The 60,948-nt window shown below is 50.5% G+C and overlaps 2 protein-coding genes and 1 long non-coding RNA gene across 3 annotated transcripts; all 3 read right to left on the bottom strand.

The window, feature by feature from the left end:
- Positions 1-9,214: 9,214 nt before the first annotated feature.
- NKX2-5 (NK2 homeobox 5) lies at positions 9,215-11,567 on the bottom strand. The gene is made up of 2 exons (XM_066197100.1): positions 11,095-11,567; positions 9,215-10,508 (listed from the first exon to the last, which is right to left on the bottom strand). The coding sequence occupies exons 1-2, from the start codon at positions 11,390-11,392 to the stop codon at positions 9,901-9,903; spliced, it is 906 nt and encodes a 301-aa protein (XP_066053197.1). The 5' UTR covers positions 11,393-11,567; the 3' UTR covers positions 9,215-9,900.
- Positions 11,568-13,971: 2,404 nt separating this feature from the next.
- On the bottom strand, positions 13,972-15,761 carry LOC136297456 (uncharacterized). The gene is made up of 3 exons (XR_010723169.1): positions 15,574-15,761; positions 14,966-15,203; positions 13,972-14,469 (listed from the first exon to the last, which is right to left on the bottom strand). It is a non-coding gene; the product is annotated as an uncharacterized lncRNA (long non-coding RNA).
- Positions 15,762-38,446: 22,685 nt separating this feature from the next.
- STC2 (stanniocalcin 2) lies at positions 38,447-50,032 on the bottom strand. Its single transcript, XM_066197071.1, has 4 exons — positions 49,767-50,032; positions 47,452-47,594; positions 44,777-44,988; positions 38,447-41,296 (listed from the first exon to the last, which is right to left on the bottom strand). The coding sequence occupies exons 1-4, from the start codon at positions 49,933-49,935 to the stop codon at positions 40,909-40,911; spliced, it is 912 nt and encodes a 303-aa protein (XP_066053168.1). The 5' UTR covers positions 49,936-50,032; the 3' UTR covers positions 38,447-40,908.
- Between the last annotated feature and the right edge of the window lie 10,916 nt (positions 50,033-60,948).

The following is a 60,948-nucleotide window of genomic DNA, read 5'->3' as shown; positions in this document are numbered from 1 at the left end:
TAAAGGCAGCAAGGGTGGGTTTAAAACTTTCTCCAGTCTTGGGTTCACAGGCAGGTGTGAGAGAAATGAAGCTGTCAGGGCAGATTTAGGCTGGATTTTAGGAGAAGATTCTTGGCTCACAATGCCTGACCACCCTCTAGGAAAATCCTTTTCCTAAAGTCCAGCCTAACCCTCCACTGACACAGCTCCAGACATTCCCTTGGGTCCTGTCAGTGCTCACCAGAGAGGAAATGCAAGGCACTGATCTTGGTTTAATATGCTAAAAGGTTATTTTTCCAAAGGAATAGAGGAGTCAGGTAAAATTTTTGGGTTTGATCACTAACTTGTTTTCATTGAAACTGCTTCAGTCTTGGGTGTATTAACCCCACAAAATCACTGAAATAAGGTAACTTGTCAGGTTTCTTTTGTAACTTTCGGGCTTCAGCAAGCTGGCAGGTTACCCGTCTGCATTTTAACTCAGCTCCACGGAGTCAGCGCACAACATCCAAGCTGCAGAGCAGTCCGTGCCCATTTCTATTTCAATTCCCAGCAGCCAACTGCAAACGTGTGTTCCTGCAGCAGCCCCGTATCGCTGCTTTTTAAAATTAGCCCTGGCTTTGGCTGCTGGAGGCAGAGGAGACATGATAAAGGGATTGAGCATCACGCTCTGCCAGAGCTGCTGGGCTTAAATCATCCAGTTACAGCAGCCCTGAGTTGCTGCTGCTGCCTGGTCCCTGGCTCCAGGGGTCACGGGGGGTGTGTGGGTCACTGTCAAATGCTTTGGGGAGCTTCAGTGCTGCCTGAAGGGCTGGAAATTCAAAGGAGGGGATTCTTTTTAAGGGTCTGCTGTGGCTGTAGCCAGTCCAAGGGGTTTTCTATCTGCAAAACCAAGGAATTGGACGAAATGGTCTTTGTAGGTCCCTTCCAACGGAGTTGTCCCACGCTAAAATTATTCTAGAAGGACATGGAATTGTTGGAGCAAGTCCAGAGGAGGGCACGAGGTTGATAAGGGGACTGGAGCACCTTCCCTTTGGGGACAGGCTGGGAGAGCTGGGAATGTTCAGCCTGGAGGAGAGAAGGGTGTGTGGAGACCCCAGAGCACCTCCCGGGGCCTGAGGGGAAGAGGGAGAGGGACTCTGCATCGGGAACTGGAGTGTAGGACAAGGGGGAATGGGTTCACATTGGAAGAGGGGAAGTGTAGGTCAGTTATATGGAATAAATCCTTCCCTGTGAGGGTGGGCAGGCCCTGGCACAGGGTGCCCAGAGAAGCTGTGGCTGCCCCTGGATCCCTGGCAGTGCCCAAGGCCAGGTTGGATGGGACTTGGAGCAGCCTGGGACAGTGGAAGGTGTCCCTGGCTGTGGCAGGGTGTGCAGTGAGATTGTCTTTCAGGCCCCTTCCAACACAAACCATTCTGGGACTGTGCAGAAAAGCACCTTTTGAGGTTGGAATAATTCCCCACAGTCAGAGAAATGACTGGAGAGTGCTGAGCAGAGAGGGGAAAGTATCTGTGCTGAGGCTGTCTCCAGTCCTGGGCCAGCCAAAACCATCCCAGCTCAAGCGAAAACAAAAAGAGCTTATTTTTCCCTGGCAGGGGCCTGAATTGCTTTGTGTTTTCACCTTTTTATAGGTTTGGCCACCCTGTCTGAGAGCAAAATAACGTTGTGGCTTCACCTGCTGCTCTGAGGGCGTCTGTTAACACTTGCTGGGCGGTTGCTTCCCTTTATCTGGCTCCTCCTGCAACATCTGCAAGCCAGTTCTGTGGAGTTTTCATCCCCCTGAGGATTTATGGCGACCTCTCATCAGAGGATCAATACCCTCCTGACACCTGTAGATCAACATAAACTTGACCCTTGGTCTGGCCAGATCCATCACCACGGTGCCCTTCCTGTGAAGCATCCCCGGGCTGGGAGGGGGTTTGGGGAGGAAGCAGCACTGGGGGCACAGCAGAGCCCCTCCAAACCGAGGTCAGAAGTCAAAATGATAAAGGAAGGCCAAGCCTGTGGTACCCAGGCAGAAAATCAGGGTAATGATAACGAGGGAGAAGCTCAGTGAAGGTTCTGCCGGGTCCCTGCAGGACAATTCACCCTGTGGGCGATGCTGGGGCGGAGGAAAAGCTCCGTGAAACTCCACATTCTCTGGAGTGCTGTTCCCTCCTCGGGCTTTGTGATAAGGAGGGATCTGCTGCTTTAAAAAGCTGCTGCTGGTCCTCACCCTATCTTTAGCTCAGGGCAGCAAAAGCCTTCTCTCTTCTGAAAAGACAATTTCTCTCTGTACAAAGAGGAGCTCTCTTTCCCTTCCTCACCCCATCCATTTTTCCATCCGAGCACTCCAGAGCAGGGATTTCTGTCTGTCTGTGCAGCCTTTCCAGGTGATGGAGGATCCTTGTTCCTCACTTGAACTCTGCCTCTGTGATGCCATACATGAGGTGAAACAACCATCTCAATACCCCACAAATGTCACAGCTACAAGTAAAATTGGCTGCTTGATTTCAAGACCTCAGAACTCTCCAATTTACCCAAAGAAAGGTAAAGCAACGAGCAGTGGATGCTGCAGCAATGACAAGCACTCTGCAGAGCTGGATTTTCCCAGACTGATTTTTATTAAAGGGTTTTTTTTTTTCTTTTTCCCCAAGAAGTTTTCCACAAAATGTCAGTGACTCAAAGAAAAAATAAACCCGGTCATCAATTCTGGATTTAAGGGGAAAATAAAAATACAGAATGAAGACATGAAGCTCACACTGTTTCTCTCAACTGACTTTGAACTTCCTCTACTTTAATTCCCCTCAGAAGTGAATAGGATGTTGTTCTCTTGGTTGATAAAACAGGAATGATCTCAAAGAAGATTTTTTGAAAGCATTGGGCTGGGGAATTTTGAAGGCACGGACCAAAATCTGCAAAATTTGTGATCTTATCTTAATAACAAGCTGGAGTAAATGGGAATTAATTGCTTAAATGGCCTGTCCATTCCCAGGCAGTGTGAGCCTCACTCCTGCCTTTCACCTGAGTTCAGTTCCTGTTTCTGGATGTTTCATTTCCCTGGGGTGTGAAATGCTGGTCCTTGCAGGGATGGCGGTGCTCAGATGAGAAAATCTAATCTGAAAACTGAGCAAGCGCGGTCGGAAAATGCTCACTAACAGGATCCAAAATAGGTCCTGGCTGGCTGCAGCTGCGGGATGCTGGTGGTGCCCTGCTGATCCCCAGCCCAAGGCCAGGGTTGTGCCCCACGGGAGGATTTTGGGGGGTTGTCATCCGCACAGGCACTGCCCGGAGCCATCCGTCATCTCCCGCTGTGACCTTGCACCACCTGTCTGTCCCGGCAAGGCCGGCAATTAAAACGGGAGCTAATGAAGACAGCAGGACATGAAAGGGGCTTGGCAGGAGCTGATCAAAGGGGCAGAGCAGGGCCAGAGCATCGAGGCGAACAGGACAGGAAAGGTGGGCAGGAAAGGGAGAAAACCGAGGAGGATATTTAGAAATTAACCTACAACTGTCCCTGTTGCTCCATGTGCTGGATGGGGGTTGGTTCTCTCGTGTGCTCTTACTTTTGGGCTTTTGGGTAGGGAAAAATACTGAGTAGTTATGTTCGCCTTGGTCCACGGGAAATAATCTTTGTGTGTACCGAAATGAAATGCTGCAGGTAATGCTACTACTGAGGACTTGAGTGGAAAAGTTGATTTCCAGTTTGAATGCCTCGTTGCACAAGAAGTTATTTAGGTTTCTATTCTCGAGGTGAAATATTGCTGGGCTCTAAATTGGCGTCTAGCCAGGCAAATGGTCCCCTCGGGCCTGGCTCTCAGAGAAATTAATAATCAGCAGCTCTCACCCTTTTGGGGGTGGTTTTTAAAAATTATTTTTTCTCTGTGTGCATCTAAAAGGGGATTTTTTGATCCCAGATCCGGATGACTGTGAATGTTGGATGGCAGAAAGGGTTGAGCATCTCTTTTCATGGCAGCAATTATGCTTTGATTATACTTTAATTTCTTCAGAATTCTAGTTAAAGAAAGCAGTATTTTGGTATTGCTTGGAAAGGGCTGATCCTTAAGACAGCAAAGAGGAGCCCTCATTCTGAGCAGGGCCGTGTGTTCGTGGCTCCAGGATGGGAACTCCTGCAATCCCCGTGGATGTATCATTTCCTGGGCATGGAATTGGCTGGTGTAACCCAAATAAAAACCCAGAACAAGCAGAAAAACTCCTCTAACCCTGAGAACCAGCAATAAATAGCAGGAGGACACTGGAGCCTCGGCATGGGAGGGTGCCAGCAGCGAGCAGAGTGTCAGCGTGGCTCTGCTTCCCCCAGCCCTGGCCCTGTGGAATCTCCAGTGGGATTAGGCACGTCTGTAAAGTGAAGTGTGTAATTGCAGGGTGGATCTGGGCCTGGCTCTGAGGGGAGCAGCAGCTGATGCTACACTACACGAGATTTCAGTTTTCCTCCTGTAAAACAGCATCAAGCACCTCCTTAGTACAATTAGGTTTGCTGAAGTCGAAGCAGTAGGTTTTCATCCTTTTTTTTTTTTTTTTTTTTTTTGGTGCTTAAAAATGTGAGAAACTTGCTTATTTGACTGAAATGAGGATGAATTTTTATTTTTGTGACCTGTTTTTGAAAGGCTCCTCTTGCTCCCAGCCAGCACTGCCCCTGTCTGTGTGCTGCTCCTCCACTGCTCTGGCAGCAGCTTTTCTTCTGCGCAGATAATAAAGAGTACGAAAACATCCTGGGCCAGGAAGGTGGGATGTGGGGACAATTTCTAGGAGTCAGTATTGTGATTTATTCCAAGCTTACGCTGGAGGACAATGCAATCTGTTTAGGAGATGTCTGCTGTGCTAAAATAAACCCTGGTGTTTTCTGGTGGCAGCAGAGAGCACCAAATCCTGCTCCAAATGCACAGAAACCCCGGAGGAATGTTTGAGAGCAGGTGTTTTGAACTGTGGAAGTTAATAACTTGTTCAACAACCAGATTTGTTGGTTCTAGGACTAAAACTCTAAAATGCCGTTCTAAATTCCGTTTGTTTCTTACTAACTAGTTTCGAGAGCAGTTCACAGAATTTGAAATACTCAACAAATCTGCTTTTTTCCCCCATTTGAGCATGTTAACTCCAGACCTTGCCCACTCCGCAGCAGTGCCCTTCATGCCTTCATCTTACCCATCTCCACAAGTAATACTTTAGCTCCAGGGTGTCTCCCCAAGACCGATTAATTTTAACCAACCCTAAGAAGTAAAATTATTTTGACCACCAAGAGATTTATTCCCATTTACAAGGGGTGGATGTTTGTTTGTTTTTATGGACAATTTTATTTTTCCGGCCCTCCAAATCGAGCAGGTATGGAGCGAACTCTGCAAGTTGTGTGGGAAAATCCCTGGACTGAGCTGAACCTGCTGCAAACACGATGCCCCTCTCTAATGAGGTTGGAAAAACGCCAAGTTTGGACCTGTGGCTTAGCTATTTGACCGTGATTCTTTATTGACACCAAAAACCACTTTATTTTGAGCAGGGATGACTTAAGAGATGTGTTACAGTCTCAGTGGGATCAGTGATCCCACTGCTCACACGCAGAGCTGGTTTTGCCCTTCTAATGTGAATTTCTCTTCCTGGGCATTCAGTTTCTGGGAAAGGGTTTATTTTCTGTCTCAGCATGTTCATCCAGGCTCCATTGAAATAATTTTATATTTCATTTGAAGTTCCAGCAACTCCTTCACGCAGAGGCAGAGGAACTCACCTGGTTTTCCTCACCCCAGCAGCCCATCAGCTCCAGCACCGGGCTGGAGCCAGTCTGTGCAGGACTACAATAGGAAATGTGGCTGATGGGCTGCTCAGCATGATCTTGTCTCTCAATGGCTCTTTCTTGCTGCCTGGAACGCTGGAGTGGCCGGGTTTAAAATGACTGCAGCAGACAGGTAGAGATCTCCGAGTAATGTATTCTGTGCCACTTTGCTAAACCTTGATTGATGAACTTTCACAAATGCGTTCCCAATGCTCGATCTCCGGGACAAATCTCTGCTTCCCTTCCCTCCGTCAAAATGTAGCGTTAATTTCGTGGTTTAGGCAATAACAAACCAGCCAGGAATGAAAAATCGGACTCCAGCCTGAAAGCCCATCCCGTTCTCGCTTTGGAGTGGCATTTTAAAGGTGTTGATTCTTCTTAATAATCCCCATTAACAAGAAATCACTTAGTGCTGATACTGATCTAAACTGATGTCAGTGAGATGAATTAGGGGCTGGGGAGAGAGGGTTGTTGATCTGTTGTTTTCCTGCCGAGCTGCTCAGGAACATTGAAACACTTAATTCCTGCCAGGACCGTATCTTGTTTTCAGACTCCAGGGAATAACTTCCCATGTGAAAACTCCTTGAACTTAAGGAAGAAAATTCTGGCGCTTTAGGAACGGCAGGGGTGTTTTTTGGGGGAAAACAATTACTTCAGTTCCGACCAAACTGCTGAAGGCAAGGGAGTTGGTATCAGTCCCCCGCAGCTGACAACTTGTTCCTGTGCAAACTGTGTGAATTCCAGAGAGTTTGGATAAACTTGCCACGTGCAGTTTGTCTCAAGAACGCTGAGCTTCTCTCACCCTGTCACCTTCAGGTGGAGCTGGGACACTGAATTCTCAAAAAAAAAAAAAAAAAAGCTGGGTTTGAACAGAGCCGTGAATGCCAGTGCCAGGCTGCGTAATCCCCAAAAAATCTGAGGGAAGAGCGAGATCAAATCCAAGTGCAAATCTTACTAAAAGCTTTTTTTTCCCTACACCCCTTAGGATGCCCCCGGGCACTGGGAGGGTCTCTGATTTCAGTTTTCCTGGGGATACGCCAGGATCCTGCGCTTCCCTCTGGAACAACCTTTCCTGAGCCCAGGCTTTTCGCGCTGCTCTAGGCATGGGAAACTCTTCAGGCTCAGACAGGAACAGGTCAGATTTGATACGTGAGGTTTTTTCTGAGCCTTTCGGAGAGCTGGGCTCAGGGGAGCACATCTCCTGTGCTTTTGGAAGTTCTGGCGGGACTTTTTGCCGCAGGCTGACCCTGCGGGCTGAGCTGCCGTGGGGCTGCAGCTGGAAGCAGGAATAGGAGAAATGGGAACACAGGGAGCCCCCCTCGGCGATATCAGCCTGCTGGGGGTTCATTCCTCCTGTATCTCCTTGCACTTCCCATTAATCCAGCTAATGGAAGGTCTTCAACTGCTGCTGCCCCTGCCAGCGCTGTCCGCCCGGCCTCAGGCAGCTGTGCTCGTGTCCTCTGCCGAAATCACTCCCTGAACCCGCTCCAAGGCTCCGGCTGCTGCTGCTCCGAGCCCCAGTTTGAATTTAAGTTAGTGATTGTCTTATCCTGCCCAGCATCTGCTCGTGATGCAATTCCCGCAGGAACAGGGAAGCCTGGGGAGGAGGGGAGTGTGTGAGCAGGGGCTGTGGGATATTCATCCCTGCTGAGAGTGAGCACAGTGCAGTCCTGGAAATCAGACCCAAAGCTGGTGCCCAGAACAGCCGCTGCGGGGAAAATCCCACCGGACAGTCAGATTTCTCTGATAGCTGTAGCTCTGAGTTGTTGTGAGAGGAAAATAAACATGTTTGAAGAAAATAACAGGGTCTGAGGAAAGGATGTTGAGAGTATGTGAGAGGAGTTCTGTGTTGATGTGGGGAGCTATTTTTTCCCGTGGCTTTTCTTGAAGTTTCACTGCTGGCTGTCTTTTTTGTCCACTCAATGAAGGGCCCTGCTCAGGGCCAGTTTCTCAAAGTTAACTCAATCTTAATGCCTGCCCCATGTTAACTCAGGACTTGTCCTCCTCCTGAGGGCTCCCTGTGTGCTCTGACCCTGGCTGAGCTCTGCAGTGGTGACAGCAGGAGTGGCACGGCACCATTGTTACCATTGGACAGCTCAGGCACACCGTGGCCCCAAACCGTGCCTGCCTCCCAGCACTCACCAGTTTGAACCAAATTTTCTCCTGCCCCACTCCATTCTCTTTCCCTGGAGTTCTTGGGACGCCCTCGGCCCTCTTCAGGCAGAGCATTTTCTGCTTGATCTGCCGCCTCTCTCATCTGGATCCTGTGTCCTCGTGGAGCCTTGGGGATGGTTCCACACGAGGGGAGGTGGCCTTGGCTTCTCTCTGCCGTGCCCAGGTGCCCTGTCCCCCCGCCTCAGGCTGGCAGACTCTGCTCCCCTTGTCACAGACCCCGTGTCCCTGGGGCTCTCCGGGGTGAGTCCCCGAGGCAGATTCCCCTTGGGATGAGGCTGAAGGTCGCCCTTTGCCCAGCCCTGAGCCCCAGCCAGGGGTTCACACCGCATTAGGGGCTCCGTGAGCAGCACCCAGCGCTCCTCTGGCGTTCTCAGAGACTGGACGGAGGTCGGGAGCTTTTTATCTGTGCAATCCTACCTCGGGCGGTGTGTGGGATTGGGAGGGAGGGAGAGAGGCTGCCTGCAGCTCCCATTCCCCGGCAGCCTTTCATCCCCTGTCCCAGCGCCACAGCCACCCTGTCTCCATCCCTGTTTACTGATGGGGCCGATAGGGCCGAGGCAGGAGGGGTTGCAGGTCCCCTTAATCGCCCTGTCACCGGCCGGACAGCCTCAGACACTCTCGGAGGATGTTGTGACTGCGCTGAATTACAATGTTTGTTGTTTCTCACTCCCAATAATTGACATTTGATAGCGACTACCGTAAAAGCGGCCGAGGGGCTGGGGCTGAGGCAGAGGAGAGGCAGGAGCCGGGCGCTGGGGAGCCCCGCTGCCTGTCCCTGGGCAGTTTTGGGGACGGGGGGTCCTTTGGGTCTCACCCCATGGGGACAGGATGTGGAGGGGCTGAGGAAACCTTCCCCGGATGGGTTGGGGGTAGTTTGGGGACTTTGGGTTATGACTTGGGGTGTCGGTGCCTCCCCTTGCAGGGAATAAATCAGCCCCACGCTCCCGGAGACTGGGAGCGACGGAGTCGGTCCCCATCCCGAACCCAGCCCGGGGACGCGGGCCGGTGCTCAGCTGTTCTGCCAGTCTGGGAGCTCGAAAAGCGGCTTTAAAATGATTTTTAAAAATTCCTTAAAATACAAACAGGGAACGCCGAACGCAGGGGAGAGCTGCACAAACCCGGGGGAGACGGGCAGGGAAAAGCACCGGTAGCGGGCAGGCGGCGGGGCGGCTCGGGAGAGCCCCCGGGACGGGCGGGTCCGCACCCACCGCCCCCATCCCTCCTCCCTCCTTCCCTCCCTCCCAGGATGTCCGGGATGCGCAAGAACGCCAGGGACGCCGAGGTTCAGCCACTCTCTTTAATGACAACTCGCTGAACTCCGTCAGCTTGTACAGCAAAGGGCAACACGTACGAGGGGGCGGGCAGTGCATTTCCATACTAACTCACGTTTTAGTGCAGAACCCTACGGGACCTGGCGGGCCGGAGTGTCTGTGTCCCTCGGCCGGGCTGGGGTGGCAGTCTGTCTGTCTGTCTGTCCTCATCCCTGCCCAGGCCGGCAGTGGCAGCCTCGCAAGGGACACCTGGGGGTGCCGAGATGCCGAACTGACCGAACAGCGGGGACCGTACGGGAAGTGCAAAAATTAAATGTGGATGTCAATAATAATTAGTTTAGAGTAAAAGTAAAAAAAAAAAAAAAAAAAAAAAAAAAAAGAGAGAGAGAGAGAGAGAGAGACTTGCAGGGCTTGGTTGGGTGTTGTTGGGAACAAGTCACGTCAAATTACCGGCTCGTTTGTAGGAAGGAAGGAGGGGAATTATCAGGGTGAAGACCCTGATAGGGAGCGAGAAGGGCCGGGAAATGCCGGCACCCCCCGCCGGTTCCTGCCTGGCCCCGCACGAAACACCCAAACCCGCCCCGTACGTGGCCACCACACTCGTGAGATCCGCCGGGATGCTCCACCGAACCATCCTCAACCCCAGCAGCCTGGAAATGTCCCCGAGCCCGGCTGGCAGGCGCGGCCGCAGCCCCTCCATCCCCGGCGGGCGCGGCTCTACCAGGCTCGGATCCCGTGCAAGGTGGAGATGCCCGCGTTGCCCTGCGGGATGGGCGTTTGCACCGAATTCAAGTCCCCCACGCTGAAGTTCATGAAGTTGTTGGCGGGCGCCGAGGGCTGCATGGGCTGCATGGAGGGGTAGCTGCAGTTGTAGTTGGCGTTGCAGGCGGGGCTGTTGTAGTTGGTGTACGCGGGATAGGCGTTGTAGCTGTAGGGGTTAATGCTGACATTGTAGGGCGAGCTGTAGGGGGAAGATTCCCCCAGGCAGGGCTTCCCATCGCGCACCAGCACCGGCACCGCGATCCGCCGCGGGGGAGGGATCCCCACCATTTCCAGCGTCTGGTCCTGTCTCTGCCTTTTGCATTTGTACCTTCGGTTCTGGAACCAAATTTTCACCTGGGTGGAGGTGAGCTTTAGCACGTTCGCTAGGTGGTCCCTCTCGGGGGCCGAGAGGTATTTCTGCTGCTTGAACCTTCTCTCCAGTTCGTACACTTGGGCTTGAGAAAAGAGGACGCGAGGTTTCCTCCTTTTCCTCTGTCTCGGGCGCTCGGGATCTTCCAGGTCTCTTTTCTCCTGCTCCAGGCTCTTGTGTAGGGAACAAAGCTCTGCGGCAAAATAAACGGGCGAAGGAAAAAAGGGAGAGGAAAAAAATGAGCATCAATAATTATAAATCAATATTTAATAAAGAGGGTACAACGTGAGCGAGCCGTGGCTCTTCCTCGGCCTCGCAGGCCGCTGTGGCCGCCCGCTCCTGCAGCCACGGGACCGGCCCTGCTCTTCTAGTACCTCTTCAGCAAATTTCCCATCTTTTTTCTTTGAAAACAACGGTGCCCCGTGCACCGATGCGAGTCTCGACCCAGCCTGGATTTATCTTTAGCTTTGTGCTAAAACCCACCCCGACCCCCGAGCGAGTCAGGAATAGCATTTGTCACCTGGTTCCTGTCCAAACCCGAGGCCCACGGGCTCCGCCCGTCCCGTCGGGGGTCTCCGTGCCGGGCTCAGCGAGACCCTGCCCGCTGTGGGGGTTGAAGACGCCGCCGCTCCCCGAGCCCCGAACACAGCCCCGCTCTGTCCTCTGTTCCCCGCAGTCCTGGGGACCCCCGGCCGAGCCCCCATCCACCCCCGGATGGATCACCATCCCCCTGCCGTCTCTTTCTCTCCGAGCCCCTCCACACCGGCGCTCAGCTTTACCTTTCTTGTCCGCCTTGGCCTCCTTGGCCGAGTCCATCTCCACGTAGCTTTTCACGTAGTAGGAGCCGGGGAAGGCGGCTTTGGCGGGTGGCGGCTCGGGCAGCTCCTCCCGCAGCTCGGGCAGGGCCGGGGGCTCGGCTCCGAACGCCTCCTGCTTGAAGGTGGCCAGCATGCAGGACGGGGAGGCCAGCGAGGCCAGCTCCATGGAGCCCAGCCCGCCCTGCTGCTGCTGCTGCTGCTCCAGGTTCAGGATATCCTTCACCGAGAAGGGAGTGCTTGTCACAGGGCTAGGAAACATTGCGGAGGGCAGCGGGGCAGCGGCCGCAGCCCAGGGTCATGGAAAAGGAGGTGGGGAGAGGCCGAGGTGGAGCAGCGGTGGAGCGTGGGCTCCCGGAGGGGGCACATAGCATTCCCGAGAGTGGCAGCCCTGACTTGTGCACTGCGGGCAGGTAGGAGCGGACCATAAGGCCGGGGGAAGGAGGGACTAGGCAGTTTTTGGGTGACTTTAGCTTTCTATTGGCCAACATTGCGGTGATGGTATGAGAGATGCAAAGTTCCATGTCACCTAATATAGTAATACGTCTCAAAAACAGCTCCGCTCTTTTAAAGGGGCGGCACTGCATTTATCCCAGCTCTGAGGCGGCCAGTTTGTTCATCCATTTGAAACAAAAAAAGAAAAAAAAAAAAAAAAGAAGAAGAAGAGGGGAAAAAAAAAAAAAAAGAACGGCCTAGTGCGTACAGAGTCACTATCTGGCTCTATCTATCATACAGTCAGATTAAATAAACAGGCCGGGAGGAAACCATCAACCAAATATGTGCTGATTTAATTTTTCTTTTTTTTAGCGAGACAACGGAGGTTTCGTTTTTAGTATTCTGCAAGATCCGATGGCAGGCACCAAAAAACGGGAGTTCACTGCTGTGTGAAGCGCGCTCAAGGGGAAATCCGCTCTCAGGGTTTGTACAGAGATCCTGAAGCGGCACAGCGATTGCAAAGCCGAGTTTATAGGAGAGAGACCCTGAGCAGCCCCTGCCTGGCTTTGGAGAGGGAAATGCCGATTGGGTTTTCCTCTCGTTTGTTTGCAAAGCTTTCAAACAAAAAAAAAAAGCAGCACTGTCTGGGGGAAAAAGTAAAAATGAACCAATACAAGGGCGGGTGAAGGTGTTGCAAAATATACAGGAGTAAGAGAGGAGTAAGTAAAGCAAAGGACCGCTGTCCTCGGCCGGGTCCCCGCTGCTCGGGTGGGGGCATGGCCCGGGGTTCATGCGGCAGAGGTGGGGCTCATTCATTTCACTCTCACGGATCCGCTAAAATAAACTTTAGCTGCAAGGTCGCAGGTTGTGGAGGGGCGGTTCGAGGCTTTGTGCGTTAGGGGGGGCGAGAAAAAAAAAATTAGAAACAAATAAAGAATCTCCTTCAAAGAATCTCCGGCTGGGAGAGGTACGGGGATGGGCTCGGTGGGAGCAGGGCAGAGAAACCCCAAAGGGCTGCGGTGATTTTGGGGGGCCCTTGGCTGAGCCCCCGGCGTCACAGCTGTACAAATCCTGTCTCCTCCCGCAGGAAGGGACCCTCCGGGGCGGCTGGAAAGGTGAGCAGCACCTGCCCACCCCCGCCGCTGCCCCCGAGATTTTATGGCTTGGCACCCCGGGTTTTCTTCCCGGAGAATTCAAATCGGAATGTTTTTGCGGGCGATGCCGCCGGAGCCGCAGCATCCCCAGCGCTCGCAGCGGCCGCCCGCGGCTGTGCCGGGAGCGGTTTGTTGGAGAACCAGCCCCGGATCTGGCGATGACGATCGGAGCGATCCCTGTGAACGGGGAGGACTGAAATATTGCCATTTAATGAGGGGAGGGGTCGGCCAAGCGGCCAGCTCCATCTTCGCGGCTGCGTTTCCTGCGGACTTCCCTGGGAAATAACTGCAGGGGATGGATGTAGGATAAAAGGGCGAAGTGCCCCGGGATTTTGAGGCAGCCTCAAAGAGCGGCCTGTGGAGGGACTTTGCAGAGTGTTTGCGGCACCTCTCACCCTCCGCGGGCTTTCTTAACCTCGTTGCCTCCTGTTTATTACAATCTTATAGGGATAGCTTAGATCCAGGCTAAAATAACGAAGCGATCCCGATCCTCCCCAAACCCAGAGACGCCTCACAGGGTCGCTCTGGCGACATCCCCATCCTACGGCTTCCAGCGCTCCCTTCCTTCATCCCAAAACGCCATTCCCAGGCCAGGCCTGGAGCTCGCAGGTCAATTCCTGCCCCGGGAGGTTTCCCTGTGCCCGGGGAACCCGGCGGGGTCCGACCCGGGCCCGGAGCTCATCCCGGCGGGGCGGGAGCTGAAAATCCGGGAAGAATTGAGGATTGCCGGGCTCCCTCCAGCCCCCCGCTCACACGGCGGCTGCCGATCGATGTGGGCCCGGCTGCAGAGGGTGGAAGTGATTAATTGAACGATAAGCCGCAGCTATCATTTGGAATGTCATTAATGCGTCGGGGAGACATTCATTGGAGACAGACAGCGTTATCTCCGCTTTATCTTCAACAATGCATCACTTTTAATACTGCAGTTTAGAAACAAATGGGGGCTTTAGCCTCAGCTCTTCTCTTCGTGTTTATATTTTTGGAAGAATCGCAACTAGTGGGAGTCCCGGGCTCGGCCTCCTGATAAATGAACATTAGCACTTTTTAGAACTACTGTATCAACAAAAAGAGCTGCAGGGCCGCAATAATTGGTGAAAAAGCAAACACTCCGCAAAGAGAGGCCAGGTCTGCTCTGTGTCCGGCTGATTGATGAATAAGTTACTGACACACAGCAGCTCACGGACTTTCCGGGTCGGGGCTCAGCACCCATTCCTTCCCCCCTTTCCCACCCCCTCTCTCCCTTTCCCGGGGCTCTCCAGCAGCCCGCTGAAGCCAGGCTCCGGCTGTCCAGCGGAAGGGACAAAGGTGACAGCTTCTCCCGGCTCCGGACACTGCTCGCAGCCCGGGGGACCCGCCCGAGTGTCTCCGCGGAACCGCGGGTGGGCACCCCGAACTCTCCCGCATCACTTCTAATTTTTTGCAGACTCGGTTTTGATCGCGTTTAAATAACATGGAAATAAATTTAAAATAATAAAGAAAAGGGGTAAGGAGAGGCAGGATCCCGAGGAGCGTCCTCAAACACTTTCTGCAGACTCAGCTCGCAGGGACGTAAGTGGGGGAGATAGGTAGAAAAACTCGCTGGATTTTTTTTCTGGCTGTCAGGGAAAAGTAGGGCTGTCCTGTTCTGTCCCCCGCTGGCTTCACGCTGTTTGCAGGTTGCTCTCGCTGTCCCCTTGGGGCTGAGCCTGCCCCGGCCTCTCGCAGGGGAGGGTTGTCGTCCAAGCCCGCTCGTTGCTTCTCTCCGGGATTGCTAAATGTGATTAGTGTTGGGTTTAGTGTGGGGTTGGTTTTTTTTTTTTTTTTTTTTTTTTTTTTTTTTTTTTTTTTTTTTTTTTGCTTTCTATTTTTTTCTTTAAAAAAATAATCAAAAACTTTTCTTGCTGAACCAACCAAACAAAGAGAAAAAAAAAAATCCCCAACCCCGCAATTAGCTCCAGAGGGCACATCCTCTCTCTCCCTGAGCTTTCGACACCTCGGACTGTTTAGAGAAAGAGATGTTACCTTTTAAAAAAGTTTTCCCCTTAATCCCAGTCGGTTTAAGATGTCCAGGGCCCCCTCCCGTTCTAATTCCCAGCTATCTCCCGAGGACTCTGTTTATACCTCGCCAGTAAACGCCGGGGTTTGAAACCTTGTCACTAATTGAGTGCTAACACTTCAGGTGCTATAGATTTGTTAAGAGCCAGTAGTCCAGAAATAGCCTGTTAGGGTTTCCTTGCGAGAACCGGTGCCAATCTCCCGGTTCTCACCGTGGCGCCGGGAGCCGCCGGGACCCCGGCATCTCTGCGGCTCCCCGAGGGCTGACCGGAGTCTTTTGGTAACTCTTTCCGAGCCATTGGGAAGGGGTACTGAGAACCGGCGAGCCCTGGATGAATAAATCCTGCCGGCGGGATGGCGGTGCTGCCCTCCGAGGGTCCAGGACGGAGTCTGGGGGCTCGTGGGGGCGGCTGGGGCCGGGGAAAGTTTTGCTTTCACTCCTCTGGAATTCTGCAGAGGGAAAAAAAAAAGCTTTGGAGCTGTCCAGGCACGCCGCAGCTAAAATCTCCTTTTCTTCCTACCTTTTTTCCCCCCGCCTTCATTTCCCCCAGTTTTTTAATTTTTATTTTTTATTCTCTTCTTTTCCCCCGGTCTTTTCGAGCTCTAACGAAGCTCGCTGTTTCCGGCCGTCCAAAAAAAAAAAAAAAAAAAGAGTTTTGACCTTGACGTGAAGGCGGCCTTGGAGAGGGGCCTCTGCTGTGCCCGGTGCTCGGCACCGCTGCGCTGCGAGCCCGGGGCTTCCTCCGGGACAGCCCCGGTACCGGGCGGATCTTGTCACCCCTGTCACCACCCCCGCCACCGCTGCCGCATCCCTGCTCACCCCACTGAGGAAATAATGGTGCCCCTTCGCTCCGTGCAAACCGCGGGGAGAGCGCGGCTGCAGCAGCCGGACAGCAGCACAGAGCCTTCCCTTCATCACAGCACAATGGGTGCGGAGCCCCGGATAAACCTCCCCGGTGCTGACTCGATTTGGGACCCCCAGCCCCGCTCCGGGGGTGGCCCGGCGGCCTCTTCCCGCCTCCCTCGGTGACTTGGGCAGGAGCACTTGGATTGCGAATGCCTGCCTGGAGTTTCCCCTCCTGGCCTGGGCTCTGTGCCTGGAATCTGACAATTCAGCTGCTTCTTGCACCTCGGGTGCTGGGAGTGTTTTTATCCCCCCGGCTGAAGCGAAAGCTGGGAGCTGGGCAGATAAATGAAAAGCTTTAATTTTACCCTGCCTGTAACTTTTTTTTTTTTTCTGCTTGATACTTTGCTGGGTTCGCTGGTGAAGAGGGAGCGATGGGCGAGTTCTCCGACCTTCCCGTCGCCCTCTCCCTGTCCCCGGGCAGCGCTCGCGTTTATTTGCGCTCGTTTCGGACCCACCGATTCTCTGCGCTCCAGGAAAAGTTTTTTTACTCGTCCAGTTAATCCCCAAAGCTCTTGTTCGTTACGTTTCCGTGGGGAACGCACCCAGAGCAAGCGCCACACGGTCATTTTTAGGGACGGGGAATTAAGCGACCGAAGAGGCTTTAATGTGACAATGCTTCGTCACACGCATCCCGCCGGGCCGGGACGCACCGCTGTCCGGTGATGGACAGGAAAACAGTTTCAAAACCGAAATACCTTCCTGGCACTGCGAAGTCTGGGCTGTTTCGAAGGACAAATCTCTAAACGCGGCGGGGCTTTGTCCCCATCCCCGGGCAGAGGGTTCACACCGCCTCCGGTGGGAACGGGAGCGGTGCTCGGCCGGGAAGCCCGAAAATGCCGCAAGAATTCCGGGTGTTTGCGGCTTGTCTGTCCGCACGATGTTTTTCGGAGGAGATAAAGGTCTGACTTCTCGGGTACTTCCTGCCGGCCGTGTAAAATCCGATCCGTCTTGCGATGTCACCGTGCGCGCTTGGCGCTCCTCGGGAGCCCGGGGGGGGCCCGGGCCGCTCAGGGGGGTCACGTTTAACACCAGAGAGTGTTCGGGCTTTATTTGTCTTAAAAATGCTTTGTCCTCGCCCACGCCCACACGCGGAGGCGAGGGACCGGCCGCCTTCCCTGCATCGCCCTGCCCGAGGGTGCTGGCTCAGCCCCGTCGGTTTCACCCGGGGACTGCGCGTTTCCATCAGGATCCATCCCTCTGGAAAAATCCCTTCTTGAGGCATCAGCTCCGCCGAGACGGATGGGAAGACGAACCCGCGCGACTTGAGTTACAGAGCCCTGACCCGCGGCCGTGTCCCCTTTGCTCCCAGCCTGTGACACACAACCCGAGAGCCACGAAATCGGCTGTCCTGGGGGAAGCCGCGGGCGGGAGGGATGTGTGTCCCTGTTCCCTTCCCTGTCCCTTCCCTGTCCCCTTCTCTGCCCCTTTCCCTGTCCACTTTCCCTGTCCCCTTCCCTGTCCCTTTCCCTGTTCCCTTTCTTGTCCCTTTCCCCGTCCCCGTCCCTGTCCCCGTCCCTGTCCCTGTTCCCGTCCCCGCCGCCCCCGAGGGGCCTGCTCGGGATGGCCGCTCTGCCTTTCCTCGCTCCAGAAAGGCGAATTCCCGGTTCTTTTTGCCGCACTTGTCGCTGGGCTGCCCCGAGGGATCGTCCCCGTTGTCCCGGGAAATCCTCCTTCGCTCCCCAGGGCGACGCTCCTGCTGGGAGAGCCGCGCTTCTTTCAGGTAATAATAAATAATTTCAAAAAACCCACCACAACCGCCCCTCAAAAATCAACATCCCCTCCGGATTCAACAAACTAACGACGATCAAAATTAAAAAAAAAAAAAAAAAAAAAAAGGAAGGAAGAAAGGAATCAGCCCCGCTACTGGCGGAGCTCTCCGACCCGCGGTTATTTTCGCCCTGAGGTGCGTTTTGGCAGAGCCGGTTCCTCCTTTCCCACTCCTGAATCCCGCAAACGGAGAAACTGGGACAAGCTCAACCCTGCCGGAGCAGGATCAGGACTTTGAGCCGGGGAGAAGCGGGGAAATTATCCGTTATTGGGTTTTGTAAAGGTCTGACGGGGAATAGATCCATTTCTCCGAATTGTTCCATTTTTGCATCCTCTCCGGAAAGCAAAAACTCCGGGTGCTCCCGCGGCTTCTTTTATAGAAAGCTAATGTTTGGGAAGAAAAATCCCTGCAAAATTAAAATATGTAAAAAAGAGAAACAGGTAAATGCACGCAGGAGAAAAGGTTTTCATCAGCGTGATGAATGTATAAGTTACCATATGTAAAACAGATATTTCAAGTGCATGGCGAGAAGAAAAGCGTAGAAATAAACAAAAATCTTGTAAAAGGTCTTCTAAATTTTTGCCCCCTTTTTTTTTTTTTTCCTATTCTGAGTAAAATTCTCAAGTTTTGGATATCTTCGAGAGTTATTATTATTATTATTATTACTACTACTATTACTACTATTACTATTATTACTATTGTCTTCAAAGGAATGTGGCATAAATAAAACCAGATCTAAATTTTGTAATTCCTAAATTTTGCTTTAATTACCAGCCCGATTTTCAGCGGTAGAGGAGGAAGCACTTTTTTAACGGCAGCCTTTATTTTTTTTTCCTTGGAGCCCCGGAAACCCAACAAAAAACCTGGAGGAAAGGAGGGAGAAGTGCCCGGGTGCCTCGGTGCTTTCCTTCCTCCCAGCCCTCTGCAATCCCTGCCCGGATCAAGCCCAGCCGCCGCCGCCTTTTCCATTTCTCGATTAAAGAATAATAAAATAATAATAATAATTAATAATTTTTAAAATAATCCAAGTGAAAAGCACAAAACGCTAATCGCCCTTTAATTTGGCGGGCAGGGTTTATTTGTAACAGAATCGAAAGGATTTACGGTTGACTGTTGCCACTTTCTTACACTTCTGTCTGCTCTTCTCCTGGGCGGTCCTTTGGAGTTACTTTTGGGTTTTAATTACAGCGTATCTGCCGGGCCTGAAAGCTAAAATTAGTGAGAGGAGCCGGCGGGGGCCGCGCTGGTTTTGGGAAAGGAGGAACCTGAGGGAAGGGATCAATCCGGGGAGAAGGGGTTTGGGGGAATCTGGGCTTTGGGATGCGGGGCTTAGTGTCACCCGGGGGCAGGGGGACAGCGGGGCTCCTCCAGAGCTGATTTTTAAAGCCAGGACTGGGATCTCCAGCCCCCGGCTGCCTTATTGCTGTGCTCAGTGTCCTTGCAAGCCCCGGCTGAGCATCCCCAGAGCTCTGCAGCTGCAGGGTCTGTGCGGCCGCAGGAGTGCACATTCCTGCGGCAGCACCTGCTGCAAACAGAGCGAGGAGAGAGCACCGGGATGATGGTGCTGGAGAAAAAACACCATCTCCAGGCCCTGTCTTTCCAGTTCTCTGATTTTGGAACAGGTCCCTGGGGGAGCACAGCAGCTTTTTGGGGCGCCTTCACATCTAAGGTTAGAGCTGGAGCAAGAAAAGATCCCTTCCTCTCATTTCTGTTGTTTTCCTGACCCCGGCCCAGCGCAGTTTTAATGTTCAGCCTTGATCAGAGCTCAAGAGGACATTTCCTCCTCCAGTGTTTCTCTGGGCAAAGAGGCACCAGCAGATTTTTTCCATAATGATGAAAACATCTGGCCCTCTCTGAGCTGTCAGGCTCAGCTCTGCTCCTTCCCAGATGCCTTTCCCCAGCGCAGCCCCTCCGTGCCCGAGGAATTCCCGACCTCCAGCCCGGGGATACTCGACACTGTCCTCACAGAGGGGCTGACTCCTCCAGCATCTTCATTCCTGCCTTTGGATTTTAGGCACAGCCAGCCCAGGGAGGTGGAAATCTCTACCCTGAGTTATTTTCTGAGTTTTTTTTTTCCCTTCACTGTGTCCAAGAGAAGTTGTTTCCACCACTACTTCTGTATGTGTAGTTCAGGATTAGCTGCTCCATGGCTTCCATCCTGGAATGAGGGGGTACATCCATGCTTTCATTCATGCTTTTGGATCTTCAGTGTCAAAACATGCTTTAGTGATAATGTGCCCTAATAGTTTTTTGGGTCAGAGTTAGATCAGGCATCCACTTTTTAAAAAAGTAAAAAGATAATAAACTCCCCAAAGAGAAATAAGGAAATATTGAAGCGCTGATTCAATAAGATCCTAAAGTGCTGATGACATTTTGAATATCTGAATTAAAATGATCTCTTGTATGCTTGGACATTCGTAACAGAGCTGAGGTGAAAAATTAGAAACATTATTGCCATATTGTGATTTAAAAGAAGGAAAGTCACGAAACTGAACCGCCCCTGGAAAGTGAACAAAAGGTACATCCAAGTGGAATGACTGAAAAAATAAATACATTCTTAGGGCACAAGAAAACCCTCTGAAAGAGGCATTTGACTCCAAGTAGTCAGAGCAGCCTGAGCCCTGTCTAGAGCAACTCTCAGGATTTCAGCATTTAAAAGGAAAGGGGGCGATGTCCTGTGTTTAAAAATATGACTTTACTTAGTCCCAAGGAAGAATAAACAAAGCAAAGCCAAAATCCTCAATGTCTCGGGAGAGAGAAAAAAAAAGTGTTTAACCACAATTCTAAACTATCCTTTTCCTTGTCCTTCCCCACTTTTTAAAAAATGGACAAATAACAGCGCCAAGCTCCAAAGCCTTGTGTCATATTCCAGCCTCTCCAGCCTTCACTCTCATTGATGCCAAAGTTCACGGAAGAACAATAATATTTACAAAATATGAACCTGATCCAGTAGTTCACATTCAGGCAACGCTCTGCACTTTAGGTGATGGAAACTGTGGCAAAACAGAGCGGAAAATCCCAATTCCTGTCCTGGGAACTTGATTTCTATCAGGAATGTGAGAGCTCTGCTGGGCTGATCCTTGGCTGGGTTGGTGCAGAGGATTTTGGTGGTTGGTGGAGGAGGAGGCAGTGGGCTGGGGTAACTCCACGGTGGAGATCTAATGGAAAGAGATTCCTGTTCCCATTCCTGTCCTCATTCCCGCCACATTTATTCTGAATGACTTGTTAGCATTAGCTGGATTAAAGTTCCAGTAGGATAAAATGTCCTGCAATAGGGATTTCTGCTCTGTGTTTTGAGGGAAGTACATGCTGTTGTCTCTGTGTACATTTTTATCCTAAGCTCCACTGGCCCTGGAGTAAATCCTCATTTTGAAAAAGGCCCTTGCATGACTGGAGTCACTCTGATTTTCTTTTTTAAATGTATCACACGTGAGCAAAAGTGAGGGGAAAGGGACACTGTGAGAGCTGCAGAGCCAGGCCCTCAGCACCCAGGATGGGACTCTGTTCTGTACATTCCTGTCAGGCTTTTGGGTTTATCTCAGCTCTGCCTTTCCCCACTAAAGTCTGTGTCTCCCAAAGTGCACAGGATGCACAGTGCTTGTGCAGCAAAATAATTCAATATTTAGTTTTATCCTTATTGGTGAACTCTCAGCTTTGTTCCTTTCAGCAACATCCTCAACCTCAGAGTTTTTCAGTTCCTCTTTCATTTCAGGGGCGTCCAAGTGCTCTGAAGGTGTGAGAAGTTCTGCTTTTGCCTGTCCCATGAGTGGAGAGGAAATAACCCAGGAGTTTTAGGCCTGGATTTAAGGTGCAGAGTGTGAGGTTAAAAGCATCCATGGACTTGGGGAACTCCATGTAAGATTATTGCAGCGTGACTGAAAAGAATTTTGGAGGTTAAAAGATGCTACAGCGTTCCAGGCATGGAGAAAGCCTGGAGAGATTGCTATTTAATGGGGGGCAACTTGGTTATGTTTAGGTGATCCTCATGCAGATAACAAAAATTCCTGCTGCAAAGGTGAAATATTTTCCTAAATGCACACATGCGTTACAGTCACTCAAAGCAAAAATCCTCGGGATTTTTCTGATGCAATTTTTTCCAGCCTTGGCTCTCCCCTGAGGTTTTCCAAATACAGCAGGAAGGTACAGGTTCCAAAAAGAGGCAGGTACCTTTTCGCCCTGCTGCTAAAAAGTGCTCAGCAAGTGAAAACAATGGAAATATCAGTCAAGTCTCCCTTAGGTGGAGAGCCAGGGATGAGAGGCTTCTCCAGCTGGCCAGTTTGGAAAGCTTTTGTGCATGAACAAGAAACGGGCAAAACAAAGGAGCTTGCATTGGGTAAATGCCCTGAACTGATCATTTACAAATTGTCCTCCTATTCAGGCAGCCCCATTTTTTGGGATGAGAAAACCTGCTGCAGGCAGGTGCCACCAACACGTGCGTCTGCTCCACCTGCAGGCACTTGGACCTTTCTAAGGCTAGAAAAAAAAAAAAAAGGAGCTCCTTGCTTGCTTTTTGTTCACTTTCCATTTCATAAAGTTAAGTCCATCTAATTACAGTTCTTCAAGTGAACAGCCCGTTGGTACAAACTTGCAGCATCCTGCTTTTTACAGGGAGTGCTATCTCAGCCTGCTGCGTATCAGCTCTGTCTGGTTTGGGACACCCCATCCTCGAGTGGCTTCGCTCTTATCAGTCGTGGTGGAACATTTTCCTGCTGGGAAAAGGCCATCCTCGGGAACAGAAGCTGTTACCTCATCAGAAAGGTGTGAGGTGGGCCTGGCTTTTGATCACTTGATTAACTCAGACTCGATGACTCGATTCGACAACGACTCCAGGACGGGAACAGCAGCTCATCCTGTCAAACCCATCCCTTTCTCCTCCCTGCCATCCAAGACTCGAGATAAGCAGCAGTGAGATGTCTGTCTGGCTGATGGAACCAGCAGTTTCTGGTCTAATCCATGCTGGGCCACAGCACAAGTGTCTACCGAGGATCACAGAGTATTATGTTTTATTTAATACATGCTGGTGGGTAAATTTAGAGTTGACAAGTCCCTTCCACAATTGGAGGACTCAAGGACAGTCCTATCAGGTGGCAACTGGCTGGGGGAGTATTTATAATCCATTTGCTGACTGGAATTAATATGAATCTGTCATCCCTCGTGCCACTTGGGAAACCACGTAACCAAGGGCTGACCGTGCCAATAGCTGTGGGAGATCTTTTTTGGCAATAGCTGGACGTGTTTTTCCCCGACTGATTTCAGCAAAAAGTTGTCACTGAGATAAAGCCCTGTCTGGATCCTCTGTTTTCTGAGCCCTGCAGACTTGGGGAAACGGGACATTTGACAGGGGCAGGAGATTGTGGTGTGGGGGCAGCCAAGGCACAGCTGGTGTGTCCCGGGAGCTGACAGCTGTCTGGGGAGCAAGCTCAGGGCTCCTGTCCTGCTCCTGGCTGATGTTGGCAGGTAATGCTCCCTGCTATCTGTGCCCACAGACAGGGAACTGAGGCTTCCTCTGTTCTAATCAGGTGAAATACAGCCAGGACAGCTTCTCCAAGCAAGGGAGGTCCTTGGCTCCTTTCTTGGTAGCTGGAGGCACAGATTCACTGAGCTTCCCCTACCTGTTTGATACAAATGTCTTGATGGAGTCTCTGACCTCGACCATTTGATTTTTGTGTGTTAAAAGCAGCTGTGAGTGTTATCCACAGGAGTTCCCTCCAAATAGCCAAAGGCTTCTGCTCAGCAGCCTCTGCTGGGCTGGAGCTACAGCTCCCTTGGGAGCAGTGAAAGCTGTGTCTCGAGGTTTCCTGACCAAGAATGTCCCTTGGCTGTGCAGCTGGGTGATGTAGATGTAATAAATGACAGTAAAATTGGGGACTCTTAGAGCGGAAAGGAATTTTAGCAAGTAATTCATATTTTCCCCAGGTTTTGGTGTTTATTTTTGCATTTCATTGTGTTCACAAAGGCAGAGGGACTCCCTCCTCCTTTTCCTCTGCTCAGCCATGAACCTCTTTCCTTGGAAATACCATTTAGCCTCATTCTGTCTCCAAGCTATAAAAACCAAGTTATTTTTAATCCATTGATAACACACTCCAAGACCAACCACCCAAAGTTTAGACACAGAAAGAAAAAAAACTTAAAAAAAAAAAGTTTAATTCAGTGAGAGTTTCCTGGAGACTTTTCTGAGGAATAATGGGAGGCTGGCGGCATTCCCTAGGGATCCATGTGGCTGCCCTGTGCCTGATCCTCTGGTGACCCTGAGCCTGCAGAGCCCAGCTCCTCCTCCTGCTGATGCTCTCCCAGGCCCTGGCTCTGCAGCTCCTTTGCACATCCCAGATGGACACAGCCAGGTTTCAGAGCTCTGTCACGTGGCACATTTGGAAAAAAGATCAGAATTCTGCCCTGAAGTTTCCAAGCAGGGAATTTGGTTTCATTTCCTCTTTTTTTTTTTTTTTTTTTGCCCCCAGACTGGGTGGAACTGGGGCTGGATGCTTACAGAGGCAGTACAGATCATTAGAGGAGTCTTTTTTTTTCCCCCCTGTCTGTGTCTCCAAGGCCCTCTGTGTGCACTGACGGCTGAACTCAGGCACTACAGTTTAGGTCCTAAAAGTGTCTGATGTCTTTTCTAAAATGAACACAGAGAGAAATGTTTTTCCTTTAGGATAGTCCTTTTAGACTCCCACACCCTCCTGAAATGGGAAGTTTTGCCCCTGAGACCTCTTGGCTCCTTGCAGAGAGATTTTATTCTATTTTTAAAGAAAATTCAATTGACCGTAATTGTGCCTGGTAAATCTGAGGAGGATCTTGCATCTCACAGCTCCAAATGAAAGTACCCTGGATTTTTCAATGAGACTTCAGGCAGGTTTGATGTGCTTAGGGCGGGTAAAATAACTGGGGATAATATCCAGAATTCAGCATTTTGGCCTGAGACTGCAGGGGAAGGGATGCAAACCTCTCTAGTTTGGCACACTGCATGCACAGAGAGAAAATTGCACTGCAACCCACAGCTTGCTTCACACCAGATCTTTTCACTGTCTGAATTTGACTCCAAGCCCACGCACGTTTCAGAAGAGAACTATATTCTGCATCCCTAAATCACATGAACTGCTGGAAGTTGGCACAGGTTTGGCCCCAAACAGAAACCAGAGAAAAGGCTTCCTTCCAGAAAATCTGTTGCCAGATGGTCATTTTGAGCAGAAGGAAAAGAAGAAAATGTTAAATACTGCTCTGCTTTGAAGAGTGGTTTCATAAATGCAGCTCCATGCACAGCAATGTTGTTGGCTGTTCCTTCCAAAGCAGTGTCAAGTGGTGGATGTGTGCAACTTATCAATGTGTCTGTTCCCTGAATTTAATGGAAACTACAAATGTAAAACCTTGGACTCATAAATTCTTCTGTATTTCATCTCCTTTTATTCTTTTCCTCTGCACAAACCCCATTACCACAGATCCCTCACTACTGACCATTTCACAGGCCCCGCTGTTCATTTTGGTTTGTTTTTTTTTTTTTTTTTAATGGTATTTATTTCTCCTGGTGCTATTCCCTGGCATCACAGACAGGTCTGTCACTGCCTGCTTGCTCTCATCCCCTGCTTTTGAGGACAGCCAGTGCCTCCGCCCTCTGCCTGCCTGCTGTATCTCACCTGTCCTTCACAAGTTCCCTAATGGCCCAGATAACCAGCTCCAGGAGGATCCAAGGATAAAATTCCTCGGGGACAGCTGATTAGGAAATATCCCACTTCCCAGCTGGTTCTGGCCCCACTCAGAATTGAGTTGTCCCTGCTGTTGTGGTCACTGTCGAGGCTTTAGGTGAGGAGAGGAGCCAAGGCAGGGGTTGTTTGTTCCTCTGTGCTTTTTTCCCCTGCAGCTGCTGATCCTCTGCCCTGCCCCTTGCAGGGCTGTGAGCAGAGAGGGGTTAAACCACCTGCAGAGGAAAACCAGCAATGTTCAAAGATCGATTAATCAGATTTTATAAAACGATTTAAGCTGTTTTTCCCCATGTCTGAGCCCTGTTACACCTGTGAGGGAGCAGCTCAGCTCTGTGGGCCCAGCAATGGGACAAGAGGAATGGGCAGGGAATGATCCCAGGAAATTCCACCTGGATATGAGGGAAAACCTTTTTCCTGTGCAGTAAATGAACCCTGAGCAGAGCCCAGAGATGGAGTCTCCTCCCTGGGGATATTCCAGAGCTGTCTGGACACTCTGCTGTGCCCTGTGCTGGAGCAGAGAGGTGACACCAGTGACACACTGCTGTGCCCTGTGCTGGAGCAGGGAGGTGACACCAGTGACACTCTGCTGTGCCCTGTGCTGGAGCAGGGGGGTGACACCAGTGACACACTGCTGTGCCCTGTGCTGGAGCAGAGAGGTGACACCAGTGACACTCTGCTGTGCCCTGTGCTGGAGCAGAGAGGTGACACCAGTGACACTCTGCTGTGCCCTGTGCTGGAGCAGAGAGGTGACACCAGTGACACACTGCTGTGCCCTGTGCTGGAGCAGAGAGGTGACACCAGTGACACTCTGCTGTGCCCTGTGCTGGAGCAGGGGGGTGACACCAGTGACACTCTGCTGTGCCCTGTGCTGGAGCAGGGGGGTGACACCAGTGACACTCTGCTGTGCCCTGTGCTGGAGCAAGGAGGTGACACCAGTGACACACTGCTGTGCCCTGTGCTGGAGCAGGGAGGTGACACCAGTGACACTCTGCTGTGCCCTGTGCTGGAGCAGGGGGTGACAGCAGTGACACTCTGCTCTGCCCTGTGCTGGAGCAAGGAGGTGACACCAGTGACACACTGCTCTGCCCTGTGCTGGAGCAGGGAGGTGACACCAGTGACACTCTGCTGTGCCCTGTGCTGGAGCAAGGAGGTGACACCAGTGACACACTGCTCTGCCCTGTGCTGGAGCAGGGGGTGACACCAGTGACACTCTGCTGTGCCCTGTGCTGGAGCAGGGAGGTGACACCAGTGACACACTGCTCTGCCCTGTGCTGGAGCAGGGGGGTGACACCAGTGACACTCTGCTGTGCCCTGTGCTGGAGCAAGGAGGTGACACCAGTGACACACTGCTCTGCCCTGTGCTGGAGCAGGGGGGTGACACCAGTGACACACTGCTGTGCCCTGTGCTGGAGCAGAGAGGTGACACCAGTGACACACTGCTCTGCCCTGTGCTGGAGCAGGGGGGTGACACCAGTGACACACTGCTGTGCCCTGTGCTGGAGCAGAGAGGTGACACCAGTGACACACTGCTGTGCCCTGTGCTGGAGCAGGGGAGTGACACCAGTGACATTCTGCTGTGCCCTGTGCTGGAGCAGAGAGGTGACACCAGTGACACTCTGCTGTGCCCTGTGCTGGAGCAGGGGAGTGACACCAGTGACATTCTGCTGTGCCCTGTGCTGGAGCAGAGAGGTGACACCAGTGACACACTGCTGTGCCCTGTGCTGGAGCAAGGAGGTGACACCAGTGACACTGCTGTGCCCTGTGCTGGAGCAAGGAGGTGACACCAGTGACACTGCTGTGCCCTGTGCTGGAGCAGGGAGGTGACACCAGTGACACACTGCTGTGCCCTGTGCTGGAGCAGGAAGGTGACACCAGTGACACTGCTGTGACCTGTGCTGGAGCAAGGAGGTGACACCAGTGACACTCTGCTGTGCCCCGTGCTGGAGCAGGGAGGTGACACCAGTGACCCTCTGAGGTCCCTTCCAGCCTGAGCCACCCTGGGATTTTGGGATCCCTGCGGCTGCAGCAGCTGCGGTGTTTCCCCAGCCCCTTTCCCTTGCCATGAGCAGAGCAAGGTTGCCTTCAAGTGAAAGCGGAAAGGAACTGCAGGGAGGGAGGGATCAGGGCTGTGGGAGTTGCACTCCCAGCTGCAGCTCTGCAGTTCAGAGAATTTACGGAGAGAATTAATTTTTTTACACGGGAACAAACTCCCACCCCGATAATTTGACAAAATGCCTGTAATTTTTGGTGATCCCGACCAGAATCTGTGGCCTGCACAACTCTGTGAATTCGGAGAGTTTCTATTCCTTTCCCACTGCTGCACAAAGATTGAGCTGTGGATGTGTGGGCAAAGTTGGTGCTGCCAAAAGGAGTCAAATCTTCAGCTCTCAGAGTCAACACTTGACCTGGTGGCTGTTCTCACCCTCCTCTGGTTTTTCTTCAGTAGAAATAAGTTTTATGTCCACCCACTCTGCCTGACACAAAGGGCCAGATTCTCCCTGAGTGTGCAAAAGGACGAGCTTTGCACTCCTTCCCAGCAGCCCATTGTTCTGCTTTTATTTAATGGAGAATTTAAAATAAATCTCATGTCTTAGTGAAAGGTAATTTTGGTCCACCTGGATTATTTTTCTCCTAAAAAAAAAAAAAAAAAGCAACTAACTTCAGAACTAATGACACAAGTGGTCTGAGTGTAACTTTCCTGAAAACAGCCTTCTCAAATTTTATTTTCTTTTACTGAAATAGCTCTTGAAGTAATATCTCAGAGTTTATTTATAATTAATATCAAGTTTCCACTGTTTCAGAGCCCATCATCCATTTTTTGGGAGGTTCTAAATTAATATTATTCCTGTTTTAAGTCCTTGCACCTCCTCTGCTGTTACCCTCGGAGTTAGATGAGAAATCTGGATGCTGACAGGAGAAAGCTGAGCTCCTCTCCAGAAATGAGGAGAATTAACTAAGAATGTCATCAAACAAATCGAAATCCTACAGCAAACACCTCCAGCTGCTCTGTGCCTTCTCCCCATCCTTGTGGCTTGAGCAGTTGGGAGGTAGAAGAGTGTGAAGTGTTTTTTGTCCTTCCTGATGCACTAAATCCACACGGGAGAGAATGTGGGAATTCTGCGGCTGGGGAACAACATGTTAGAGGTTGTGGGGCTGTATTCGACTTTTTAGGCTCTGGGCAAATCCCATTTGTTTCACATTTCCTTCCTGCCGTGGATGTGGATGTGCAGGGCAGGCTGGTGGCTGCGCTGGGAGCAAACTCCAGAAGAGAATTTGGAAGAGAATTTGATTTTAGCTGCGTGCAAAGCAGCCTCTGTAGGCAGAAAAGGGGCTGTGAGGGCAGAGGAGATTTAACAATAGAATACCGAATCCTACAAACCATTCCCGAGTTTGGTTTGTGCCGGGGTTTTTCTGGGATGGCGGATGCTGTAACTGCCCATGCCTGATCCAAACCTTCCCTCTGTGGTTGTTTTGGTTTGGATTTGGGTTTGGTTGCACCCTGGCTGTAACCGCAGGTCCTTCGGGTCCAGCCCTCCCCGCTGCTGCCTGCGGAAGGTGCTTTCCTCCCTCTTGCTGAAGATGGTGCTGCAGAATAGGGAATTGTGGCTCGGGGAGAGCAGCGCGGGTGGGCATCGCTGCCGGGGGACAGGGCTGCCCTGCCAAACCCTCCTTCCTTCCCTCCCTCCCTCCCTCCCTGAAGATTTGAGCACGGGGCTGCTCCAGAGCCAAGGGATTCACTGCCATTATTATCATGCTTTAAATCAAGATTTTTGAATCCCAGGCTGATGTGGGCTGCAGTTATTTCCTTGCAGGTTCACACTTTGCAGTCAGATCTCCTGGCTGATGTGCTCTGGGGAATCTCACGGCAGCAATTTAGGATATTACTGCCCCAATTCCCCACCTTGGGGACAGGACAAGCTGCACTTGCAGCTCTCCAGACTGAAAACTTGTGGGCTTTATTTTTTGGTGGGTTTTTTTTGGTTGTTGTTGTTGGAGTTTCTTTGGGGTTTTTGTGTTTTTTTGTGTTTTTTTCTTTTTTGTGGGGTACAAACTGACCTTTGCCAATGGATCCAGCTGACGTACCAAACTCCTCCCAAGATGGACCTGTGGGTCCCATGGGGCAGGTTTTGCTCCAGGAGTGGTGACCCTCAGCAAAATCCTGTAGGGATCCTAAACCGGGATACTGTGTTTGACCAGGGAGTATCAGTCAAAGCCCTAAATAATTGCATTACATTTATTCTGGATTCATTCTGGATTTATTCTGGATTACACATACTCGTATATATTTACTTTGTTTCACTTATCAAGCATTTATTCAGATTTCTTGGAGGACAATTTATTCCATAAGAAAGCTATGTGGACTTTTTTTTTTTTTTTTTTTTTTTTTTTTTGCCATGTTCAGGTCATGGTGTGTGGCTTCCACCATTCCAGCAGTTTGATTTTCCTTTAAAATGTTGTCATCATGTCTAATTTGTGCAATTTTTCTCTGTAGCGTCAAAGGATTTAAAGAGATGACGGTGTACTTTTGATTCTATTTCCAATGTAATTTTAAATTCAAGTAGGTGAAATAAAAAAAACCCAAAAACCAACCCCAAATTTAATAATCCAATGTCCATCTCCACCAAGAGCCCCCAGTGGCTGCCTGTGGATAACCCAGCAGGTATTTTCAGGCTGGTTTTGTTGGCATTGATCTTGACTGGGGAGGATTTTTTCTTTTCTACTCTCCTGACGTTTATTCCTGAAGCACACAGCTCTAAGAGTTGTTGTGAGGGGTTTGGACTTTTTCCATCTGAGCCTAAAAAGGATTCCGCTTCCAAATCCTGCTGGAGATGTTTTCCCAGAGCTGGCATGAGGAGACCTGGGACACCCAGCACTGCTCTGGGTTAATTCTGCAAATTCACGAGTCCTGCTTGGCCTGCAGGAAGCCACCAGCGTGCAGGAGGTCCTGGGCCATTCCTGGAGCCCCAGGTGGCTTGTCTTGGAAAACAAAACACATATCAGCTGTTCTCCTGACACCCGTGTTTTGGCAACAAACCCCTTCTATCCTCCGCTGGGCACTGCTGTTGCGCTACGTGTTTTTGGGCAAGTCGCTTCTCACCGCTCCTTTCATCCTTTGTCTGTGGCTGTTTCCAGCGTCACCTCCTGGGCCCAGGGACTCTCGTACCGTGTATTTACCTGGATGTGAGGAGGGTAATAATCATCGGGGCCACCTGCAGCAGGTCTGACAGGTCCAGCTGGCCGAGCACGGGCACAGCACGTTCCCTCCTGGTCAGCGCTGGGCAGCGCGCAGGGCAGTGCCCGCAGCTCCTTCCTGGTGCCCAAAATCTGGGGATTGGGCAGGACAGGGCAGCCAGAGGATTGGGGGCAGGGATGGCAGGATGTGGTGGCAGCGGTTACAAAGTTCTGTGTCCTGGCTTTGCCTTCTCTTGGCTCTTGGGGCAGTTTTTGGGGAGCAGAGCAGCCTCCCCTCTGTGCGCACAGCCTGAGCCTCATTAGCAGCTCATTAGTAGTCAGTGGAATGTCTCCGGAGTAATTTCTTCACTCCCTGCGCCTTCCACGCAACCCCAGTCCCTCCGTGCAGAGGATGGGTGTCCTCAGGGAAGGGTCGAGCTGAGTTTGCCTCTTGAAATACACCCACAGCCAGCAATTTCTGCCGTCAGCTCCACTCGCTTGGAACCCCTGTGAGAGGGAATTGTGGAGCAGCTGAGAGTCCCCATTTGCCTTCTCATCTTTCCATATCTCCTGCCTTCCTCCCCTTTCTGCCTTGCCTGTTCTTACACTTTCCTTTCCGCTTTTTCCTTGCCTCTCTCTTCCTTTCTTCCTCATTCTTTCCTCTCTCCTTTCTGTCCCCTTCTCCTCCTCTCTCTCCCTGTGCTGCTGGATATTCTGAGCAGTGACAGCAGCCGCTGGGAGCTGGAATCCAGGGAGATAACAGCACTGCCATGAGAATCAGCCTGCCCAGCTACAATTAGCCCTGCTGATATCTTTCACCTGGGCAGAGCTGCCTTATCATTTCTACTTCTTGGAAAATGAAGGGTCACAGATACTGATCGCGGATAGCACGGCTCCGGCATTTCCCTCTGGTTTTCATGTTGCTGGAATCCCTTTCTGGCTCCCTTCTCCTCCCCACGATTAGTTCTGCATCCCTCTGGTTCAGCTGTGCTGCTGTCAGATGGAAAGCAGAGCAGAGACCCCGGGAAAATCCACCTGGTGTGAGTGACACCACATCCAGGAATCCTGTCAGGTCCTGGAGTTCAAAGCCAGAAATAAAATAACACATCAGTGCTGCAGGGCCTCTTCCTGCCGAATCGTTGGCCTGTCTTTGGGAACTGTTGAAGGGCACGAGGCAGAGGCAGCTGGGATTGCTCCTGTGGGGCTGATCCGATCCCAACCTGCTCCTGCCTGATTCTGCAGCTCCTCACTAGGAATATGGAGATATTGCCAAACACTCCCACAGATTTTTTTTTCCCTACCCTGGCTGGGCTTTAGCATCTGTTTCTAAAACCTGTGGACAGCAGGGTTGTCCTTCCTGGCCTGCATTTTGGTGGCAATTTCACCTCTCCCATAAAGAGAAACCAGAGCCAACTCTGTGCTGTTGTTTTGTGGGTCACAAGATGGCAACCAGAATAATTTTTGCTTTATCTCAGTGACAGACTGGAGGCACCTTGTGCCGTCAGTGCCACAGGAGGCTCCCTGGCTCTGGCCCTGCTGTTTTTCTGCCGGAGGAGTAAACTGCGAGCGTGGGGGGGGGTGTGCGCGTGTCCTTGAGCGTATTGGGGCAGGGGTTGTGCAAGACTTACTGCGGCTGCAGCTGCAGCTGTGGCACTGCAGTGGCAGCCAGGACCTCGTGCGGGGCTGGGGCATCTCCTGGACTGAGGTGACCCGTGCCTTTCATGTGCCGCCCCTGCAGCCACCTGTGCGTCACCGCGGGGCTGCTGCTGCTCCAGCACACGCCGTGCCTGCTGCACGGAGCCTCCGCCCTGGAAAAGCCCTGGAAAAGCCCTGGAAAAGCCCTCCTTTCCCTGCTGATGTGGCTCCAAAGCCAGCCCTCAGTGGCAGCACCACTGAAAAGTTCAAAGTCATTTTCTTAATGAGTCTTTCGCTCATTTTCTCGTCCTGTAGAGAATTGCTAAGAGAGGAGAACGCTGGTGTTTTTCCTCTGAAGATAAGGATGGGTGGTGGGCTAGGGACTTTGTTTATTTCCTGTAAGGTCTGGGCTTCCCCATTTCATCCCCTGGCCTCTCTGTCCTGCCTGTGCCTCGTGCTGGTAGAGAACATGATCCTCCTGTGAGCTGCCCACAACCCTCTGTCCCGACAGAAGAAAACATAGGTGAGTCGCCAGAGGAATGTGAATCCAATAAATTGCAACATTTGGATGTTTATCTGACCCTCAGTGTTTACAGGGTTGGCTGGCAGTGGCACGAGAGAGGGTTTGACCAACTTGTTGGTCAATTGGGCTGAAATCTGTTCTTGTCTCTGGTCAGTCTGGCAGTGCCCTAAGAACAGCTTGTCCCAAGCAAGCTCCTAAATACGTTTATGTGCTGAACTGGCATCATCACATGTTCTCACTACTGTCTCTGTTCCTTTCTCACTCCACCCTTTCAGGTTTTTGATTTCTATGCTGTTGCTCAGAATAATTACTATATTTCCCCCCCTCAAAATGGTATCATCCTGCTCCCATTTTCCTCGGGGAGGTACAGCTGTCTTTTTTCCTTTAAAGAGAGGGCCTGACCTTTTTTCCAGGCTGTGCTAAAGCTGTGCCATGTCACCAGCAGAAGGAAAGTGTAGGATGGCCAGAATTCAAGCAATAGGGTGTATAGTGTCCTAAACCTTAGTGAACTTCACTGCAGATTTTTAAAAGCAGTGTTCAAGCCTTATCTTTGTCATACTTAAAGCGTTGTACATCCAATTTTGGATTCTCTGGAAAGGCACTATGGATTTCCTGCTTTTCCATGGTTTGCTAATGGTCTGTGCTTAGGGAGTGCTGCATGAAAACCCCGTGCCTCAGAACAGGCATTTCTGAACGTGGGAAGTTTGAGGACAGATTATTTTCAGCCTCATCTCTATTCTGCTTTTGACAAGACTGTCCCTGATAAGCCTATGGAGTCAGGAAAGCTCCAGTGATTAGGCAAAAGCCTAATCCTAATGTCCCGCTATTACCATCAATGGGGTTGTTCTAACAGAGCTTTTGATGAACCCAAGACGGGGCCTTTAATTATTACCCCAGAGTCATTCCCCAGCCCTGGGTGGTTGGCTGTGGCCAGCTTCCCCCAGCCCATGTCCCACACATCTCCTTTTCCAGGAATCTGCAGAGTCAGCTGCTGCTGCCATGGGCTGCCGGGACCCTCAGGAGCCCCTTTCTTGCTGCAGAGCATTTCCAGCCTCCCTGGGCATCCTCGGCCCCCTCCAAACCATCCTGGCTGCTTTAAATCCCTCTTTCTTTACAGGCTGAAACGCTGCTTTTAATGAGCTTCTGCAGACTCATCATCAGTTAGTGGCAGCTTTTGGGTCAGCAAGTGTAGGTGGGAGAAAACCACGTAGTTCCTGTCGTTGCTGTTGCAAAGCATCTTGTGCAGGGAGTTAATGCTGAGCGCCCAGGCAGGCTCTATTTCATTTTCTGCATGGGGAGGCAAAGGGCAATGTTTCCTTCTACCAACGGAATCTTTTTTTGGCCAGGGTTCTCTCCTGTGATACACGGATCAGTAGCCCCAAGGTTGGGGCTTGCTGACAGCCAGGAGCTACTGCAATCATAAATAATAATAATATTTTACAGAAGGCTTCAAGCATGTGCGCTGCATCCCTCTGCAAACTGATTTTGTAGTGACTTGGTTTCATGTCAGTTTTAGCAAAATGCTGAATGTGCATAGTTCCTCTTCATTTTATCTTAAAATAGGACATCTAAATAAGGAGCTCTGTAGGCCTTTCCCAGTCTCTCCTGGCTGTCAGCTTTCACTGAGCTTCCCCACACCTCCCACTGCATTTTTCTCCAGGGTAGGAAGAGACTCTGCAATGTAAGTGGGATTATTCATGGGTGACAAATGTAGCCCGGTGTGACTGTGGGATGTAGAAAAGCAGCTACAAACTGCAGAAAATTGGAGAGATGGAAGCGGGGTTTTCTAGCAGGGATTTTGTGCCATCATGGCTCAGATAGCAGAGGGCTGATCCTGTGCTGGGTTAAAACGCAGCCTGGATTTAGCTTTTCCATGAGCTGCTGTTTCCAATGGTGCTGCCTGTGCCACTTTGCTCCTGCCCTGTGTCAGCCAAGCCAGCCCTGGTTTCAGCCCTGCTGAGGTTCCTCTTGCAGAGCCACGCCAGGGCTGGTGTCTGTGGGGTCACCAGAGCCACCGAGGTGCATGGCAGTCTATCCTTCCTTCCAGCAGAATTCCTTCAAAAAGCCTCCATCTACACGGAGAACCTCACAGCAGACTCTCCAAAGAAAAGCTCCTTCCTTGAAAAGAATTTCTAAATAAACTCCAAGCCACGTTTTTACAGGGAAGGATGGTATTTGCAGAAAAGGTTAAGGCTGTCACAGGCAGTATTCTCAGAGACAGGAATTCTCAGCCCCTGCAGCTTCCCAGCATTTGACATGTACTCTAACCCTTGAGTTCCCATTTCACTTTCCCAGTCAAGAAAGACACCAGGTTTTCATTTCAAAATGCAATGCTCCACTGGCTGGGAGGTTCTTCCCTCATAGAAAATGTCCAGGAACAAAAATGGTGAGGATTTCATTAATTATAAGGTTATGCTTAACCCCAACCCCGTGCCAGGACCTGTTGGTGCCGGTGCTGCAGGAAAGATCTGGGAAAGGCATCAGTGCAACTCCTGCTCCTGGGGGGGCTCCAGCTGCACCCCCTGGCACCCCCTCTCCATAATTCACTTTTGACTGGTCACAGGGCAGCTGCCCAGGAGGGCTCAGGCTTTGCTCGAGGCTGGGGATGTGCTGAACTCGTCCCTGGGGGAACAGGCAGCCAAATCTGTGCCTGGAGCAGGTGTGAGAGAAGCCTTTCCTGCGAGAGTCTCCGAGGGGAGCATGGAAACACGAACATAACTAGCAGTGAAAACTGAGTGGGATTTGTGTTTCTGGTGAGATGTCAGGAAATAGCTTTAAAAAAATGCTCTGCTGAGAGGCTTCCCAGCAAGCCTTTAACTATTCCCTCACCTGGGCAGAAGGCTGGGATGAATTCCTCAGGCGTGACGCAGCACGGAGCTGCTCTGGAGCTGCCTGGGCTCTCCTGGCATCTCCAGGCAAAGCAGGAGAGGGAAGGGCAGTACCTGGGAACCTGGGAAGAGCAGGCAGCAGCGCTGGCAGCAGCTCTGACTCAGCTCACCGTGTGGGCTGACATATGTAAATTGCCATATACATTTGTAAATGTTTTGGTATGCCTGAGCAAGCCAATCTCTGGAATTAATTTTGTTCTTTCTGGGAGGCAAGACAGGGAGCCCGTAAAGAGAGAGGAGTCCAAATGGATCACAAGCATGACTCCTGGTGGGGTTTGTTCAGCTGGCTGAGACCCGTGTGTGGATGTGCATTTGCAGCTTGAATTTCCTGGATTTGGTTTTCCTCACCTCACTTGTAAAGTGACTCGGAGCAAATTGAACTAAGATCACTCCTGCCTCGAAGCAGACTTGTAGCTGGTATTAAACATATTTTAGTGGGTTGTGCAATGCAGAATCCTTGCTCTGCAGTCTGTTTTAGTGTTTCTTCTTCTCCCTGTGCTTCTGCACTTTTTAATGTCAGCATTCTGTTACTGACTGTGCTATTTTGTGAGACGTGATGCCCTGAGGGGAGCTGGGGGTCGTTCCTCCATCACTAACGTTTGCCACTTTGGGGAGCGGGATGCAGGCTCACCATTTTACATGTCATGAGATGAAAAAGAACTTTTGTTTTTTGGTTGAAACTGTGGGGAGGATGGTAGAGGCAGAATGCAGCTACCTCAGCTGCATCACAGAGCCGTGGCGAGGAGCAGCTCCTGCAAAAAAAAAAAAGCAAAAAAAAAAAAAAGCACTGGGCTGGTGAATGCCAGTGAAGGGTCCAGCACAAATTATTCCTTGGCTGTAGCAGGCTGGTCTGAGCTCACATCCTACCAAACTCTGTGACAGCTCTGCTGGCAGGATGCACTCTCCCGTTGGTGTTTGACAGTCCATGACAGGATTATAAAGAGCTGCTGCACCTACAGGCAAAGGAATGCTACAGGTCCTACATTGCTGCAAATCACATTGAGGCTTGTGAAGCCCATCTCATCCAAAGGCTTCAACTGGATTAGTTATTTTTAAACCCCACAGAAGGAGTGTTAAAAATGTGCTTTTTCATGCAAGCAGCCTTAAAAAAAAATTTAAAAACCCGTGCTTTATGTTCTGAGGTGCTTTCTCATAATTTCTCCATCCCTTTGCTGCCTACACCCCGACACTGTATGAAAATGACTTTGGAGACAACACAAAGGACTGTTTCTGCAGCTTGCTTTTCGTAAACCTTCGGGTTCTGCTCTTCTCCTTTGCTGAAACTCCAGTAAGCATCTAAGATTTCGATATCTGATTTAAGAGAGAATTACAGCTCCTGTGACACCCCTGTACAGAGCCACTGGCTGGTACTTACTGATAGGTTATTAATAGCTGCCAGTGGGCAGTGGAAATGGATGTCCTCTGGTTTTAGGGTAAAACCTTGAAGGGGTGACCTGCTGTGTGACACGAACTGAGTCACTCATACACGCAGGACAAACCTTATCAGCTCTAGCAGCCTGCAGCAAGGGTTTGCTGTTGTGTTTGTTAATGGGTCTGGCTGGGATCCAGCTCTTGGGGCTTTGGGGGCTGCCAACACCTCGGCCACAGGCAGGTGCTGTGGTCAGCCACAGATCCCCTCCCTGGCTCCTCTGGGATGCTCTGATGGACGCTGGGCTGTGCCTAAAGGCAGCCTGGCTGAGCCTGTGTCAGCTCCGGAGAGGATTTGGGAACCCGGGATCATCAGGGCGGAGAGGAGAATCCCCCAGCAGCTGCAGCCCTGCTCCTTCCCCAGCCTGAACCTGCTGATTTAAAGCCATGAGGTGGCTCTGACAAGCTGCAGTGATCCCAGTCCGCGGGAAAACCTCCTGAAGGGGCTTTGTCTGAGCTGGAGAAGTGCAGGAGCTTCTCCTCCCTGCTTTTTTTCATCCTCGGGTTGATCCTGCATCTCCTTTCCTGCCTCAAACCGAGCTCCCAGAGCAGCAGCCAGCGAGGTCTCCCTCTCCTGGGGAATGACACACGAGGGACAAGGTCTGTGCCCTGCTCTGAAGGGCTGGCTCTGTCCCCATGTCCCTCTGCCACTGCCTGGCTGTGGGGACAAGCAGCCAAATCACCCCTGCCCCCTTGGCTGCAGCTGCTGGCTCAGCTTCAGGGGGCTTTTCCTGCCCCCTTATCTCACAGCAGCCGAAATTCCAGCTAAACAAAACCCCAGCCACAGACTTATTCAAAACATTTATTAGTGTTTAAGGAAAATAATAGTGTGTGAAAGGTACAGAGCTTTGTCTAAAGCCATATGCATTTTCTTTATTTACAAGCTTATTTGGCTGCAAACTCTACACGAGATAAAACTAGTATGTTTTTTTCTCCCAGAGATTTGGAATTAAGGACAGTTTGTCTTTATTTATTTATTTTATTTTATTTTTCTCCTTTTAGTTCAGCACTGTAAGTTAGGACAGCATTTTCCAGGGTTTACTGCTATCTTTTCTCCTGTAGGCGTTTTGCTTCTCTCGCAGTATTTTCATTCCAGAACAAGGCTCATTCCAGATGCAAAGCATAAAGGAAACATTCATACCTTGGCTTTTAAGCTAAACCTCCTTCATGAACAGCAAGTTCATGAGGAATATTAATTAAAGCATCATACAGTATCTAAATGGACTTTTTTTTTTCTCCTTTTTTTTTTTTTTTAATAAAGAATTAAGGCTATGTAGATGTCGCAATAAAATAATCTCAGGTAAAACGCACCCTATCTGTTAGATATGAAAGAAAGGTTTAACAATAAATAAATGATTTATGCTGTCAATAACATTATGGAACTGTATAAAACTATATTTACGCAGCTTTAAACATAATAAAAAAAAACATACTAGTGGCATGAATATATACAACACAGGTCATGACATACGTTTAAATTATCATAGCCAGCAGTGTTCTTTTTTTTAAATGGGGACACTATAATAAATAGAAATGTTAAATATTTACAATAATAGCATATGTGGAATCAGTAGATGAACACATAAAATCTTCACACGCAGAGGAAAAATAAAAATGATGCCTTATACAAAAATCCCTCCCACCCACAGCTTGTCCCCCCCCCCCCCCCCCCCCTTTTTCATTGACTAAACAAGGGGAATACACAATTTTCCCCACAGAACCAATGAACGCAAATAAAACTGTATGCATGCTGAGGTGATATGTTGACTGAGACATTCAAAGATGTAGATCTCTGTTTGGTTCCCATTGATGAATCAAGACCTCTAATGACAGAGGGATCTTATTTTAGTTCAATGCAAGAACATTGGTAGCAAGCTGTTGTTTCTGGTTTGCGTTTGCTTTTTTTTATTTTTATTGTATTTTTTTTTTTTTTTGTGCTAAAATGCTTGGATTGTCTTTTTGGTTTGAGCTTGTTCTTCGTGGTGGTTCTGTGCCACCAAGAGGGAGAGGACACTTGCAGGGAACCCATGGAGGCACACGCCAGAAACCTTCTTAGGGTACCACCAGCAGGTTTCTGGAGCAGAGGAGGTGGGCAAGAGAGTGATGCCCAAACCAAGCTGCTCTGTGGGGCAGCCCGGGTGCCCCAGGGGTGGCTGAGCTGTCACCAGCCCCACGGGGCAGATGCCACACTCACTGCACCATCACCACCATGGTCGCGGCTGCTACAGCACCTGGCCTGATCCCAGCTCTTCCCACTGAAACCAAGTGAAAGTTCCATCACAGAACTCTGCCAAAATCGGGTGGGATCAAGGCCACGTCTTCAAGCAAAGACCTGGTGATCACAGAGACACCTTTTCAACTCAACTGTCCCCTCTTGCCTCCTACGTGGCTGCTATTTAAAGCAGTGCCTCCAAGTTCTGCGGGTGGATCCCTGCATTAAACCCTGAATGTAGCTATTAGGAGCTGTGCTCACTTAGCAGGAACTGAAATCTGAGTTGGAAATTGTAGCCAAATTCCAACACCCTCCTCTCCTGTTTATGCAGCTCCTTCCCACCATGCAGCAAGACGTACCTTAGTTCACTGGGTACGTTCTGTCTCTGCTGAACTTGCCTTCCTGCCCCCACAGCTTTCCTCCCAAACTTTCTAAATGAGAAGGCTCCAAATCCCCGGTGTGATTCCCACTTTCTAAGAAAAACTCCCTTTTTTTCCTCTAGAGGAAGCTGAGAGCTCACCCTCCTGTCCCTGTGGGTGCTGCAGCCTCCACTTCCAGTACAATATCTGGGAATATAGGATTGCAGAGCTGCAACCTGAGAATAACAATTGCATAGGGGGTAGGAGAGATATGGCCAAACACCTCATTCACACTTGAAACTGCTTAAAGACAATAAGCTCTTGACACTCTTCACCTTTACTAACTCATTCTGTGGAGATTGGTCGTCGTTACCTGCACAAGAATTAAAAAAAAAACAAACCCAAGTCAATCCCCTCTCCTTGTCTTTGGCATTTGGATAAACCAAGCTATAGGCAGGTTAGAGTGGGGCTCCACATCCCAGCAAACCACACCACACTGCTAAGGAGAGGCAGGCTTCTGATGGGCCTTCAATGCAGCCCTCCTAGGAACTAAATATACGGGGATTTATAGGGTCCTTTGCTGTCTGAGCCCACACCTGCCCCTTGAGGCTTGGGCTGTAAAGGGTGGAAGACCTGTATGTATCACTGAGGGGGCAGATGGAAGCAGAGAGTATGCACAGGGTTTTCAGAGGTCCATGAGAATACTTTTGGGGGATCCTCCGCCCTGTGCAAGTCTTAACAGTCACATTGCCTTGTCTGGAAGCTGATTACTTGCCTTTGAAGTGACTGGGCATGGTTCTGTGATCAGCAAGTGTCAAGTTAGGCAGCTGTTAAAAAACTAACAGGGGGCACTTAAAACCAGGCAGCGTCACCCAGGTGGGAACAATGGCTCAGAAGTTACTTCAGAGGAAAGTGGTGGAGCTCCAGACCACACGGTTCCTGTGCCAGAGACGGGGCAGCTCCTTCATTAGAGAGCTTCACACAGAGAGCCCTGAGCTCTGGCGTGCCCAGCCACAGGCAGAAACCAAATCCCCCTGGAATTCAGCCATCTGCTGTAAGGCTGTGCCCTAAACCTTTGGAGGTGCTAAGCCACAAGCAGCCACATGCAGCCTGGCAGAGCCCGCTTGGAACCTTCTCCCCTGCCAAGGAGACCAAAAGCAAAAAAAAAAAAAAAAAAAAAACGAAAAAAACCCCACCCCAAATTAAAAAAAAACAAAACAACAAAACCAAACCCCAACCCACAACCCTCCCCCCAAACAAGATCCTAAATTTCAGATGATGTCCGTTCCATACAAAAAAAACCCCAAAAAAAACCACGGGGGAAAAGAATTTAGCCGGAGACGTTTTGCCACCCGAGTGCCGAGTTTGCTGGATCGATAACCCATTGCCACTGCTCTCCCTTTGCTACTATATACACACACACACTGATGCCGAGGTCCAGAGATAATCTTGCAATGCCCTGTGCTTGACCTCTGAATGGGAAATGCTTTGGAATGTCCATAGACGGGGAGGATGGAACTCAAGGGAGGAGGCTGGCGGGGGGGAAGGGGGAGCCGGCGCCTCTTTTCACCTCCGGATGTCGGAGAAGTCGGACAGTTCCTCTGCCCGGTCCAGGATCCCGTGGGCCCCTTTGGGGCCGTGGCCCCCAGCTTTGGCCCGGGCGTTGGAGTGGCCCTTGGGAGCTCTCTCCCCCTTGGCTGCCCTCGAGCTCTCCCTGTGCTCGGGGTCGGCGTGGGCCACCATGTCCCCGCGGCCAGCGCCGGCCCTGCTGCCTTCCCCCACCTTCTTCTCGGCTCCCGGGACGGCGTCTCCGTGCACGGCCGAGGTGCAGAAGCTCAGGATGGAGCAGAGGCTTCCCCAGTTCTGTTCACACTGGGCCTGGACGCTCCTGGTTATTGCCTTCTTCACCTCCTCGCCGCAGGTGAGCAAGATGTTCACTAGGTCGACGTAAGGCCTGCAGGTAAAAGGGAGCAGAGAGAAGGAAAGTTAGAAGACATCCCAGGGAATCGGTGAAGGATCTGCCTCACCCTCCCTGGGCGCAGCAAAGCCAGTGGTGTGAGCCCCTGGCACCCCCTGACTCAGCAGCAATTCTGCCCGCGTTAATTATGGAAAATCCCACATTCTAATCAGACATTTGGCTGCAGGAAATGCACAGCGGCATCCTGTCAAAGCCTCTCTGGATTGATCCTGCTCGCTCTCCCCCTGGAGATACTCTGGGAGAACTGGAATGTTCACCAGAGGAACAGAAGAGGTCTTGCCTGGCAAGTGGGAGAACTGTCTCACACTTTCTGCCTCCATCCCTTTCCATACCCTCCCACCTTTATTACTCAGGACACAAGGCAAAGGACACTTGCTCCTTGTCCAGAGCCACCAGCTTCACCAAACAGGCTCTGCCTCTGGGTGAATGGCAGGTTCAGAGCATTCACCAGCCTCCAGTCTGCAAGAGGGAGACATTTTCTCACCTCTGTGAAAGCAACAAATCCTCAGCTAGAGATTCTCTGGCTTTCCTCATCGTCTCTGGAGCACTGGGTGTTGATCTCCATCACAGGCAAGATCCTATCTGGACCCAGGATCTGCCTGAACAGAGCTCAGACAAATGGAATCCACTTTGGTGGCACTTTTTCTTCCCACACCAAGCTTTATTTCTTCATTTCCTCACAGAGCTTTCAGTACCCATCTTTTCCCAGCCAAAGGAGGCCTCAAAACCTGCCCTGGCCCAATGCCCTCTGTGCCTCCCACCCACCCCTGAGTGTCCCCAAGGCACCAGCAGCTCGAGCACAGGCACTTGGGCTTCTCAGCCACGGGTCACCGAGTGCAGCAATTTTTAAAATAGTTGTGGTCACAAGTTTTGTGGGTCAATATTGATGTTGTCTATTGACACAACTGCTCAGCTGCTTGCAGGCCCAGAAGGACGTGCTTAAAAATCTTCCACGGCAGGAACCATCCACAGCACAAGTGGAAAGCTGCCCGGGGTCACAAGTTGTGGCTGTGTGGGGCACCTCCTGGGCACCCCATCCACCAGCTCTGGTGGCTGTGGACAGGTCTAAATCTCTTCTCATTAACTTAAGACAGAAGAGACGAGGAAAACCAACGGATTATGATCAGTGTCTGACTTTGCCAACCGCTCAAACTCATTTTGAATCGCTAATCTCGGAGAGCCACCTTTTCCCCTATCTCAAAATATTTCCCATGGTTGGATTGTTCCTGCTGCTCCAAAAAAAAACCCCAAAAAGAAAGTGACTTGGAATGCAGCAGGGACCAATCTGCCAAGGCCTGTCACCACTTCCACCATAGCAAATCAGCCTGACCCCCACAGCTGACTCAGGAGGAGGCTCCGCCGCGTTCCCAACACTCATCGGGAGAGAACAGTCAGAACAGAACAGAGAACAAGCCTGAGAGCTGCCACTTGCTTCTCTGCTCTTAGGTTTTTGTTTTAAATGTAAAGCAGGAGATAAGAGAGAGCTGAGCACGTTGCATACAAAGTGATCCAGCGAGAAGGATACAAACCTCCCTCCCTCCCCAAGAAATGAGTTCTTGAAATTGGGCATAACCTTTGCAGAAATCTTTGCAAGAAAAAAAAGGTCGCTGGTATGACTAAAAAGTGGCTCAGCTGCCAAATATTTCAGGTATTCAGAGCCTGCCAGAGCCCTGCGGATTAATACTGGCCCACTTCTCCTAGCCTGTTTTACTTTCTGCATGTCAGCCGGCCTGACCAGAGTACCTGAACTGAGCACAAGGCTGCGAGTCAGCAGACGTGATTTTATTTCCAGCTCTGCCACACTTGCCTATTGATCTTGAACAAGTTCCTTAGTTCACAAGAGCTTCAGAGATGGCCTCTAAATTTAGGGGAGGGGAGGAGGCTGGCTGGTTCTATTTGGGGAGTCCCGCATGGGAGAGCCGAGCTCCCACTCGGGGAGATGCTGGAGTGTAGGAAGCGCTAAATGAGATCATGCAAATTATAGGTGTTCAGCTGAATGACCCTCTCTTCTCCAACCAACAACCCCCCAGTTCAGCTCTCCCCAGAAATAAGCAGCTGCCTCTGAGCATTCCTGCTTGAGCCTGTTCATAAAATAAGGATAACTCACGCCCTCCATGGACAGGCTTTTGGCTCGCACAGTTCTTTTCATCCTCAAATGATGGGGGGGGGGGGCTTAATTGGTGCCAAGTATCCAATTTATAGCTGCTGACACAGCCCAGGCAATGCCCAGAGAGGTGCTGCTGGGCAGGATGGAGCCCCTGCTGCCCTTCTCCCTCTGCCCATGGCCTTGGGCACAGCAGCTCTGCCCCCTGCGCCATGCCTTTGATCCCAGCCTCAGGAATGTCCAGGGAAAGGGCCTTGCTTTCAGGCCACCATGTCCAGCTGGAACAAACCACAGCATAGGATTTATGTGAGTAATTTGGCCTTGAAGCATCTCTCTGCAACTGCAGCTGAAATATTAGGGGGGGGGGGGGGGTGGTTTTCAGCACGAAGGGAATCAGAGCGCAGCTCCTTTGGGTAGTGAGGAAAAATAAAATGCAAGGCTAAAATTCCCAAAGAAGTGATTCTGTAAAAAAAAATTCTGTCATTTGACTGCTGGGATTTGGAGTTTCTGTGCTAATATCAAGGCACAGAGGTGTGGTAGGAAGATGCTCTAAGGTTAAGCCTGATGCCAGGCTGTGGCTCAGCCTTCTTGTTTCAGGAGTGAGATGTTCACCTGCAAGAAAAACAGGCTCTGATTTTTGCATTTGTGCACAAAGAGTCAGTGCAAGCAGCTTGTGCTTGGTTTGTTGCTGTCATGTAGCAGCTTTGATCAACTCCAAGCAGGATTTGTGCCTGTCATTCCTTGGAGGACAGCTGTGCTACCAGTCAGAGGAATGAAGTCCTCAAAAATCTGACTTGTGCCTTCATTTGGTACAACCCCATGTTTTATTAAAAAGCATCTGAGATTAATAAAGAACAAGATGAATGGGAGATTACCTGGGGGACTGCAGCTCTTTCAGGGACAATCAACTACAAGACATTTCAAAGTATGTATTTAAAGAAGAAATTATCATCTTGCTGACAACTTTGCATAAACCTTCTTCCCCTTTCTCTAGCTGTCACCTCTAACAGGACACTGGGGTCAAAATGATGCCTTTGAGCTCAGAAAACAAAAAAAATCGTGAGATGCCTCCAGAAACGGCAGCCACTGATGGTGTATTTGCCAGAGCACCAAAGGGACTGGCAGATCCAACTCCAACTCATTTCACCTCCTTCCACAGTCACATCTCACCCCTGGTACACAAACTCCAAGGGGCCCTGCAAAAGAGAGCCTCACCTCGGTGCTGTACATGGGAAAACAAGAGGTGCTTAAGGCCAGAAGGAGGTGAAACAGCTCTTGGGCAGATGCACAGCCCAGTGGCACTCCTGGAAGGAGCTCCCACGCTCTGACTGCACCAGCACGGAGGCACTTACTCATGCTGCAGCAGGTCTTTGAAGTGAATCATCTCCACAATGACCTGGACGTTCTCCTTGGCAGCAGAGCAGAGGTCATGCTTCAGGTAGCACTCCCGCTGTAACTGGAACACCATCTCTTTAATGGCAGGGCACTTACGGCTGATGCAGCTGAATTTATGCCTCAAGGCATGAGCCTTACACTTCAGAGCGTCTTTAATGAAGGATTTTCCCTGAGAAGGAAAAGAAATGGAGCAGGTCTGTATTTTTGTCCATTAAGCACAGCAGCTGATTTATGCCCAGCCAGCTGCTTCTCTGCAGGACAATGTCAAGGGTTATTCCAGTGCTAAGGATATCCCTTAATGGCTTTCCCCTTCTTCTCTCTTTCTCTGCTTTTAAGGACCCTGCCAAGTCACCCAGCTTTGCCATCCCAGTGGATCAGAAACACCCAGAGCTTCCTCAGTGCTGCTCCTGAGGTTTCCTCTGCCCCAACAGCTGAATGCCCAGTGAGGGAAAGAGCAAAGGTAAGCACCTTGAAGTGATTCGGTGCTGGAGTTACTGGGTTAATTTGCTTCCAGGGTGGCAGAACAACAGGTTCACACAAAGGAGAGGGCATCCTGCCATGGCTGAGCTCTTCAGGACCACAGGCAGATACCCATTCAGTAACTGCTGGGTTTTTCGGGGTTTTTTTTCCCATTTTAAAATTAGTTTACAAACTCAGAGACATGTACGCACCATCTGTATGAACCTGCCCTATTCCCCAGCTACCAGTATTTTCTTCCTCAGAGAGGGACTCAAATCAGCACTAATCATCATCACCATCATAATCCTACAGTGTATTCATGTCTGTTACGAGAAATTCCAAGTGAAATTAAGGAAACCACACCAAGAAGCTAAAAAGTAAGGTGGAGGAAAGCTGCTTCAGCAGCATCTCTTTAACCACTGTGATTCCTTCACTCAATTGCTTGCTGGGCATCAAACCTTTCCTCTTTTATTGGACCCTGCAGCTACAGCTCTGCTCAGACTCCCTGTGCTTTGCTGAGCCCATGGAAACCTCCTGCACTGCCTCCACCTCTCCATCAGCCCCAGACTCTTTTATGCAAGGGCCCCATGAAGACCAAATCCTTGCTCCCCTTTATCCCAAGAGTGCACTGGCCCAGCTCCACTGACACTAAATAAGATTCCCCCAGACCTGCAAGCAGATGTTGTCCCCAAATTGTTTCAAGCCAGAAATGTTTCTTGCTCATCAAAGAGCTGCTTCATCCCTTTCTGTTTCCCACAGCAAAAGCACTCCCTTGCTCTTCCCTTCAGGAACACACACAGCACAGTAGGCAAATAGGGATGGAAAAGAGAATTCTTATATAAATCCAAACTGACATCAATTCTCAGGTTTCAGAGCAGAGAACAGAAAATGGCCAGTGTTAGTCTTGTCATTTAATGCAGCTTGAAATAACTGGGGATGATACAGAGAGGAGCTGTGAAAAGCCATGTCATAGCAGAGGATAAAGTCACCTTCATGTTAAATAAAGCTCCAGGAGTTTAAATCTTCTCCTCTGCACTGGAGACAGCCTGGATGTGAAACAGGCTGCGTTTGATGAGCATTTTTTGGGGATCTGGCACCCATGGCTACTCTCAGCCTCCACAGGCACCATTCCCTGCCTTCCCAACTTTCCTTCCCTACTCCTTTGGTCAACTCTGTTCACCAACAGAAACACTGTGCAAAAAGAAACGAGTGTTTTCCTGGAAGCCACTTGGAAATTAGGTTGAAGGTTTTCAGATACCCACAAAAGCAGCAATTCCCATTTTAACGTTTAAGCCAGGCCCTTTGTACATCCTTGAGCATTTGAAGCTAAAGCTCCAGCACTTCAAAAAAGTGCTCCCTGCTGGGTGGCCCCACCACCCCTCACGGGACAGGCTGGATCCTGAGGACAGCTCTGCTTTGTGCCACGCTTTCAGCAGTGCCATGCAGCTGGGGTGCTTTGAGTCAAGTCGTTCTGTAAACTGCCTGGTCAGGCCAAATGCCGCTGGCCCGTCGGAATGTTCCCTTCCCTCCACACTGAAATGGGAGAGGAGGTTTACAAGACATAATAACAGGATGTCTCAATGATGCATAAATGGTCTGGGGAGAAAATGAAGGAGACAAGCTTAATACCACATACCATAGAAGTAACGTATTTTAACGTCCTGTGCTCGAACCCAAGGCTTGCTTGGGTACAGCAGCTTTAGGAGGTTGCCTGGGCTGGTTGTGTGCAAGTCTTGAGGGCCAGCTTTAGTAACTGCCCGTTGGGAAGCACACTGAGATAATTCTAAACGAATTGGGAGCCCAAGCTGCTTCTCAGAGACAGCTTTGAACAAACATTGGTGTAGAGGCTTAAGCTGCCCAGTGTTTCTTGAAACCATGTTTGGCTACACAAAGGGTTCTGCTGGAGTTACCCTGGGTACAGTAGGTGGAAGGGATCCAGGGAGCTGCAGCTACAGCCAGCCTGTCTCCTAGGACAGGTTGCTGCTTTATGACTGTCCTGAGGTCCTGATTCTGGAGCTTTCAACAGAAAAACTCCTAGCGAATTAGTGAATCGTGTCAAAAGCAGACTGGCTCTGGGAATTTTTTTTGGTGCACAGACGTGTCAAGGAGCTGCAGTACATGCCAAATGTGTGTTAGATGCAAGCAGACAGGTAGGGACATCTCCCCATGTTACCTGGGCATCGAATTTTCCAGCGTTGTGCAGGAATGTCATGCAGATCTCGTGTAAGCCTCGGATCTCGCAAGAATTGTTCTCAAAGCACTCAAACACTCCACATCCCACATCGCCAGCATTGACCAGGCAGTGCTGGATTTCAGCTGGAACGAGTATTGGTTAGAGTTAATTTGAAGAACTCTTCAACAGGAACTGGTGGTGAGTAGGGGAGACGGGTTGTTTTGCTCCCAACATCAGTTTGAGAGAAAAATGCGTGACAATGGTTAATCGTACCCGCAGCATGCCCGTTCCTCGCAGGAATTAGGCCAAAACTTGGGTGTATTACGTTATGAAAGTGATATCCAAGAATTAAATGCCAAATCCACTATGCTTACGTCAAGCTATTTCACTTGAGAACCGTCTCATGCTCTTGAATTCCTCAGGAGCAGAGGACAGGCATGATTTTTGCTCTCTGGCTGGTGCAAAGCCCACTCCCCCCCCCCCCCCCCAGAAATTAAAGTGCCAGAATGAGAAGCTCAGGACCCATCCAGCCAAAATTTTTCAGTTTTGGTACTTTGAGCAAGTTCCTGGCCATTTAACACAACGTTTTTTACAGACCACTGGGCTTCGCCTGTCAGGATGTCTGTCAAGCTAATGGCAAAACTCCCACTGATACGTAAAGTCCTTTGCATCAAGAGTTGTATAAAAATGCAACTGTGTGCTCAGCTGTGCAGAAATCAATAGGAAAGATTTGTATTTGTATATGTAGTACATAAAATAGATGCACTGGAGCTAGCAGTTACATATGTGTTCATTCTGCCCTTTGAGATGTTATGTAATACTGCAAAAAGTGCTGTCTAATACTCACTTTCAAACAAAAAAAAAACCCCAAAAACACAAAAAAATTAAACCAACCCCCCAAAAAATCTAATTCTTAACACGACAGCTTCTGGTCCTTTAAAAAAAATGGATGTAGTAGTACTGCCAGAGGGAAGGTGGTTGCTGAAAAAGCCTGGGGATAAAGTTAAACAGGGGCAGCTTTTAGACCAGAACTGAGGATGCTAAGAATTCCTGTACTCTGTGCCCTGTGGTACCTTTAATTAAAGTTCGCCCTTGGGAGCCAGCCTAATCCCCCTCGAACCGCAGCGTGTTTCAGCCATCCCCAGCCTCCCCCTCAGCCATGCGGTCCATTTGCAAGTCTTTACAGCAACTTTCGGTCTAATTTCCACCCGCTGCAAGGCAGAGAGAGAGGAGCGGCGGCTGGAAATGCGGAGCGGAGTTCTCACGACCTGCCCACCCCCCCCTCCCACCACAACCAGCTCAACCCCAAATCGCCGCCGCCGCACTTTTTTTTTTTCTTTCCCCCTTTCTACCTGCCCTGAAGCGCATCTGGGGAGGGGTGGCACAGGGGAGCCCTCGGGGTGGGATTGTGCGAGGCAGGGAGGGAAAAGCTGCGCAAACTCAGCGGCAGCGGGGCGGGGGGGAAGGGGCACTGGAGCCCTTTGTGGGAGCGCTGCGGAGCGCGGAGCCGGGCGCTCTCGGGGCCGGGAGCGCGGCTTGTGGTGCTGCTTGTGTTGGCATCCGGATGCAAACCCTTCGCCGGATCACATGTCCTGGCTCCAGCGTGCTGAGAACTGCACAGTGCCGTGATTCACATGTGGCAGTCCCTAATGGGCATTCGTGCATTCCTGCTCGTGTGTGTTTAAACACGTCTCGCAGCACGGAGAGTGTTAAAAAAAAAAAAAAAAAAAAAAAAAAAAAAAGGAGAAAAAAAAAAAAAGGTGGGGGGGAAAGGGAGAAAAGGAGGGGAGGGATGAAGGAGGGGGGAGGGAAGGGAAGCGTCTGGATCCCGCGCTCTTCTCTTTGCACGGCTGGGAAGCGATCCAGCCAAGTGCACGCCCCAGCTCTCTCTTCCTGGGCAGATAATGCCCGGGGGAGGGAGCGCGGGGGGCGGGAGAGGAGGAGAGAAACCCCCTGCCCGCTGCATCATTGCCCGGCTCCCTCCGGAGGAGGCAGAGCCCCGGTCATCCCCGGGCCCTCCCGGCCGCCCCCGGCCCTCCACCCGCTTCGCCGAGAAACTTTCTCCTCCCCGGGCTCGCAGCATCTCGGCGGGGCTCCGGCCGCGGCTGTGCACGGGCAACACGTGCTTGGCAGAGCCGGGCTCCCAAAGGTAATTAGGAGCGAGCTCCGATTTCCTGCGATGATTTACGCCTGACAGTCGGACACCGAAATAAAACGCCTGTCATAACTGGACGCGGCTGCAGCAGCAGCAGCAGCAGCAGCAGCGAGGGGAGGGGGACACGCAGAGGCCAGCCCGGTGCCCCCCACGCCGTTACCTGTGTTCTGCAGCGACAGGCGCCCCTTCTGCTGCGGGGTCCTGTCCTGCGGTCCCTCCGGCGGGTGCGTGGCCTCAGTGCCCGCGGCCGCCCGGGCGCTGGCCAGCAGCACGGCCAGGGCCAGCAGCAGCGCCGGGGCCAGCAGCTTTCCGCCGAGCTCCGCGCACATGGTCGCGCCTTCCCCCCGCCGCCGCCGCCGCCGCCGCGTCCTCCCCCGCGGGGTGCCGCACCCGGGCCCAGCGCGCTGCTCGCCGCGGCCCCGCGAACCGCATGTGCCCGGCGCGGCGGCGAGCGCGGAGTGGCGGCGGCGGCGCCGGAGGGAGCCTCAAATATCCCCGCCGAGCCCCGGTGTCACTCGCATGAGGGAGCCGAGCAGGTGTCGCTCCGCGCCGCGGCCAATGGCAGCCGCCGCCCCGCTCCGCCCGCCCGCCGGGGGCCGGCCCTGCCCCGCCGGCAGGTTGCAGCCGCCCGCCCCCCGCCCCACCCGCGCCGAGCCGAGCCGCGCCGGGGGATGGGGCTGCGGGGGGCAGCCGGGGAGGGGGGAGGGATAGGAAAAAAAATTAATATATTAAAAAAAAATAGGTGAAAAAGCGGGATTTTGACACGTTTTGCAGGGAGGCGGCAGCCAGCGGTCGGTGTCCCCCCCCCACACCCCCTCCGCCGGCAACTTCAGGGCGCTCCAGCCGCCGCTGGCCATGCGGGAGGAGCAGCGGGGTGCCCGTGCCCGGAGCAGGCTGCCAGCGCCGGCCGTCCTGCGGCACTGCCGCCTCATGGCAAGACTTGATTTCAAAGAAAAAGAAAAAAAAATCCCTTTCCGAAGCAGCGATTGCAATGACTTTCTTGGAAACCCTCCACTCCCTCCGATTTCTTCCCCCCCACCCTGGGATTTTGTACCCTGCTTGCTGCGAGGGGATTTGGGCCAAATACATCACTTGAGGGGGGGAAAGTGGTACCCTGGGTGCAGATCCGGGCGAACAGAGACGGGCGCTGCTTTCCCGGGGGGAGAACCCCCCTTAGACCGCCGGCACCGCGGGGAGAGCATCACCCTCGCAACCCTCCCCAGGCAGCTCCGGCTGCTGCCTTTTGTCCGGTAGCTGGAGCGGGGTGGGGGACACACAAGACACCACAGGACCACGGAGGAAAATCCGTAGCAGGTGATGAGAAGTGCCGCGCTGGCTGGGGAGGGGCGAGCGTGTCTCCCCTTGCCCTGCCGTAATGCACATCAGATGTTTCATCAGAAACCCATGCGGTCCTGTCCCCCCCCCCCCCCCCCCCCCCGGTCCCCTGCAGCCCCCCAAGCCCCCGTCAGTGCCGTGCCGAGCCGTGCCGTGCCGGGGGCGGGGGTCCCGCCGGGGACGGAGGGGGGGGGGGGGCCGCAGCCAGGAATGTCTCCAGCTGCTGCTGCCGCCCGCTTCCTCACAGCTGTCAAAATGCACTTGAGGAAATCCACTCACACCTCCCCGAGCAAGGGTCTCCTCGGCGGGACGTGACACCGCGCCGCAGGACCATGGCTCCATGGCTACGCACCAGCAGGCACGTCCTGACACCCCCTCGCAGCCCCCAGGCAGCCCCGGCCTTTCCCTGGGTTTGTCTCAGGCCCACGGGGTTTGTGTGCTGGGGCTGAGCCGTGCGAAGTTTTATTTTAATTTTTTTTTTTTTTCAAATCCTTCCGGAGGGTTTGACATCGCAACGTCTTTTTTTTTCTTCTTTTTTTTTTTTTTTTTTTTTTTTTTAGGTTGAAATTCTTAACAGTGGTGCCAAGCTCGTGTGGAAATTCCCTTTTATCAACATGCTGCTGCCTTCGGAACTGCAACTTGCAGCTTTCCTCTAAGGAGCTGGCTGTGCCAGTGCGGATGTCTGCAAAGCCCCCGTGCCCCTGGGATGGGCTCTGCCCTTTCTGACTGCAGGGCTATTAAAGGAATAGGTTTTTCTTCTTCATTTGTACCTCACCCGGAGTGCCTGGCCCTTCTTTTGTCCTTGTTCTCTTACTATTTATACTGCTGAAGAGTTTTGCTATTTAATTGCCTTTGCTAGGTCTAACTTCGCTCGAGTGTTCAAAGACCTGGGGCTGAATGAGTTGAACTCAGGCAGGAGAATTTAAGGGATGGCAGTTTTTCTCTGTTGCAGGAGGTAACAGCCAATGCACTGCTCCTAACCAGCAAGTTTGCATTATATTTATATAAAATACATTTTTTCCCTGGTGCCTTGCAAATGATGCTTTCTCATAATGCTGTTTCCCTGCTGCTTTCAGTCTGATGTCCTCCTGCAGCCATTCCTCATCAATCTTTTAGCCCCTTTTTAAAGTTACAATTTTTGGGCGTGTTTTCCCTTTTGACTTTTGAATTCTGTGCAATCTCCATCCTGCAGACCCCATGTTCCTCCCTCTGGTAGATTTCTCTAGTCAGGTCTGATTTCTCAGAGCGTGTCCTTCGAACCCCACAGCCCTGGCTGGTAGTAGGCTGCTTCTCCTTTTCAGCCCATATTGTATTAATCTCTCCAATCAAGGTTATTTTAACATCTTTCCCTCACCAAAACCGTGCCTAAAATAGCCCCTCCTCGTGTCACTTTGGGGGAGAAATCTGCCGGCTGTCAGCACGCTGAGCATTCCCCATCTCCTCCTGCTCAGCACGCGGAGCTGGGCAGCGGGTGGCACTCAGAGCTGCGGGATTTTTCCCTGCTTTTCTCTCCCTCCCTCGGGCACTCCTCAGGGTGCTCCTGGGATTTAGAGGACCTGGTGCCATCCAGCCCTTCCTTAGGGAGTCAGGGAACACTTTAGAGGTGAGGCCTGTGAGGGAGAGCGCGCGTGATCCGCGGGTCATGCTCCAGCAAATCTGGCGTCTCTGGGAGCGTGGTGTAACTCGCTCCCTGGCAGCATGATCGACTGCCAGGTGATTTTATAGAATAGTTACCAAGTTCCAGTGATTTAGGGGCTGGTTTCCAGGACGCTTGGGATGCCTGAATCCCAAAGGCACAGAGCCTGCAGCTTTGCTCCAGCACTGGGAGCTTGCACGGACACAGGAGCCTGACCGCAGGAACAGGGTCCTGCTGCGAGGTGTTTGAGGACATATTTGAGCAGCAACACTTTGGAGAGGATCATACCTCCTTCCAGAAGTTCTGAAAACCTGTTGGCTTTCAGGAATACGCTCTGAGCTCCCTTTAGTTAACACACACAGGCTTTTCTTTTTAGGAGTGTTTCATAATTCGATTAAGGCTTCGTATGATCAAGCAGTGGCACGAGCGTTTTGCAACTGCCTTGAAATGGGAAGCATTTAATTGTTTGGCGTCTTTAGGGAGATGAGCTGCCCTCATGACTATTAAGAGGGCTGTGTCCCTGCAAGGCCGTTGCAGGCAGGTGAAGGCTGAGGAATGCTGTGCAAGAGGCTCCAGCACACGGGCAGAGAGCGAGCACACCCAGTTCTGGAGGCCGATGACTTCAAAAGGGAAGAGGATGCTGTGGGGAAGGTGTGCCAAGGTCTGGATTCTGGGCTTTCTATCTGTGACTAAACACATTTCACAGCAGAGCTGGAGTGAGCTGTGCTGTGCAGCCCCAGCAGCGCAGTGGGGATTTCATCAGACCTGAGAAAATAAGCAAGGCAGGGGAATTTAGTGTTGCCTCTTCTCCTGGGTAATTTTCCCACCTCGGGGCTTAGTGCAAGGTGCTGACTTGCAAATGACACATCATTACCAGGCCAGCCCAGAGCTGCAAAGCCCTGCTGGGAAAGTGGTCAGGAGATTGGAGGAAGCTGCCTCTTGGACTTGGTTCCTCCTGGTGTGGGACCTGCTCTGGGAACATGTTGATTTAATTCCCACAAGTTGGTTCTCGGATGGTGCGAATAAAGCTGCTGACAGTGACTGAAATGGGATTCGACACTGGAGAACCTGCTAGGCTCAGTAAATGTAGGTCTGTTGGGAGGCTTCAAAGGGTTGTATTTTAAGCCACTTTTCCCCTCTCATCATCGATTTTGAATTTCTGGTAACCAGTTTTTATGAGGAACGAGCAGAAGTTGACAATAAAGTCACAGAAAATGAAATGCAAGAAAAGCCGAAGCTAATTACATTAAAAATGATTCTCTTCCTGATTGCTTGTGTAAAAATCCTGTGTTTGAGAAATGTTCTCAATGACTTATGCACCAGGTTTAAAGCTGATGTGGCTTCCTTGATAAAATATGAACTATTGGAAAGATTTATAGGAGTCAGAAACGCTGCCAAGTATTTCAGTATTTAGAGCAGCAGGAAACCACTCTGAGATATTTTTAAAACAGGTATTTACTCAAGTAATTGGTTACTTTTAATGTGGAATAAGGAAACCTGGTGCAGCTCTATTGGACCTGACATAAAAGACAGGTATGTAATTTGTGAGCAAAACAGGGTGGAATGTACACATTGTACCTGGGGAGGTATTTCAAGAAAGACAACTCCTTGAGACAAAAAGCCAAAACAACTGACACGCCGGGTTACATGCCAGAATTGCTTATTCCTCAGTTAATCAGCTGTGTAATGAGTGTCCAGAAACAATCCCTTCTGTCCAGGTAGTTTAAGTTTCAAACTTCGTCAGCTTTGTGGCCGTCATAAAATGGATTACATGGAAGTCGGACGAAAAACACATGTTTCAGAGAACATTTTTGGTTCAAATAATAATAATAATAATAAAAAAATGTGGCAATGCCTGTGCCAACAATTTACTACAGAATATCTGAACCAGATGCTGTTAAACTATAATTCCAAACAATTTGCCAGAAGTATGTATTTACTTTATTCTTAAAGTCAAACTGAAGATATGCATGTTTTCTATTACTGGTGGATATAAACAAAAATGTGATGCGATTACAACTCATATAAGGCAGATAATGCCCAACAGTCCGGATTTCTGGGACTACTGCACGAGCTAAAGAAAAACTGGAAGTTCTGTTGGTAATTATGTGTGACAGAGCCATCAAAATGGGGCTGTTCAGATTGAGACATATCAGACTGCAGTCTGCTTAGTCACCACAGAACGGCTTTGGCCAAAAATCATCCATTTCTCCCTTTTTCTCACAGTGGTACTTTTTTTTTTTTTTTTTCCGCCCTGAGAGAACAGGGAAGAGATCTTCAAGACGTGGAGAGTTACATTCTTAGCTAAAATAATCCATGGAAAGGTCTCCTGTTAGGAGATACTTGTAGGCCATCTCCAACTTGCCAGTTCTTATCCAGATGGGCTGCTCAGTGCTGGTTGAAATGACAGACCCTGACGTCAGGGTCAGCATCTTGCAAGGACAGAGTGAGTTTTAGCTGGAGTTTCCATGGCATTGCATGTCATTCAGGTTATGGAGGCTTCTAGCTGGCACTCCCACAAGCTGAAACAATCTTTACCTACTGACAAGAGGCTCTCAGAAAAAAACAGCTCAATTTCCTCGAATGAAGTGGCTACCTCAGGCAGCTGCAGCTTGACACAGAGAAGTGCTGACCCTCCTGCAACACCCCTGTTCCCAGGTGGGCTCTGAATCAGCAGGGAGAAAAAATCCATCAGAAAAAAAAACAAAAACAAACTGGAGAGTTTCAAGAAGCAGCTTTGATTCAGAGAATTGCTCAGCAAAGTCACCAAAACCCCCTGAGTGCAATAAAGGAAAGAAGGATCTGGAGAGGATTTGCAGTGGAGTCTCTGGTTTCATCCAGACCACGGCCTGCTGGGACACAGCTCCGGCTCCAGCCCAGGGCTGCAGTGTGGGATCCAGCTTGGAGGAGCATGGAAACTCCTCACAGCTCTTCTGCAGAAACCCTGTTTGATTTTGGGAAAGAAGAGAGCAAAAAAAGTGTTTTCTGGGTCCCCCAGCTGAAGACCACGTGGTACATAAAGCATCCTCTTTGTTTTATGTGATTCAAGGTTAACATGGCCTCAGTTTTGGGCAGCATCAAATGCAGAGGTGAGCTGGGTTCCACTTGCAACACAGGCTGGTTTTGATTGTTTGAACCTACCAAATCCTGAAGCAGTATCTACAGGAGAGATGAGAATTACCACTGTGGCATTAATACCAAAGCCCAATGCCAGTAATTTAATCAAGTGTCCCAGCCGACATATTTATCGGACACACCCATTTCTTGTGTGTTTATGATGCAGTTCCATGAGGCAGAAGTTAAAAATGGGCAAGATTTGCTAGTCCCTTCTCCTCTGAAGTGCCAGATCCTTCCAGTGTTCCTCCATTCCTCCTCCTCCTCACCTCGTGGAGGAGCCACAAGTAATACTTGCAGTCAAAGCGGACGTCGACACATTTTTTTTCTTCTGGGAAAAAAACCCCAAACTTACCTTGGCAATCCTGGCCTTCCAATTCACACTAATGCTAACAACTTGTGGCCAGACCAAAAGCAAAATGCTCCAGCCCATTGTGGTAGGACTATCAGAAACCCAGGTCAGGTAACGGGACTGTAATTCCATGGGGCTCGCCAAGAAGGAAACGTGCCAATGTAATTAGAGTGGTAATTATAGCACCCGAGACACCGCCCACAGGCTGCACAGAGCAGCGATTCCACAATCAGAGTCCAAACAATACAAGGCTCTGGAGCTGCCCTGGCTGCTCTCAGCTGGGCTGACCTGGGATCCACAGAGCATCTGCTGCTCCTGGGAACGGCCCTGCAGAAGCCAACAGCTGGTGATGAAATTAAGGCTAGGGTTTTGTTTTTATGTTGAACCCAAGAAACTCAGTGCAATCCTGCAGGGCTGGTAAAAGCAGTGAGAGAGAAAATCATCTCTGCAGTCTGCTCTTGGGCTCTTGCTGGCCTTCCATAGTCACATTTCACTTTTTACTTCCCACCGCTTTGGGACTTCTCAGTTGGATCAGACAATAATTAATCCACAGGTCCAAGTGTTCGTTTCGCTCCTGTGGGATCTGGGCAGATGCTCTGACACACAGCACAGCCTGTTGACCATGTTGGCTTAGAGGTATTGCACCCGTGACCTACATGGCGCAATTTATAGGTTTGTGCTCTTCCTGTGCAATAATGAGTACTGTGAGTTGAAATTCACATTGAAAGACACCCCATGCTTTTAAGTACGTAGTTGATTGTCAGCTGAGGCTGAAAAGATTCTCCAAATCTCAGCAGTTACCAGCCAGGCTTAGAAAAACCAGGGGTCAGTGTAGCGAGCAGAGTCACAGAGCTGTGGTCCTGCTCCAGACACCAAAACTACAACAGGCAACTTTTAAAATACAAATGAAGGCCCTGCTGCTGCCTTGGAACTTACTGGGACCACTTAGATGCAGGAAGCTGCCTGAACCCCTCTTTGTGCAGGGCTAATGCTGGCATCTGTTCTCAAATTAATGCGGTTTTTATCCACCACGATGTAACTTGCAGTAACTTTGCCACCACCTTGTGCCTCTCGCCTGCATCACCCCTTATCTGTGTTTATTTAAGGTGTTTTTACAATGAATGGTTAAGATTTGCTTGTGGTGGAAGCCTTTTATTTCGTGGGGCTGTGGTGACAGGAGCCCTGTCCTGGTGTTTGTACCTTGCTGTGTGCTGGCTCTGGGGAAGTTGTATCCACAAATGTTCCCTCCTGCTTCCAGCAGGATCCCAGGCCAAGAAAAACACATTCCTTGAAGAGATAGGTAATTGCTTGAGACTTTGTCTAATGTTAGAGCAAGACTAAAAGAGCACTTGAGCCAGTTTAGTATTCATAATAATACGTGGTTCAGAGCTGACTAAAAGGCTATAATTCTTTTGAGGGGTTCCTCTGACATCATAAACCACCAGAGCTCAGCCAGTCAGCAGAAAGCAAAGATTGGATTATAGCTGGGCTCATCAGCATGGCACCGTCCATGGCAGTTTCTCATGTCTGCAAAGGGATTATTTCAGAAGGTTTTTTTTTTTCTCCTCATTCCAAATTACTTTATAACCCAAAATGGAAGAATTGCTGGATACTGTTTTCTGCATGAAAAACCCTCAGAGATAATAGTTGCTGTCTTCTCTGTCCTGGTGTAATCAGATTTTAATCTGGAAATGTGTCCAGGAGTGCAACTCAATCCTTTCACCCCTTAATAAGCTGTGGTGCAGCTCTAACAGCACATCTGGCTGGTGCACGAATGGCCCCTCATGAAATTTTTCTCCCACCTCCCCAAGAGTTTTGCCCATCCCTGTACCAATCCTGGGCCCCATATTCACGGAAATAAATTCTGGATATGAGTTTGGTGGGTCCTTTCTTGGGGCTATTTCAGCTACACCCATTTTCATAGTCAGTAGTGGATTCCATGTGCCAAGCAAGCCTTGATTTGGGGTTGATGTCATGTTGCATTCAGAAGTAGCTGGGGACCGTTTCAAAACCGAGATCTGTTTATATAAATATTTATATGTAATTTTCTGATAGCCTTGGGAAACCAAGTCAGTGACTGAGGAAATAAATGGGCATGGAAAAAATCATAAGGGTATTGTTTATGAATATAGACAGACGATAATAACAAGCAGAACGAATTCATTGGAGAGGGAGAGCTGGTATGATGGATGCTAGCTTTAACACCATGTACTAAACTTTCTGTACATCTTGTTTCAGAATTCCTGTTTCTTGAAAACCCGCAGGAATAAATTAGTGTGTGGGTGATAGGTTCAGACAGAGCTGACTCGAGGGTGGAATGTGCAGAACAAGACCACAGACAGGGTGTCCGTGGCCTTCTGCTGCCTCCTGGGACTCCTCTCTGCCCTTTCCAGTCTCTGTGTTCAGTCAAGGGTCTCCTCTGATAACCGGTGGCACTTTGGCTGCAGTTAACAGCTGCCTGTGCCCCTGTGTCTTGTGTCCCCAGCAGCTTTGCTGGGTGCCCCGAGAGCTTCTGCTGAGCTTCATCTGTGTCTGTCCTGTCCCCAGCAGGAAGGCTGGGGTGGCCTGTGTCACACCAGGGCTTTCATCCCAAGTGCAAAACAGGCTCGGGTGTGGAGCAGACCCTGCTCCAAGGGGTCAGAGCAGCCTGGAGGGGGGACAGAGTGATGTACGGCTGGTGACAGGGCTCCGTGTCAACATGTGTGACCCTTGGGTGATGGAGAACGGGCGCAGCAACCTCAGCTCTGCCAAAATCTTTTGGGGAAACGTTGCAGGGTGCAGAGTTGAGCCCAGCACAAACTGCACCAAGGCCAACCAACCTCAGCTTGAACAGCACAGGGCTTGGGTTGCCAGGAGGGTTTTCAATAATAACAGCAGCTGTCCCAAGCAGTGGCACAGTAATACTCATTTATATGATTTATGGGAACACTGTATGTAATGATTCCAGCATATACAAGCAGGACTGAACTCCTTTTTAGCCTCCTGAATAGAGGCAGTTGTGTAATACCCACAGGAGCTTAGTACTTGTAGGAATATCCGGCACTGCCTGTGGCTGGAGGAGCTGTTTACATCCATCATTTCAGCTGACCCCATTAGGAGTTTTTGCAAGCAGCAAAAAGAAATTTCCCTGCTGTTGAACCTAGGAGAGCAGGTAGCCTGCTATGTTCCCGAGGTTTCCACCTCCTCCTGCCTGCTTCTGTGGCATGGTCAGTCAGGGGGATGCAGTTTGTGTTTGGGCCTGGATTATCAGTGAGCATAGAGCTGGTATTGTCTTGGCTGCCCCATCGCTGTGGGCAGACTGGCTGACTACAGTGGCTTGAGTCCTGAGATCATACCAGCAATTCTTCTTCCACAGCCACTGTCCCATTATAGGCTGCTAGAACACACTGGGGTATTTCCAAATTCTTTTTTTTTTTTAATTTGTTTGTTTGGGTTTTTTTGCATCTGTCTAGGAGGGTTATGGAGTTCCCTCAGCGTTCGCCTCTCTTTCAATGAACATCTCTGGTGGGCTCAATGCACTGAGCAAACCTTTGGGTTTGCGTTTGTTAAAAACCCAGGCTGTTCAATTTCCTCATTGCTGGATTTGTTAGGTTATGGAAACCTTGGGGTGCCCCTTGCAGAGCCCTCCTGACACAGGGAACCCTCGGAGATGTGTGGATACACATCTGTGTCCAGACACATTCCTCCCCGTGTGCCTGGAAAGCAGAGCTCAGCACAGATGTCCTCAGCTGGCTAAAGAGCACCGAGGAGAGGTTCAAAGTGGCTTTGTGACACTGAGTCACAAGAAAAAGGGTAATATTCTGCAGTCTTCTATGAATTGCAAATTAAAAAAATAAATTAGATTGTGTTCTTTGTGGTGAAAAAAAAAAAAGTTTCTCACAACACATTTCCACCTTATTTAAAGAGAGTGTTTTTGTAGTGATTTACATTTTGGAGATAAGTGTATTTTGTATAATAGGTGCTGGTGTTATTCAGCTGACCTTGATGGATCATCACCCCAGAGTAAAGACCTAAAAGAAGAGGGCAGGATATGAACTGGTGATCTGAGATCAGCTTGGTTTTGAAGGACTTTGGATTCAGATACATGAGAAAGGATTGTTTTAGGCATGTTTGATTGAATGCTCTTTTTTTCCAGTCAAAAGCCTCTATTAATTGGCTGACATAATAGTTCTGTGCCTCTTCTGTGAAGTTTTGAACAAACCTGTACAATTTTTTGGCGCCTACAAATAGCTCCTATGCCAAAATGTGTCTCCTGAAATAATCAGATGATTAAATCTCCTGCCAGGAGGATATGATTTCTCTCAAATTGATGTCTAGTCCCTGCAAATTTCATCTCTTGTCTCATTAAAATGATTTGGAGTCTATTATTCTCCTACCAAAAGTTCAGTCTGTGTTTTAAGGACAGAAACAACATAACCCAAGTGAGGATGTTTTCATTTCTCAAATCTGACTGTGTGTCATTCTCTGACGTATCTCTTGAACATTTATGGCTTTGAATGACGTTCAGTAGGGCAGGTTATCATTGTTTTACTTTGATATTTGGGTGCTGTTTTAGTCTGATGGCACCACATCTAAACCATGAACATATTTTTCTTGGTGTCCTCTCCTGGGTGTCTGCTCCGGGGTAAAAGTGGATTTATTTGTCAATGAAGGCTTCAGCAGACAATCCTTGTGCCCTAATGTCTCTTGGCATCTGCTTCTGCTGCTATTGGGTGTGCTGAGGGCAGTTCAGGCAGTTCAGAGTTGCCTCTGGCTGTGCTCCAGGATCAGATTTTCTCTTTCCTTGCCACCTGACCAGTGCAATGATGACAGAGCTTGTGGAGGGCTCACTCTGGTTTTAGTGCAGCCTCATTTTGGATGAGGGCTGGCTCCCAAAGTCTTCAGCTCCGGAGAAGGGACTGGCCT

This window comes from Chamaea fasciata, unplaced genomic scaffold (genome assembly GCF_029207755.1).
Source record: "Chamaea fasciata isolate MVZ Bird 193981 ecotype frontalis unplaced genomic scaffold, bChaFas1.0.hap1 SCAF_15, whole genome shotgun sequence".
In the NCBI taxonomy this organism is placed as follows: domain Eukaryota; kingdom Metazoa; phylum Chordata; class Aves; order Passeriformes; family Sylviidae; genus Chamaea; species Chamaea fasciata.
This window is presented reverse-complemented; position numbering and strand designations above follow the sequence as displayed.

Coding starts and splice junctions, on each gene's coding strand:
- STC2 (XM_066197071.1), bottom strand. CDS start 49,935: ATGTGCGCGGAGCTCGGCGGAAAGCTGCTGGCCCCGGCGCTGCTGCTG. Junction 47,595..49,766: donor CCTGTCGCTGCAGAACACAG/GTAACGGCGTGG, acceptor TACTCGTTCCAG/CTGAAATCCAGCACTGCCTG. Junction 44,989..47,451: donor CTGGAAAATTCGATGCCCAG/GTAACATGGGGA, acceptor TTTCCTTCTCAG/GGAAAATCCTTCATTAAAGA.
- NKX2-5 (XM_066197100.1), bottom strand. CDS start 11,392: ATGTTTCCTAGCCCTGTGACAAGCACTCCCTTCTCGGTGAAGGATATC. Junction 10,509..11,094: donor GGCCAAGGCGGACAAGAAAG/GTAAAGCTGAGC, acceptor ATTTTGCCGCAG/AGCTTTGTTCCCTACACAAG.